Below are 72,089 nucleotides of genomic sequence, written 5' to 3'. Positions count from 1 at the left end.
AAAATTTCACTTTTTTTGCGAAAATATCCGCTAAATGAGGGAATAATATGTGTGATGTTACCCCAGGAGAGTTCCAAATGTGTGTGCTAGAATATATATCCCATGGGGGTAAAATTGAAAAAAGTTGAAAAAAATTTTTTTGGGACTTAGTCATTTTAGCGGATATTTTCACAAAAAAGTGAAATTTTCAAAAATTCTGAAAATTGGCTGAAAACGACTATATATCAAGAACTCATGGGGCAAATCGCTCTGGAACTGAAATCGGAACACTCACTGACATTTCCCCTCTCTGAAAGTCTGATAAACGCCGGAAAAATGACTAAGTCCAAAAAATTTTTTTTTTTAACTTTTTTCAATTTTAACCCCGTGGGATATATATTCTACCCACACACATTTGGAACTCTCCTGGGGTACCCTCACACATAATATTCCCTCATTTAGCAGATATTTTCACAAAAAAGTGAAATTTTCGAAAATTGGCTGAAAACGACTAAATATCAAGGACTCATCGGGCGAATCGCTCTGGAACTGAAATCGGAACGCTCAATGACATTTCCCCTCTCTGAAAGTCTGAAAACGCCGGAAAACTGACTAAGTCAAAAAAAAAAAATTTTTCAACTTTTTTCAATTTTACCCCCGTGGGATATATATTCTACCCACACACATTTGGAACTCTCCTTGGGTACCCTCACACATATTATTCCCAAATTTAGCGGCTATTTTCACAAAAAAGTGACATTTTCAAAAATTCAGAAAATTGGCTGAAAACAACTAAACATCAAGGACTCATTGGGCGAATCGCTCTGGAACTGAAATCGGAACACTCACTGACATTTCCCCTCTCTGAAAGTCTGATAATCTCCGGAAAAATGACTAATCCCAAAAAAAAATTTTTTTCAACTTTTTTCAATTTTACCCCGGTGGGATATATATTCTACCCACACACATTTGGAACTCTGCTGGGGTACCCTCACACATATTATTCCCTCATTTAGTGGATATTTTCACAAAAAAGTGAAATTTTCAAAAATTGGCTGAAAACGACTAAATATCAAGAACTCATGGGGCGAATCGCTCTGGAACTGAAATCGGAACACTCACTGACATTTCCCCTCTCTGAAAGTCTGATAGACGACGGAAAAATGACTAAGTCCAAAAAAAAATTATTTTCAACTTTTTTCAGTTTTACCCCCGTGGGATATATATTCTACCCACACACATGTGGAACTCTCCTGGGGTACCCTCACACACATTATTCCCTCATTTAGCGGATATTTTCACAAAAAAGTGAAATTTTCAAATATACAGAAAATTGGCTGGAATTGACTAAATATCAAGGACTCTTCGTGCGAATCGCTCTGGAAATGAAATTAGAACACTCACAGATAATTTCCCTCTCTGAAAGTCTGATAAAAGCCGGAAAAATGACGAAGTCCAAAAACATTTTTTTTTAAACTTTTTTCAATTTTACCCCCGTGGGATACATATTCTACCCGCACACATTTGGAACTCTCCTCTGGTACCATCACACCTATTATTCCCTCATTTAGCAGATATTTTCACAAAAAAGTGAAATTTTCAAAAATTCAGAAAATTGGCTGAAAACGACTAAATATCAAGGACTCATCAGGCTAATCGCTCTGGAACTGAAATCGTAACACTCACAGACATTTTCCCTCTCTGAAAGTCTGATAAACTCCGGAAAAATGACTAACTCCAAAAAAATTTTTTTAAACTTTTTTCAATTTTACCCCCGTGGGATATATATTCTACCCACACTCATTTGGAACTCTCCTGGGGTACCCTCACACATATTATTCCCTAATTTTGCAGATATTTTCACAAAAAAGTGAAATTTTCAAAAATTCAGAAAATTGGCGGAAAACGACTAAATATCAATGACATATTGTGCGAATCGCTCTAGAACTGAAATCGGAATGCTCACTGACATTTCCGCTCTCAGAAAGTCTGATAAACGCCGGAAAAATGACTAAGTCCAAAAAAAAAATTTTTTCAACTTTTTTCAATTTTATCCCCGTGGGATATATTTTCTACCCACACACATTTGGAACTCTCCTGGGGTACCCTCACACATATTATTCCCTCATTTAGCGGATATTTTCACAAAAAAGTGACATTTTCAAAAATTCAGAAAATTGGCTGAAAACGACTAAATATCAAGGACTCATTGGGCGAATCGCTCTCGTACTGAAATCGGAACGCTCACTGACATTTCCCCTCTCTGAAAGTCTGATAAACTCCGGAAAAATGACTAAGTCCAAAAAAAAAATTTTTAAAACTGTTTTCAATTTTACCCCCCCGGTATATATGTTCTACCCACACACATTTGGAACTCTCCTGGGGTACCATCACACATATTATTCCCTCATTTAGCAGATATTTTCACAAAAAAAGTGAAATTTTCAAAAATTCAGAAAATTGGCTGAAAACGACTAAATATCAAGGACACATTGTGCGAATCGCTCTGGAACTGAAATCGGAATGGTCACTGACAATTCACCTCTCTGAAAGTCTGATAAACGCCGGAAAAATGACTAAGTCCAAAAAAACTATTTTTTCAACTCTTTTCAATTTTACCCCCGTGGGATATATATTCTACCCACACACATTTGGAACTCTCCTGGGGTACAATCACAAATATTATTCCCTCATTTAGCAGATATTTTCACAAAAAAGTGAAATTTTCAAAAATTCAGAAAATTGGCTGAAAACGACTAAATATCAAGGACTCATCGGGCGAATCGTTCTGGAACTGAAATCGTAACACTCACAGACAATTTCCCTCTCTGAAAGTCTGATAAACGCCGGAAAAATGACTAAGTCCAATAAAAAAAAATTTCAGCTTTTTTCAATTTTACCCCCGTGGGATATATATTCTACCCACACACATTTGGAACTCTCCTGGGGTACCCTCACACATATTATTCCCTCATTTAGTGGACATTTTCACAAAAAAGTGAAATTTTCAAAAATTCAGAAAACTGGCTGAAAATGACCAAATAACAAGGACTCAACTGGCGAATCACTCTGGAACTGAAATCGGAACGCTCACTGACATTTCCCCTCTCTGAAAGTCTTTTAAACTCCTGAAAAATGACTAAGCCCAAAAAAAAATTTTTTTAAACTCTTTTCAATTTTACCCCGTGGGATATATATTCTACCCACACACATGTGGAACTCTCCTAGGGTACCCTCACACATATTATTCCCTCATTTAGCGGATATTTTCACAAAAAAAGTGACATTTTCAAAAATTCAGAAAATTGGCTGAAAACGACTAAATATCAAGGACTCATGGGGCGAATCGCTCTGGAGCTGAAATCGTAACAATCACTGACATTTTCCCTCTCTGAAAGTCTGATAAACGGCGCAAAAATGACTAAGTCCAAAAAAATTTTTTTTTAATTTTTTTTTCAATTTTACCCCGTGGGATATATATTCTACCCACACACATGTGGAACTCTCCTAGGGTACCCTCACACATATTATTCCCTCATTTAGCGGATATTTTCACAAAAAAAGTGAAATTTTCAAAAATTCAGAAAATTGGCTGAAAACGACTAAATATCAAGGTTACACTGTGCGAATCGTTCTGGAACTGAAATCGCAACACTCACTGACATTTCCCCTCTCTGAAAGTCTGATAAACGCCGGAAAAATGACTAAGTCCAAAAAAAAAAATTTTTCAGCTTTTTTCAATTCTACCCCCGTGGGATATATATTCTACCCACACACATTTGGAACTCTCCTGGGGTACCCTCACACATATTATTCCCTCATTTAGCGGATATTTTCACAAAAAAGTGACATTTTCAAAAATTCAGAAAATTGGCTGAAAACGACTAAATATCAAGGACTCATTGGGCGAATCGCTCTCGTACTGAAATCGGAACGCTCACTGACATTTCCCCTCTCTGAAAGTCTGATAAACTCCGGAAAAATGACTAAGTCCAAAAAAAAAATTTTTAAAACTGTTTTCAATTTTACCCCCCCGGTATATATGTTCTACCCACACACATTTGGAACTCTCCTGGGGTACCATCACACATATTATTCCCTCATTTAGCAGATATTTTCACAAAAAAAGTGAAATTTTCAAAAATTCAGAAAATTGGCTGAAAACGACTAAATATCAAGGACACATTGTGCGAATCGCTCTGGAACTGAAATCGGAATGGTCACTGACAATTCACCTCTCTGAAAGTCTGATAAACGCCGGAAAAATGACTAAGTCCAAAAAAACTATTTTTTCAACTCTTTTCAATTTTACCCCCGTGGGATATATATTCTACCCACACACATTTGGAACTCTCCTGGGGTACAATCACAAATATTATTCCCTCATTTAGCAGATATTTTCACAAAAAAGTGAAATTTTCAAAAATTCAGAAAATTGGCTGAAAACGACTAAATATCAAGGACTCATCGGGCGAATCGTTCTGGAACTGAAATCGTAACACTCACAGACAATTTCCCTCTCTGAAAGTCTGATAAACGCCGGAAAAATGACTAAGTCCAATAAAAAAAAATTTCAGCTTTTTTCAATTTTACCCCCGTGGGATATATATTCTACCCACACACATTTGGAACTCTCCTGGGGTACCCTCACACATATTATTCCCTCATTTAGTGGACATTTTCACAAAAAAGTGAAATTTTCAAAAATTCAGAAAACTGGCTGAAAATGACCAAATAACAAGGACTCAACTGGCGAATCACTCTGGAACTGAAATCGGAACGCTCACTGACATTTCCCCTCTCTGAAAGTCTTTTAAACTCCTGAAAAATGACTAAGCCCAAAAAAAAATTTTTTTAAACTCTTTTCAATTTTACCCCGTGGGATATATATTCTACCCACACACATGTGGAACTCTCCTAGGGTACCCTCACACATATTATTCCCTCATTTAGCGGATATTTTCACAAAAAAAGTGACATTTTCAAAAATTCAGAAAATTGGCTGAAAACGACTAAATATCAAGGACTCATGGGGCGAATCGCTCTGGAGCTGAAATCGTAACAATCACTGACATTTTCCCTCTCTGAAAGTCTGATAAACGGCGCAAAAATGACTAAGTCCAAAAAAATTTTTTTTTAATTTTTTTTTCAATTTTACCCCGTGGGATATATATTCTACCCACACACATGTGGAACTCTCCTAGGGTACCCTCACACATATTATTCCCTCATTTAGCGGATATTTTCACAAAAAAAGTGAAATTTTCAAAAATTCAGAAAATTGGCTGAAAACGACTAAATATCAAGATTACACTGTGCGAATCGTTCTGGAACTGAAATCGTAACACTCACTGACATTTCCCCTCTCTGAAAGTCTGATAAACGCCGGAAAAATGACTAAGTCCAAAAAAAAAAATTTTTCAGCTTTTTTCAATTCTACCCCCGTGGGATATATATTCTACCCACACACATTTGGAACTCTCCTGGGGTACCATCACACATATTATTCCCTCATTTTGCAGATATTTTCACAAAAAAGTGAAATTTTCTAAAAATTCAGAAAATTGGCTGAAAACGACTAAATATCAAGAGCTCATCAGGCGAATCACTTTGGAACTGAAATCGTAACACTCACTGACATTTTCCCTCTCTGAAAGTCTGATAAACGCTGGAAAAATGACGAAGTCCAAAAAAAAAATTAATAAATATCAAGGACTCATCGGTAGTGTTGAGCGATACTTTCCGATATCGGGAAATATCGGATCGGATTGGATCGGACCGATACCGAAAAAATATCGGATATCGCCGATTCCAATACCGGAAACCAATGCAAGTCAATGGGACAGAAATATCGGAATGAAAATAAACCCTTTCTTTCCTTGTAGGTTAATTCTACATGAAGGAAAGCAACTAAGAATAATGTAGAATGTATTGGGGGAGGTGGGGGAGACAATAAAGGCATAGAGGTTTAGCCCAATCAAATGGAATAGCAGGAATTAATATTTTTTTTAAGACGTTCTGAGTTACGGAAATATTGACTATGTTAAGTATTTTTATATTTTGTCAGATATTTATGTTTCACTACTTCCATGCTCTTCACCTTCTTTTTTACTTCTCCCACACTTTCTCCTTCATCATCCTCAGCATCTTTTTCATCCACTTCTTCACCTTCTTCATCTTCTTCTTCTTCACCTTCTTCGTATTACTCTTTTTTTTTCATTCTTCATATTCTACTTCTTCATCTTCTTCATATTCTTCTTCTTCATCATATTCTTATTTGTGACAGGCATTCCTGTAGTTGTTACCTATAAAAGGTTGGACATTACACCTTTCGTTCTGCCCGTCACAAAAGATTTACAACAGGATTTGTCCGCGTTCAGTTTGGCTTGCAGCAGCAGGTCTTTTCCAGGGGCACCACGAGGAGGAACGGACTCACCCCCATACACTGCTTAGTCATCTTCTGCTTATAATTTAGATATTATCTTTTGCTCTGATTTTTAGTCTTATGCTTAATGTTCTTCCACTTTTTGTTCTGCAGCTTCTTGTATTTCTGCTTCTTGGCTTTCTGTCTCTTGTTCATCTGTATCTTGGTGCTTGTCTTCTCTTCTTTGTCCTCTTGGTCAACTTCTTCAGGGTCATCGTCTTGGTCTTCTTCGGGGTGGTCTTCAGTGTCGTCGTCTTCGGGGGTCCTCGTCTTCGGGGTCCTCGTCTTCTTCGGGTTGGTCTTCTGGGTCCTCGTCTTCGGGGTCCTCGTCTTCTTCAGGGTGGTCTTCAGGGTCCTCGTCTTCTTCGGGGTGGTCTTCAGGGTCCTCGTCTTCTTCGGGGTGGTCTTCAGGGTCCTCGTCTTCAGGGTCATCGTCTTCGGGGTCCTCGTCTTCTTAGGATTGGTCTTCAGCGTCCTCGCCTTCAGGGTCCTCGTCAGGGAGATCCAGAGTGATTACCAAGAAACATTTCAAAAAGCTTGAACTTGGAAATGTAGCAGAAGGTACAAGAAAGCCGAGGAACTACTGAGGACCAGCTGACGGTACTGGAACCCGGATGGGTAGCAGAAGGTACAAGAGCCAATGGAACTGCCGAAGACCAGCTGACGGTACTGGAACTCGGTTACTAAGCAGGAGGTACCTGTGCCAGAAAGCACTACCAAGGACCAGCAGACGTTGGTGGAACTTGGATACCGAGAAGGAGGCACCTAATCCAAAGGCACTGCCGAGAACCAGCTGACGGTACTGGAACCCGGATGGGTAGCAGAAGGTACCCATGTAAAAAAAAGTTCAAGGCCGCGAGCCGGCCGCAGTTACCAAAACCCACAGTCCTACAGGGGGTGCTTGTCCTATTGGCACTATGGAACCAGCCTTCATTGCCAGATCCCGCAGCCCACATAGGAGTCACCTAAACTGCAGGCACCATAGAGTCGGCTAATCCAACCGCAACACGACAGGACAACGCATTGGAGGCAAAGTGACGTTGACACTACCCGGAAACAGCTGGCATGCTGGAACCAGGCTGGGCAGGAGGGAGTACCCGTGACAAAGACACTGCCAAGAACCAGCTGACGGTACTGGAACCCGGATGGGTAGTAGAAGGTACAAGAGCCAATGGAACTGCCGAAGACCAGCTGACGGTACTGGAACTCGGTTACTAAGCAGGAGGTACCTGTGCCAGAAAGCACTACCAAGGACCAGCAGACGTTGGTGGAACTTGGATACCGAGAAGGAGGCACCTAATCCAAAGGCACTGCCGAGAACCAGCTGACGGTACTGGAACCCGGATGGGTAGCAGAAGGTACCCATGTAAAAAAAAGTTCAAGGCCGCGAGCCGGCCGCAGTTACCAAAACCCACAGTCCTACAGGGGGTGCTTGTCCTATTGGCACTATGGAACCAGCCTTCATTGCCAGATCCCGCAGCCCACATAGGAGCCACCTAAACTGCAGGCACCATAGAGTCGGCTAACCCCACCGCAACACGACAGGACAACGCATTGGAAGCAAAGTGACGTTGACACTACCCGGAAACAGCTGGCGTGCTGGAACCAGGCTGGGCAGGAGGGAGTACACGTGACAAAGACACTGCCGAGAACCAGCTGACGGTACTGGAACCCGGATGGGTAGTAGAAGGTGCAAGAGCCAATGGAACTGCCGAAGACCAGCTGACGGTACTGGAACTCGGTTACTAAGCAGGAGGTACCTGTGCCAGAAAGCACTACCAAGAACCAGCAGACGTTGGTGGAACTTGGATACCGAGAAGGAGGCACCTAATCCAAAGGCACTGCCGAGAACCAGCTGACGGTACTGGAACCCGGATGGGTAGTAGAAGGTACAAGAGCAAATGGAACTACCGAGAACCAGCTGGCGGTGCTGGAACCCAGGGTAAATACTAAAAACAGAGTGGAGCCAGAGGTGTAATTGGAGCAAGTTTTAAATCAGTAGTACAGTGGATGTGGACAAAGCAGGAGAATTTGCCGGACACACAGCAGGGGAACAGCTGACGTTACTGAACCCCAATAACACTGGAGCAAGCGTTGACTGTGCAGACGGCACTTCTGAGCAGCAACTAGCGGTATTGGAGCCCAGGGTAAATACTAAAAACAGAGGAGCCTTAGGTGTATTTGGAGGAGGTTTTAAATCAGTAGTACAGTGGATGAGGACAAAGCAGGAGAAATTGCCGTCCGCACAGCAGGGGAACAGCTGACGTTACCGAACCCCAATAACACGGCAGCGAGTGTTGACTGTGCAGACAGCACTTCCGAGCGCCAACTGGCAGTGTTGGAGCTCAGGGATAATACTGAAAACAGAGGAGCCAGAGGTGTATTTGGAGGAGGTTTTAAATCAGTAGTACAGTGGATGTGGACAGAGCAGTAGAAATTGACGTCCGCACAGCAGGGGAACAGCTGACGTTACTGAACCCCAATAACACGGCAGCAAGTGTTGACTGTGCAGATGGCACTTCCGAGCGCCAACTGGCGGTGTTGGAGCTCAGGGATAATACTGAAAACAGAGGAGCCAGAGGTGTAATTGGAGCAACTTTAAAATCTGTAGTAGTGAGAATGTGGACAGAGCAGAAGAAATAGCCGTCCGCACAGCAGGGGAACAGCTGACGTTACTGAACCCCAATAACACGGCAGCAAGTGTTGACTGTGCAGACGGCACTTCCGAGCGCCAACTGGCGGTGTTGGAGCTCAGGGATAATACTGAAAACAGAGGAGCCAGAGGTGTATTTGGAGGAGTTTTTAAATCAGTAGTACAGTGGATGTGGACAGAGCAGGAGAAATTGCCGTCCGCACAGCAGGGGAACAGCTGACGTTACTGAACCCCAATAACATGGCAGCAAGTGTTGACTGTGCAGACGGCACTTCCAAGCGCCAACTGGCGGTGTTGGAGCTCAGGGATAATACTGAAAACAGAGGAGCCAGAGGTGTAATTGGAGCAACTTTAAAATCTGTAGTAGTGAGAATGTGGACAGAGCAGGAGAAATTGCCATCCTCACAGCAGGGGAACAGCTGACGCTACCGAACCCCAATAACATGGCAGCAAGTGTTGACTGTGCAGTCGGCACTTCCGAGCGCCAACTGGCGGTGTTGGAGCTCAGGGATATTACTGAAAACAGAGGAGCCAGAGGTGTATTTGGAGGAGGTTTTAAATCAGTAGTACAGTGGATGTGGACAGAGCAGGAGAAATTGCCGTCCGCACAGCAGGGGAACAGCTGACGTTACTGAACCCCAATAACACGGCAGCAAGTGTTGACTGTGCAGAATGCACTTTCGAGCGCCAACTGGCGGTGTTGGAGCTCAGGGATAATACTGAAAACAGAGGAGCCAGAGGTGTAATTGGAGCAACTTTAAAATCTGTAGTAGTGAGAATGTGGACAGAGCAGGAGAAATTGCCGTCGTACAGCCGGGGAACAGCTGACGTTACTGAACCCCAATGACACGGCAGCAAGTGTTGACTGTGCAGACGGCACTTCCGAGCACCAACTGGCGGTGTTGGAGCTCAGGGATTACAGTTCAGGTGGTAGAAACATGAACAGAACAGGAGACCTGGATACTGTTGCCAACCAATTATTTATTCTGGAAGAGGACTGGCAAATTCATGAGAGATCCAGGCCTTGTTCATTTTGAGAAAAGTAAGCCGGTCAACGTTATCGGAGGATAGTCGCATGCGACGGTCTGTTAGTACACCACCTGCGGCACTAAAGACGCGTTCCGATAATACACTAGCAGCAGGGCAAGCTAGCACCTCCAATGCATACTGACTAAGCTCTGGCCATGTATCCAGCTTACAGACCCAAAACTTGAAGGGAGAAGAGCTGTCTGGGAGTACACTAAGAGGGCAAGACATGTAGTCTGTCACCATCTGACGGAAACGTTGCCTCCTGCTGACTGGAGCCGTCTGTGATGGTGTAGACATTTGTGGTGGCGGGGACACAAAACTTTGCCACATTTCGGCCATACTGGTCTTGCCTTGTGCTGAGGCACTGCTTCTGCTCCCTCTTTGTGCAGTGCTTCCTCCACTGCCTCGACGCACTGAGCTGCTTTGTAAAGCACTAGCAGCACTGCTCTTGGTTGGAATGGAGAACATGATGGAATGCACCAGTGCATCTTGGTACTCCGGCATTTTACGCTCCCGGTTCAACGGTGTTATGAGGCTTTGTAAGTTGTCCCGGTAGCGAGGATCTAGGAGGGTGGACACCCAATAATCAGCCGTGTTGAGAATGTGGGCGATGCGGCGGTCGTTTCTCAGGCACTGCAGCATGAAATCAACCATGTGCTGCAGACTGCCAACTGGCAAAGAAACTTTGTCCCCTGCTTGAGGCGTGATCTCTGTCTGCTCTGCATCACCCCACCCTCGCTCTAGATACTGACTACTAGAGCATTGTGTACCTCCCTCCTCTGGACAGATGACTTCCTCATCCATTGACTCCTCCTCATCCTCCTCACAAAGTGTCCCCTGCCTAGGCCTTTGTGAGGAGCCACGTTGCGCAGACTGTAGAGAAGCAGATAGCATTTGTGACTCCTCATCCTCCACCTCTTCCAAAACCTCGTCCCTTAGTGCTTGCAGTGTTTTTTCAAGCAGGCAGTTAAGGGGGATAGTCATGCTGACTAGTGCATCATCTGCACTCGCCATCCGCGTGGATTAATCGAAGGCACAGAAAACGTGGCAAATGTCCTTCATAGAGGCCCACTCAGTGGTGGTGAAGTGTGAACGGCGCGCACTGCGACTTGTTTGCGCCTGCTGCAGCTGGTACTCCATTACTGCTGCCTGCTGCTCACACAACCTCTCCAACATATGTAACGTTGAATTCCACCTGGTGGGTAGGTCACATATGATGCGATGTTCCGGAAGACGTAATCGGCGCTGCAGAGCTTCAATGCGTGATCTTGCATTGCTGGAACGCCACAAGTGAGCGCACTCTATGCGGACCTTGTGAAGCAGTGCATCAAGATCCAGATAGTCCCTCAAAAAACTCTGCACGACCAAGTTGAGCACATGTGCCAGACATGGGATGTGAGTGAGGTTGCCTAGGCCCAGAGCTGCCACCAGATTTCAGCCATTGTCACACACTACCATGCCTGGCTGGAGATTCGCTGGCACAAACCACACGTCGCTCTGCTGCTTGATGGCATTCCATAGCTCCTGCGCTGTGTGGCTTCGATTCCCCAAAGAAATTAATTTTAATACGGCCTGTTGACGTTTGGCCATGGCTGTGCTCATATTGGTCACCATAACAGGTAACCGTTCACGGGTCGATGTGGAGGTAGACCGTGATGGCTCCGGCAGCGCTGATTCAGAGGAACTGGAGTATGAGGAGGAGTCAATGTGTACAGACTGGATTCCTGCAATCCTTGGAGTTGGCAGAACACGTACAGCGCCACACTCAAGATCTGTACCCGGCTCCACAACATTTACCCAATGGGCAGTGAGGGAAAGGTATCGTCCCTGTCCATGCTTACTGGTCCACGCATTGGTGGTCAGGTGGACCTTGCTACTGACGGCGTTTTGTAGCGCATGTTTAATTTTTCCCTCTACATGATGTTGCAGGGCAGGGACGGCTTGCCTGCTGAAATAAAAGCGGCTGGGCACGTTGTATTGTGGGACTGCCAATGCCATAAAGTTACGGAATGTGTCAGTCTCCACCAGCCTGAATGATAGCATTTCAGGGGCCAGCAGTTTAGCAATGCCAGCATTCAGAGCCTGTGCTCGGGTGTGGTTTGCCGAGTATGAGCGCCTTTTCTCCCATGCCTGTGCTAACGATGGCTGTAGACTGGCCTGGGAGTGTGAGGATGACTGGGAAAGTGGTGCTGTGGGTGGAATTACACTGTGTCTCTGTACAACAGTGCCAGAGATTCTTCCATGGCGATTCTGTGAGGAAGCCGAACCAGCTGTGTGTGAGCTGGAGGAAGAGGCTACAACACGAGCTGAAGAGGTGGTAGGTGGCGCTGTAGGTTGGCCTAGATCTTCAGTGTGTTTTTGTAACTCCACCACGTGCTTGGTCCGCACATGTTTCCACATATTTGTGGTATTGAGGTTGCTGACACTTTTCTCTCTTTTCACCTTCTGATTACACAGCTTGCATTTGACAAAGCAAATGTCATCTGCAACTGTGTCAAAAAAGGACCAGGCACTGCAAGTCTTGGGAGCGCCTGCTTTGGATTTTGGAAGAGCCATGCTCCTAATGGGTGCCGAAGTGGAGGCTACAGGCAACCAAGTCTGCCCCCTCCCTCTCCCTCCTTTTTAGGTTGTTCGGGGAATCTCTTCCTCAGAGCTGCTCCCACCACCTTCCTGTCCCTCACGCCATGATGGGTCAAGGACCTCATCATCTACACCACCCTCTTCAAACAACTGCTTCTCCTGGGTAGTCTCGACAGCACAGTACGCACCAGAAAGTAGCACCTGAGTCTCATCATCAGATGCGTACTGAGGTGTGCTGCTGACCATAGGCACTGGCTCACCCGCCTCTTCAGATTCAGAGAGACAAAACGGTTGCGCATCACTGCATACTACCTCTTCTTCAAATTCTCGAATTCTGCTTGGCTGGCCCCCTCTTTCCAAGCCAAGAGATTCAGAGAACAGAAGTAGAGATGGCTCCTGTCCAGGGCTCTCTGACTGCCTGGGCAATTTGGCAGGTGGTGAAGAGACAGATGGGTGCTCTTCAGTGCTCAGGACCTGAGAGGATCTGGAACTAATTGAAGTCGATGCGTTAGCTGCCATCCATCCGACAACGGCTTCAATTTGGTCCTCCCGCAGCAGTGGGGTACGGCTAGCTCCTACAAAGCTGCGCATAAAGGACTGTTCCCTGGTAAAACTGGGGGATGCTGAGTCACTGGTGCCCGCAGCAGGCACAGAATCCCTACGTCCTCTCCCTGCAGGCACAGAATCCTCACGTCCTCTCCCTGCAGAAACTCCATGCCCACGCCCACGCCCACATGCCTTACTCCCTGCCTTCTTCATCTTGGTAGACTGATAGAGATAGGCAGAAAAGTACTAAGGGCTTAGTGTGCTTATTCCTGAACAGCTGCTAACAGGTATAAGAAACACTAATTTTATAAAGTGTGGACTAGACTTTAATATGAGCTAATGTGGCCTACACAACTGTAAAGTGGAGTGTTTGGTGAACTTTATTTAGGTTTTTTTTATCACAAAAAGACACTGGATGTGCCTAAAGATGTGATAACGATAGTATCACAAACTTTTTGTAGCTATTACAATGTAGGAAGGTAACCTACAATGCAATAGATGAGGCAACAAAAAATAGGCTAATACTAATCTGGCTGGGGCTGCAGGGCCCAATGCTGCAGAAAGGCTCCTCTAACTACTCCTATATAGTGTGTTTGGAACCAATTTAGCTGAATACGGATGGAACCACCACACTAATAGGAGATATCAGGAAAAATTATGAATTGGCAAAAAAGGACAATGTATGAGGCAGTGACACACACTGAGTGCACTACAACCAGACGTGGTTGAAGCACACACTACAGGGTGAGCTGCACTCACACACCAGACCTTGCAGACAGCGGTGAACAGTACAGATGCAGAGCACTGTGCACTAGCGCTGCAAGACCAAAAAAATTTCTCTATCTACTCCTATATAGTGTGTTTGAAACCAATTTAGCTGAATACGGATGGAACCACCACACTAATAGGAGATATCAGGAAAAATTATGAATTGGCAAAAAAGGACAATGTATGAGGCAGTGACACACACTGAGTGCACTATAACCAGACGTGGCTGAAGCACACACTACAGGGTGAGCTGCACTCACAAACAGAGACCTTGCAGAAAGCGGTGAACAGCACAGAGAACTGTGCACTAGCACTGCAAGGCACAGCGATTTATAAAGTAGCTTGGGTAAAGCAGAATAGACCAAATAGGTAGCTAAAACTGTCCCTCAGAACAACAGCGTCCTATCCCTAACTGAATTCACAGCAGAGTGAGCTCAAAATGGCGGCGGCGGCTTTTATAGTGCATCATGACATCATTTCAGCAGCCAATCACAGCCATGCCATTAGTTAAGATGCCTACATGCCTAACAGGATGTGCCCACACTTCTTAGGATCCTCATTGGCTGAATAAAATGAAAATGGCTCATTGCATTATGGGAACTTCCGATTCCGGTATACGATATTGCAAGAGTATCGAAATTAAGTATCGGAATTCCGATACCGCGAATATCGGCCGATACCCAATATTTCAGTATCGGAATGCTCAACACTACTCATCGGGCGAATCGCTCTGGAACTGAAATCATAACATTCACTGACATTTTCCCTCTCTGAAAGTCTGAGAAGCGCCGGAAAAATGACTAAGTCCAAAAAAAAATTTTTTTAAGCTTTTTTCATTTTTACCCCCGTGGGATATACATTCTACCCACACACATGTGGAACTCTCCTAGGGTACCCTCACACATATTATTAACTCATTTAGCGGATATTTTCACAAAAAAGTGACATTTTCAAAAATTCAGAAAATTGTCTGAAAACGACTAAATATCAAGGACTCATGGGGCGAATCGCTCTGGAACTGAAATCGTAACAATCACTGACATTTTCCCTCTCTGAAAGTCTGATAAACGCAGGAAAAATGACTAAGTCCTAAAAAAAAAATTTTTTCAACTTTTTTCAATTTTACCCCCGTGGGATATATATTCTACCCACACACATTTGGAACTCTCCTGGGATACCATCACACATATTATTCCCTCATTTAGCAGATATTTGCTCAAAAAAGTGAAATTTTCAAAAATTCAGAAAATTGGCTGAAAACGACTAAATATGAAGGACATATTCTGCGAATCACTCTGGAACTGAAATCGGAATGCTCACTGACATTTCCGCTCTCTGAAAGTCTGATAAACGCCGGAAAAATGACTAAGTCCAAAAAAAAAATTTTTTCAACTTTTTGCAATTTTAACCCCATGGGATATATATTCTACCCACACACATTTGGAACTCTCCTGGGGTACCTTCACACATATTATTCCCTCATTTTGCAGATATTTTCACAAAGAAGTGAAATTTTCAAAAATTCAGAAAATTGACTGAAAACGACTAAATATCAAGGACTCATGGGGCGAATCGCTCTGGAACTGAAATCGTAACAATCACTGACATTTTCCCTCTCTGAAAGTCTGATAAACTCCTGAAAAATGACTAAGTCCAAAAAAATATTTTTTTAAACTTTTTTCAATTTTTCCCCCCGTGGATATATATTCTACCCACACACATTTGAAACTCTCCTGGGGTACCCGCACACATATTATTCCCTCATTTAGTGGATATTTTTACAAAAAAGTGAAATTTTCAAAAATTCAGAAAATTGTCTGAAAACGACTAAATATCAAGAACTTATTGGGCGAATCGCTCTGGTACTAAAATCGGAATGCTCACTGACATTTCCCCTCTCTGAAAGTCTGATAAACGCCGGAAAAATGACTAAGTCCAAAAAAAAATTTTTTTAAACTTTTTTCAATTTTACCCCCGTGGGATATATATTCTACCCACACACATGTGGAACTCTCCTAGGGTACCCTCACACATATTCTTCCCTCATTTAGCGGATATTTTCATAAAAAAGTGACATTTTCAAAAATTCTGAAAATTGGCTGAAAACGACTAAATATCAAGGACTCATCGGGCGAATCGCTCTGTAACTGAAATCGTAACAATCACTGACATTTTCCCTCTCTGAAAGTCTGATAAACTCCTGAAAAATGACTAAGTCCAAAAAAAAATAATTTTCAACTTTTTTCAATTTTACCCCCCCGGAATATATGTTCTACCCACACACATTTGGAACACTCCTGGGGTGCCATCACACATATTATTCCCTCATTTAGCAGATATTTTCCCAGAAAAGTGAAATTTTCTAAAATTCAGAAAATTGGCTGAAAACGACTAAATATCAAGGACTCATCGGGCGAATCACTCTGGAACTGAAATCGGAATGCTCACTGAAATTTCCCCTCTCTGAAAGTCTGATAAACTCCTGAAAAATGACAAAGTCCAAAAAAAAATTTTTTTAAGCTTTTTTCATTTTTACCCCCGTGGGATATATATTCTACCCACACACATGTGGAACTCTCATAGGGTACCCTCACACATATTATTAACTCATTTAGCGGATATTTTCACAAAAAAGTGACATTTTCAAAAATTCAGAAAATTGGCTGAAAACGTCTAAATATCAAGGACTTATTGGGCGAATCGCTCTGGTACTAAAATCGGAATGCTCACTGACATTTCCCCTCTCTGAAAGTCTGATAAATGCCGGAAAAATGACTAAGTCCAAAAAAAAATAATTTTCAACTTTTTTCAATTTTACCCCCCAGGGATATATGTTCTACCCGCACACATTTGGAACTCTCCTGGGGTGCCATCACACATATTATTCCCTCATTTAGCGGATATTTTCCCAGAAAAGTGAAATTTTCTAAAATTCTGAAAATTGGCTGAAAACGACTAAATATCAAGGACTCATGGGGCGATTCGCTCTGGAACTGAAATCGTAACAATCACTGACATTTTCCGTCTTTGAAAGTCTGATAAACGCCGGAAAAATGACTAAGTCCTAAAAAAAAAATTTTTCAACTTTTTTCAATTTTACCCCCGTGGGATATATATTCTACCCACACACATTTGGAACTCTCCTGGGATACCATCACACATATTATTCCCTCATTTAGCAGATATTTTCTCAAAAAAGTGAAATTTTCAAAAATTCAGAAAATTGGCTGAAAACGACTAAATATCAAGGACATATTCTGCGAATCACTCTGGAACTGAAATCGGAATGCTCTCTGACATTTCCGCTCTCTGAAAGTCTGATAAATGCCGGAAAAATGACTAAGTCCAAAAAAAAATTTTTTTAAACTTTTTGCAATTTTAACCCCATGGGATATATATTCTACCCACACACATTTGGAACTCTCCTGGGGTACCTTCACACATATTATTCCCTCATTTTGCAGATATTTTCACAAAGAAGTGAAATTTTCAAAAATTCTGAAAATTGGCTGAAAACGACTAAATATCAAGGACTCATTGGGCGAATCGCTCTGGTACTGAAATCGGAACGCTCACTGACATTTCCTCTCTCTGAAAGTCTGATAAACGCCGGAAAAATGACTAAGTCCAAAAAAAAATAATTTTCAACTTTTTTCAATTTTACCCCCCCGGGATATATGTTCTACCCACACACATTTGGAACTCTCCTGGGGTGCCATCACACATATTATTCCCTCATTTAGCGGATATTTTCCCAGAAAAGTGAAATTTTCTAAAATTCAGAAAATTCGCTGAAAACTACTAAATATCAAGGACTCATCGGGCGAATCACTCTGGAACTGAAATCGGAATGCTCACTGAAGTTTCCCCTCTCTGAAAGTATGATAAACTCCTGAAAAATGACTAAGTCCAAAAAAAATTTTTTTTAAACTTTTTTCATTTTTACCCCCGTGGGATATATATTCTACCCACACACATGTGAAACTCTCCTGGGGTACCCTCACACATATTATTCCCTCATTTAGTGGATATTTTTACAAAAAAGTGAAATTTTCAAAAATTCAGAAAATTGTCTGAAAACGACAAAATATCAAGGACTTATTGGGCGAATCGCTCTGGTACTAAAATCGGAATGCTCACTGACATTTCCCCTTTCTGAAAGTCTGATAAACGCCGGAAAAATGACTAAGTCCAAAAAAAAATTTTTTTAAGCTTTTTTCAATTTTCCCCCCGTGGGATATATATTCTACCCACACACATTTGGAACTCTCCTGGGGTACCATCACACATATTATTCCCTCATTTAGCAGATATTTTCACAAAAAAGTGAAATTTTCAAAAATTCAGAAAATTGGCTGAAAACGACTAAATACCAAGGACATATTGTGCCAATCGCTCTGGAACTGAAATCGGAATGCTCACTGACATTTCCGCTCTCTGAAAGTCTGATAAACGCCGGAAAAATGACTAAGTACAAAAAAAAAAAATTTTTCAACTTTTTTCAATTTTACCCCCATGGGATATATATTCTACCCACACACATGTGGAACTCTCCTAGGGTACCCTCACACATATTATTCCCTCATTTAGCGGATATTTTCACAAAAAAGTGACATTTTCAAAAATTCTGAAAATTGGCTGAAAACGACTAAATATCAAGGACCCATGGGGCGAATCGCTCTGGAACTGAAATCGTAACAATCACTGACATTTTCCCTCTCTGAAAGTCTGATAAACGCCGGAAAAATGACTAAGTCCAAAAAAAAATAATTTTCAACTTTTTTCAATTTTACCCCCCCGGGATATATGTTCTACCCACACACATTTGGAACTCTCCTGGGGTGCCATCACACATATTATTCCCTCATTTAGCTGATATTTTCCCAGAAAAGTGAAATTTTCTAAAATTCAGAAAATTGGCTGAAAACGACTAAATATCAAGGAAATATTGTGCGAATCGCTCTGGAACTGATATCGGAATGCTCACTGACATTTCCGCTCTCTGAAAGTCTGATAAACGCAGGAAAAATGACTAAGTACAAAAAAAAAAATTTTTTCAACTTTTTTCAATTTTACCCCCATGGGATATATATTCTACCCACACACATTTGGAACTCTCCTGGGGTACCCTCACACATATTATTCCCTCATTTTGCAGATAATTTCACAAAAAAGTGAAATTTTATAAAATTCAGAAACTTGGCTGAAAACGACTAAATATCAAGGACTCATCGGGCGAATCACTCTGGAACTGAAATCGGAACGCTCACTGACATTTCCCCTCTCTGAAAGTCTGATAAACAACTGAAAGATGACTAAGTCCTAAAAAAAAAATTTTTTCAACTTTATTCAATTTTACCCCCGTGGGATATATATTCTACCCACAAACATTTGGAACTCTCCTGGGGTACCATCACACATATTATTCCCTCATTTAGCAGATATTTTCACAAAAAAGTGAAATTTTCAAAAATTCAGAAAATTGGCTGAAAACGACTAAATATCAAGGACATATTGTGCGAATCGCTCTGGAACTGAAATCGGAATGCTCACTGACATTTCCGCTCTCTGAAAGTCTGATAAACGCCGGAAAAATGACTAAGTACATAAAAAGAATTTTTTTCAACTTTTTTCAATTTTACCCCCATGGGATATATATTCTACCCACACACATTTGGAACTCTCCTGGGGTACCATCACACATATTATTCCCTCATTTAGCGGATATTTTCACAAAAAAGTGACATTTTCAAAAATTCTGAAAATTGGCTGAAAACGACTAAATATCAAGGACTCATTGGGCGAATCACTCTGGAACTGAAATCGGAACACTAACTGACATTTCCCCTCTCTGAAAGTCTGATAAACTCCTGAAAAATGACTAAGTCCAAAAAAAAATTTTTTTAAACTTTTTTCAATTTTACCCCCGTGGGATATATATTCTACCCACACACATTTGGAACTCTCCTGGGGTGCCATCACACATATTATTCCCTCATTTAGTGGATATTTTTACAAAAAAGTGAAATTTTCAAAAATTCAGAAAATTGGCTGAAAACGACTAAATATCAAGGACATATTGTGCGAATCGCTCTGGAACTGAAATCGGAATGCTCACTGACATTTCCGCTCTCTGAAAGTCTGATAAACGCCGGAAAAATGACTAAGTATAAAAAAAAAAATTTTTTCAACATTTTTCAATTTTACCCCCATGGGATATATATTCTACCCACACACATTTGGAACTCTCCTGGGGTACCATCACACATATTATTCCCTCATTTAGCGGTTATTTTCACAAAAATGCGAAATTTTCAAAAATTCAGAAAATTGGCCGAAAAAGACTAAATAACAATGACTCATCGGGCGAATCGCTCTGGAACTGAAATCGTAACACTCACAGACAATTTCCCTCTCTGAAAGTCTGATAAACGCCGGAAAAATGACTAACTGCAAAAAAAATTTTTTTTCAATTTTTTTCAATTTTACCCCCGTGGGATAAATATTCTGCCCACACACATGTGGAACTCTCCTAGGGTACCCTCACACATATTATTCCCTCATTTAGCGGATATTTTCACAAAAAAGTGAAATTTTCTAAAATTCAGAAAATTGGCTGAAAACGACTAAATATCAAGGACTCATCGGGCGAATCGCTCTGGAACTGAAATCGTAACACTCACTGACATTTTCCCTCTCTGAAAGTCTGATAAACGGCGGAAAAATGACTAAGTCGAAGAAAAAATTTTTTTCAATTTTTTTTCAATTTTACCCCGTGGGATATATATTCTACCCACACACATTTGGAACTCTCCTGGGGTGCCACCACACATATTATTCCCTCATTTAGCGGTTATTTTCACAAAAAAGTGAAATTTTCAAAAATTCAGAAAATTGGCCGAAAAAGACTAAATATCAAGGACTCATCGGGCGAATCGCTCTGGAACTGAAATCGTAACACTCACAGACAATTTCCCTCTCTGAAAGTCTGATAAACGCCGGAAAAATGACTAAGTCCAAAAAAATTTTTTTTTCAATTTTTTTCAATTTTACCCCCGTGGGATAAATATTCTGCCCACACACATTTGGAACTCTCCTGGGGTGCCATCACACATATTATTCCCTCATTTAGCAGATATTTTCCCAAAAAGAGAAAATTTAAAAAATTCAGAAAATTGGCTGAAAACGACTAAATATCAAGGACACATAGTGCGAATCGCTCTGGAACTGAAATCGGAATGCTCATTAACATTTCCCCTCTCTGAAAGTCTGATAAACGCCGGAAAAATGACTAAGTCCAAAAAAAAATTTTTTTTAAACTTTTTTAAATTTTACCACTGTGGGATATATATTCTACCCACACACATGTGGAACTCTCCTAGGGTACCCTCACACATATTATTCCCTCATTTAGCAGATATTTTCACAAAAAAGTGAAATTTTCAAAAATTCAAAAAATTGGCTGAAAACGACTAAATATCAAGGACATATTGTGCAAATCGCTTTGGAACTGAAATCGGAATGCTCACTGACATTTCCGCTCTCTGAAAGTCTGATAAACACCGGAAAAATAACTAAGTCCAAAAAAAAAATATTTTCAACTTTTTTCAATTTTACCCCCCCAGAATATTTGTTCTACCCACACACATTTGGAACTCTCCTGGGGTGCCATCACACATATTATTCCCTCATTTAGCGGATATTTTCCCAAAAAAGTGAAATTTTCTAAAATTCAGAAAATTGGCTGAAAACGACTAAATATCAAGGACTCATGGGGCGAATCGCTCTGGAACTGAAATCGTAACAATCACTGACATTTTCCCTCTCTGAAAGTCTGATAAACGGCGGAAAAATGACTAAGTCTAAGAAAAAATTTTTTTCAATTTTTTTTCAATTTTACCCCGTGGGATATATATTCTACCCACACACATTTGGAACTCTCCTGGGGTGCCATCACACATATTATTCCCTCATTTAGCGGTTATTTTCACAAAAAAGTGAAATTTTCAAATATTCAGAAAATTGGCCGAAAAAGACTAAATATCAAGGACTCATCGGGCGAATCGCTATGGTACTGAAATCGGAACCCTCACTGACATTTCCCCTCTCTGAAAGTCTGATAAACGCCAGAAAAATGACTAAGTCTAAAAAAAAAATGTTTTCAACTTTTTTCAATTTTACCCCCGAGGGAAATATATTCTACCCACACACATTTGGAACTCTCCTGGGGTACCATCACACATATTATTCCCTCATTTTGCAGATATTTTCACAAAAAAGTGAAATTTTCAAAAATTCAGAAAATTGGCTGAAAACGACTAAATATCAAGGACTCATTGGGCGAATCGCTTTGGAACTGAAATCGGAATGCTCACTGACATTTCCGCTCTCTGAAAGTCTGATAAACGCCGGAAAAATGACTAAGTCCAAAAAAAAAAAATTTTCAACTTTTTTCAATTTTACCCCCCCGGGATATATGTTCTACCCACACACATTTGGAACTCTCCTGGGGTGCCATCACACATATTATTCCCTCATTTAGCGGATATTTTCACAAAAAAGTGAAATTTTCTAAAATTCAGAAAATTGGCTGAAAACGACTAAATATCAAGGACTCATCGGGCGAATCGGTCTGGAACTGAAATCGTAACACTCACTGACATTTTCCCTCTCTGAAAGTCTGATAAACGGCGGAAAAATGACTTAAGTCCAAGAAACATTTTTTTTCAATTTTTTTTCAATTTTACCCTCGTGGGATAAATATTCTACCCACACACATTTGGAACTCTCCTGGGGTACCATCACACATATTTTTCCCTCATTTAGCAGATATTTTCACAAAAAGTGAAAATTTAAAAAATTCAGAAAATTGGCTGAAAACGACAAAATATCAAGGACACATAGTGCAAATCGCTCTGGAACTGAAATCGGAATGCTCATTATCATTTCCCCTCTCTGAAAGTCTGATAAACGCCGGAAAAATGACTAAGTCCAAAAAAAAAATGTTTTCAACTTTTTTCAATTTTAACCCCGTGGGATATATATTCTACCCACACACATTTGGAACTCTCCTGGGGTACCCTCGCACATATTATTCCCTCATTTAGCGGATATTTTCACAAAAAAGTGAAATTTTCAAAAATTCAGAAAATTGGCTGAAAACTAGTGTTGAGCGAGCACTAAAATGTTCCGGTGCTCGAAGCTCGGGCCGAGCTCGCCGTGATACTCGAGTGCTCGACCCAAGCAACGAGCCCAATGTTAGTCTATGGGAGACTCGAGCATTTTTGTGGTGGCACCCCCATCAGTCTTTTAAAAGCCTAACAAGTGCCCAAAACGATAGTGACAGTGCTCAAATGACATGGGGACAGCATGGGGATCACCCCAGGAAGCATTTCTGTCCCCCAGGTCACTGCTGTCAACAACGTGGTCAGAGGTATTAAGCCACTTTTACAGGCTCACAATAAAACGAAAGTGAAAATTTTTTCCTGTGAAATATGTTAAGGAACATCCTTTCCAGGGAAAAGACTTGTGTATAAGTTAAAATAAATGACCAAAAACAAAAATTCTCCTCCACACCTTCGGCTATGTTCACAAGTAGCATTTTTTATGCGTTTTTGCACTTTTGTATTGCTTTCAACTATGACAAATGCATTCACCGGGAAATTTCATTTTAACATTTTACAACCTTATCTGGCCATGTGCTGTGTGACACATGCATAAAGTGCTGAAAAGACATGGGAACAGCATGGGGAAGACCCCTGGAAGCATCTCTGACTCCCAGGTCACTGTCTAAAAGTGTTCCCATCATAAGTGATCCTTGCCGCCTCAGAAGATGCAGACTTGCAACTATCCCCATGCAAGTTCTAGTACCAGGGCAGTGTTCAATTGTACCTCCCCCATTCCTTGCAATACAAGTGCAAGTATGCAGCCTGCCACCCACCCACCCCCAGGCTGCAATACCATACTGCTTGCTTGCTTGAACTTGAAATTGGGCCTTTTAGGCATGTGGAGGCGGAATCTGACCACCACGTCATGGCTGTGTTGGCGGCCTGGAATCCATACTCAGTCCCCAGCCGCCTGGCGGCCGGGTGTCCATACTCAGTCCCCAGCCGCTCCGCGGCCGAGTGTCCACACGGTCCCCAGCTGCCTGGGGGCAGTCAGGTGTCCATAAACGGTCCCCAGCCGCCCCCATTTCTCCTTGGAACATCCCCCCACACACTTTTCTTAGCCCGGCCTGCTTTAGGCAGCATTGGACGAGCCCACCAGAGAACCAGACTCCTCCGGTGGGCCCTGACTTCTCCATCGGTGGAGTTGAGAGTGCCAAGGGGAGGAGCATGATGATGATGACAGAAGTTAGCATCTGCTATGTTTTCTTTTAATGCAAGTGTAAGTGTGCAGCCTGCCACCCACCCACCCCCAGACTGCAATTCATACTGCTAGCTTGCACTTGAAATGGGGCCTTTTAGTTTAGAGGAGGCCGAAGCTGGCCACTACCTCATGGCTGCTTCGGCAGCGAGGTATCCATACTCAGTCCCCAGCCGTCCCTATTTGTCCTGGTGTGCCTTATACATAAGATTAAGCACAAATACCAAAAAATTACCTGTGTCCTCCCCAGTGCATTTAGTGGGAAGGAGAGCCTATTCCGCTGTAGTGTGTGCATGCCAAACCCCGGTTCATGGTACATGCGAAGATGCCTCCCACCTTGCACCTGTCATTGCACACTTGCAACTATCCCCATTCAAGTCCTTGTCCCAGGGCAGTGTTCAATTGTACCTCTCCCATTCCTTGCAATGCAAGTGCAAGTATGCAGCCTGCCACCCACCCACCCCCAGGCTGCAATACCATACTGCTTGCTTGCTTGCACTTTAAATTGGGCCTTTTAGGCATGTGGAGGCGGAATCTGGCCACCACGCCATGGCTGTGTCGGCGGCCTGGTATCCATACTCAGTCCCCAGCCACCTGGTGGCCGGGTGTCCCCGCTTGCTCCCCAGCCTCCAGGGGGTGGCCGGGTGTCCATACTCGGTCCTCAGCCACCCCTATTTGTACCGGTAACCTTTCCCACACTTTTCTTAGCCTGGCCTGCTTTAGGGCAGCATTGGCTGAGCCCACCGGACTATCAGACTCCTCCGGTGGGCCCTGGCTTCTCCATCAGGGGAGTTGAGAGTGCCAAGGTGAGGAGCATGATGAGGATGATAGAAGTTAGCATCTGCTTTGTTTTGTTGTAATGCAAGCGCATGTATGTAGTAGCGGCTAGGCCTGAGGAGGTCAGCGTTTTGGCGCATATCCTACCTCCTCCAAGGATTGCTGGATGTTTTCCTGCTACTATCCAAGTTCTATGACTCCCGTTAAACAAAGCTTCAGGTGATAAATGATGGATGAGGTAGTGGCAAAGGAGAAAGAGCAGGAGGAACAGGGACCATTCACATCAATATCAGGCCAGTCAACCAGATATGTCTTGTAGGATATGTTTCTGTAACAAAAGGAGTGGTTCGGCTACACAGTTATAGGGCATACAGTGAGTGCAATGCCTACCAAAAATTTCGAGGCACTCCAATGCCCCTTGGAAATGACATGGAGGTCAGAGGGCGTTAACTAAACCTTTTTTTCCATTTATCGCAACTGGGTCTCCTGTGCACTGTTGGCCTAAGCAGTGAATGGAATGCTTTCCAAAATATATGAGGTACTGCAATGCCCCTTACAAGAGCCATGTGTGGCACCCCAGGGGTCTGGTCACCACAGTAATAGAGATTACGTCGGAGAGCAAGTGGGAGGTTTCCTGGTCAGGATCCCTTAAACATGCAACATCCTCCTGCCCCAGTCCTGGGAGGGGAGAATTCTGCCCTTATAAACTGGATCTGGGGTGGGGTTGAGTGAGTCAGAGAACAGAGAACAGTCAGAGTCAGAGTGAGAGCAAAGGAAAGTAACAGCAAGGAGCTCTGTAGGAGCTAGAAGCTAAAGACGAGGGGCTCGCCCTGGCAGAAGTCAATAGGAACCGGACACAGGAGTCTGAAGCTGTGAGGACTTATATATCCAGCAGCAGAAACCAGCCGGCAGGGGATTTCAGGTCCTCTTGCCATAGAAGCCCGGAGGATCAGTCACAAGCAAGGGACCAGCACCGCCGTCGTGGAGCGGAGGCTAACAGAAGGCTGTTAGAACCTTGCTGTTAGGTTTTTTTTCCTTTGCTGGTCTCATGACCTTGTTGGCCTATTTAATCCTGCTCCGCCCTTCTGGCTTTGCTGGACTTCATTGTATATCTACTTTCTAGCTAGCCTGTGCTCTGTATCTTACTCTGTTAGTTTGCTTGGTCTACGGACCTCTATGTTCTATCTATTTTGTTTGTTCGTCTGTCTGCTACTATTTCTGTTAGGAGGTGTCCCATATTCCTCCCAGTCCTTAGTACTTGTAGGGATTCCCTCCCCACATCTATAGGTCTCCGTACAGACTAGATTAGGACTTTAGCAGGTCTGATCGCAGGATCAGGTTCCCTGTTACATCGTATGGATTCAGCTGAGTCCTATAGTAGGGACAGATCTCCTCTCTTTCCTTAGCTTTGGTAGCAGAACATAACAGTAAGTCCAGCCTGCAAATTCTCTAAGGAAAGATTTTTCTGTTCCATCATGGTGTCGGTTCAGGATTTGGCTAAACACCTGCAGGGACTCTCTCTGGAAGTGGCCGAGCTCCGTCAGCACGTGAGTAACTGTCCTGGAGCATATTTCTTGGAGCCTAAGGTATGTTTGCGGGATTTATTTTTTGGTGAACATCGAGAATTTTTTTCATTTAAAAATGCTTGCTTATTGTATTTTCGTTTGAGACCCAAGTCCTCTGGGGATGAATCCCAGCGCGTAGGGTTCATAATGTCACTTTTGCGCAAAGAGCCTCAGGAGTGGGCCTTTTCTTTGCAACCTAGTGATACATGCTTCAGATCAGTGGATAGTTTTTTTTCTGCTTTAGGACTATTATATGATGATCCTGACCGTGTGGCATCAGCTGAGACTGAGTTGAGACGTTTAAAACAAGGATCAGGTAATGTGGAAAAATATTGTACTCATTTCCGTCGTTGGTCCACTCAAACAGGGTGGAACGATTCTGCTCTGAAAAGTCTATTTCTTGCTGGGCTCAGTGAAAGGGTTAAAGACCTGCTAATTGCTTATCCTACACCTGAAGATTTGCAACAGGCTATGCAATTAGCTATACGGGTGGATAGAAGACTGCGTGCATGGGTTAATGAGAGCAAATCCTCTGCTATGTCAGTTTCTGGTTATGATAATGTGTGTACTAACAGTGGTGAACCGATGGAGATTGGATCGGTGGCACCTCGCTCTCAAGAAAAAGACCGTCGTTTTTCGGAAGGCTTGTGTTTCTATTGCGGAAAATCTGGTCATTTGATTAAAGGCTGTGAGCTTCGTATGAAGAAAGAAAAAAAAATGGTCAGTCATGCCCGTATTGCCTGTTTAAATTCCAAGGGTATATTTTTAGCTGCTTCCACGATTGCTCAGGAAAAATTAATGGAATTTCGGGTGTTTGTTGATTGCGGGTCTACACTGAATGTGATTGATGGGGGATTCGTGGAAAAACTCAATTTAAAACCTGAACCTTTATCATCCCCCATTGCTGTGGTTTCTGTGGATGGCTCCCCTTTGAAGAATATTACTCTCAAGGTCAGTGAATTTCCTCTCACTATTAATGGTGTTCACCATGAGAAATTGGATTTGGTAGTGTTGAATAACTTGCCTTCTCCAGTAATATTGGGTTTGCCCTGGTTAAAATTTCACAATCCTGTACTGGATTGGTCTACCAGTGAAATTAAATCCTGGAGCCATAAATGTTATGACAAGTGTTGTAACGGGCGTATTGCAGCTTTGGATAGGGGAGAATTGCCTGTTCCTATTCAGGATTTTTGGAGAGTTTTTTCTGAGAAGGAATCGCAGGTTTTGCCTCCCCATAGAGACTATGATTGCTCTATTGAATTTGTCCCTGGAGCGACTCTTCCTAAAAGTCGTTTATTTAACCTTACTATTCCTGAGAGGAAGGCTTTGGAGGAATACATACAGACAAGTTTGGCCGCCGGTCACATTAGGCCCTCTAAGTCTCCTGTGGCGGTTGGATTTTTTTTTGTTAAAAAGAAGGACGGTGGTTTACGTCCTTGTCTGGATTTTCGTGAGATTAACAAAATTACTGTACGCAATCCTTACCCACTGCCATTGATTCCTGATCTGTTTAACCAGTTAATGGGGGCCAAGTGGTTCTCTAAAATTGACCTTAAGGGGGCATACAATCTGTTGCGCATGAAGGAGGGTGACGAATGGAAGACTGCTTTTAACACTCCTGTGGGTCATTTTGAGAATCTGGTGATGCCTTTTGGTCTTACCAATGCTCCTGCATTTTTTCAGAATCTTATTAATGACATCCTTGGGCCTTTGATCGGCAAAAATGTGGTTGTGTATTTGGATGACATTTTGATTTATTCGCCGGATCTGGAGTCTCATTGGCGGAGCGTACGTGAGGTATTACAGTTATTAATGGACAATTCGCTTTTTGCTAAGCTGGAGAAATGTGAATTCGCTGTACAGAGAATTAGTTTTTTGGGTTACATTATCTCCAGCGAAGGTTTTGAGATGGATCCGGTTAAAGTTCAAGCTATACAGGAATGGCCTAGGCCTATTGGTTTGAAATCGATACAGAGGTTTTTAGGTTTCGCCAATTATTACAGAAAATTCATAAAAAATTTTTCTAGTATTGTCAAACCTCTGACCGATCTCACCAGGAAAGGTGCTGATGCGGTTCAGTGGTCTTCTGAGGCCATTGAAGCTTTTGTGTATCTCAAGGAGAGGTTCACCTCTGCTCCCATCCTTATGCAGCCTGATGTGACTAAGCCGTTTTTGGTTGAGGTTGATGCTTCCTCTGTGGGGGTTGGAGCAGTATTGTCTCAGGATAACGGGGATGGATTACATCCCTGTGCCTTTTTTTCAAAAAAATTTTCGGAGACTGAATTGAATTACGATATTGGTAATCAGGAATTATTGGCTATTAAACTCGCATTTGAACACTGGCGCCACTTCTTGGAAGGTGCGGAATTTCCCGTTCAGGTTCTTACGGATCATAAAAATCTGATATATCTTGATGCTGCCAAGCGCGTGAATGCCCGTCAGGCTAGGTGGGCACTGTTTTTCTCGCGGTTTAATTTCTCCGTTACTTACATCCCTGGTACTAAGAATGTTAAGGCGGATGCCTTGTCTCGCAGTTTTTCTCCCATAGTCGGTGCTGAGAAAGAGGAAAACATTTTACAAGAAGGTGTTGTGATAGCTGCTTTAGACTCCGTTTTGGAAGATGAGATTCTTAAAGCTCAGGAGAATGCCCCATCTAACACTCCTCATGGGAGGTTGTTTGTGCCTGGGACCTTTAGGAGAGATTTGTTTGTTGAGTGTCACGAATCTCAGTTGGCAGGTCATCCCGGAATCTCTGAGACCAAGAGACTGGTGGGTCGCAGTTTTTGGTGGCCTGGATGGCAGAAGGAAGTCATTAAGTGGGTGCGCCAATGTACTATATGTGCTAGATCTAAGTCCTCACATACTCCTGCTGCGGGGTTGCTTTGTCCTTTGGAGGTCCCCAGTGCTCCTTGGACACATTTGGCTATGGACTTTATAACTGACCTTCCCCCCTCTGAGGGTTTTACTGTAATCTGGGTGGTCGTGGACCGTTTTAGCAAGATGTGTCACTTGGTTCACTTCGTCAAACTGCCCTGCGCTAAAACTCTCGCTAAGGCCTTTGTCAAGGAAATTGTCAGACTTCATGGCGTTCCTACTGACATTGTTTCTGATAGGGGTCCTCAGTTCGTGGCTCGTTTTTGGCGTGCCTTTTGTGACAGGTTGGGAATTCATTTGTCGTTTTCGTCCGGATATCATCCTGAATCTAATGGCCAGACAGAAAGGAAAAACCAGGATGTTGAGCAGTTCTTGCGTTGTTTTGTGGCAGACAATCAAGAGGGGTGGTCTGAGTTTCTGTCACTTGCCGAATTTGCTCTGAACAATCATACATCTTCTTCTGCTGGTTGTTCGCCTTTTTTTTGTTGTCTCTGGGGTCTGTAGTCTCCATGGTGGTGACCAGGTCCCGAGGCTCAGGCTGGTCAAACCAGTGGCAATCTTTCTTAGGTTTTGAGGTTAATTGCGCCACCCGTGGATTGCGCCAATCCACCCGTGGATTGCGGTCAGGGAGTACCACCGCTGCGAGGCAGACCGCTGAGGCTGGTGTTGTGTGCGCAGCATAAAATGGGATAACTCCCCTCGGGAGGAGTATAGCCTCAGGGCAGTGAGTGTGGATGATGGGGTTGATGGTGCACGAGCGCAGCAGGAATGACTCAGAGTCTTTGCAGTGCAGTTCAGGGTCTTTACTGATGATTATAAGGTAGACCCTACCGGGAGTACTGGCTAGCATAAGAGGCCTGGTCAGTCTGTGAGCAAGCAGGAGTTCCCCTGGCCAGGTGGAGTTGTAGGCCTTCCCGTCTATCTGCACTCTTCCTTGCTACCTTGCTGTAAGCGGGTAGAAGTAGCCCACGTCCCTGAGTGTACCGTGTAGTGCTCACCCGTATGGCTGGTGACTTGGGGCCTTTGTTATGTTCTGCTACCAAAGCTAAGGAAAGAGAGGAGATCTGTCCCTACTATAGGACTCAGCTGAATCCCTACGATGTAACAGGGAACCTGATCCTGCGATCAGACCTGCTAAAGTCCTAATCTAGTCTGTACGGAGACCTATAGATGTGGGGAAGGAATCCCTACAAGTACTAAGGACTGGGAGGAATATGGGACACCTCCTAACAGAAATAGTAGCAGACAAACGAACAAACAAAATATAAAGAACATAGAGGTCCGTAGACCAAGCAAACTAACAGAGTAAGATACAGAGCACAGGCTAGCTAGAAAGTAGATATACAATGAAGTCCAGCAAAGCCAGAAGGGCGGAGCAGGATTAAATAGGCCAACAAGGTCATGTGACCAGCAAAGGAAAAAAAAACTAAGAGCAAGGTTCTAACAGTACCCCCCCTTCTAAGAGGATCCTCCGGATCCCCTAGGACCAGGCTTATCAGGAAATCTCCTGTGAAACGCTCTGATAAGTCTGGACGCGGAAACATCATCCGACCTCACCCAAGAGTTATCCTCGGGTCCGAAACCTTTCCAGGCCACAAGATACTGCAAACTACCTCTATACCGTCTAGAGTTAAGGATGCGAGAAATTTCATATTCCCCGTCCTCCACCACCGGAGGAACAGAGGCAGAGGCGTCACAATCCGATACAACAGCTTTTTTCAACAGAGAGACATGAAATACCGGATTAATTCTCCAAGAGGTAGGAACCTCCAACCTAACAGCAGATTGGTTGACAACCTGAAGCACCTTAAAGGGCCCTACAAACTTGGGACCCAATTTCTTTGAAGGAATCCTCAACCGCAGATTCCTAGAGGACAACCAAACCATGTCACCAACAGCGAACAAAACCTCCTGTCGTTTCCTATCAAAGTAGTCTTTAGATTTTCTGTTGGCCTCCTGAAGATTACCACGCACATCCGTCCAAACTCTCTCCAAATCACCGGAAAAATTCTCCTCCTCAGGCATGGCAGATCCCAACTTGGAGAACGACCCAAACGACGGATGTCTCCCAGAACAACAAAAAAAAGGCGAACAACCAGTAGAAGAAGATGTATGATTGTTCAGAGCAAATTCAGCAAGTGGCAGAAACTCAGACCACCCCTCTTGATTGTCTGCCACAAAACAACGCAAGAACTGCTCAACATCCTGGTTTTTCCTTTCTGTCTGGCCATTAGAGTCAGGATAATATCCGGACGAGAACGACAAATGAACTCCCAACCTGTCACAAAAGGCACGCCAAAAACGAGCCACGAACTGAGGTCCCCTATCAGAAACAATGTCAGTAGGGACGCCATGAAGTCTGACAATTTCCTTGACAAAGGCCTTAGCGAGAGTTTTAGCGCAGGGCAGTTTGACGAAAGGAACCAAGTGACACATCTTGCTAAAACGGTCCACGACCACCCAGATGACAGTAAAACCCTCAGAGGGGGGAAGGTCAGTTATAAAGTCCATAGCCAAATGTGTCCAAAGAGCACTGGGAACCTCCAAAGGACAAAACAACCCCGCAGCAGGAGTATGTGAGGACTTAGATCTAGCACATATAGTACATTGACGCACCCACTTAATGACTTCCTTCTGCCATCCAGGCCACCAAAAACTGCGACCCACCAGTCTCTTGGTCTCAGAGATTCCGGGATGACCTGCCAACCGAGATTCGTGACACTCAACAAACAAATCTCTCCTAAAAGTCCCAGGCACAAACAACCTCCCATGAGGAGTGTTAGAAGGGGCATTCTCCTGTGCTTTAAGAATCTCATTTTCCAAAACGGAGTCCAAAGGAGCTATCACAACACCTTCTTGTAAAATGTTCTCCTCTTTCTCAGCACCGACAATGGGAGAAAAACTGCGAGACAAGGCATCCGCCTTAACATTCTTAGTACCAGGGATGTAAGTAACGGAGAAATTAAACCGCGAGAAAAACAGTGCCCACCTGGCCTGACGGGCATTCAGGCGCTTGGCAGCATCAAGATATATCAGATTTTTATGATCCGTAAGAACCTGAATGGGAAATTCCGCACCTTCCAAGAAGTGGTGCCAGTGTTCAAATGCGAGTTTAATAGCCAATAATTCCCGATTACCAATATCGTAATTCAGTTCAGTCTCCAAAAATTTTTTTGAAAAAAAGCACAGGGATGTAATCCATCCCCGTTATCCTGAGACAATACTGCGCCAACCCCCACAGAGGAAGCATCAACCTCAACCAAAAACGGCTTAGTCACATCAGGCTGCATAAGGATGGGAGCAGAGGTGAACCTCTCCTTGAGATACACAAAAGCTTCAATGGCCTCAGAAGACCACTGAACCGCATCAGCACCTTTCCTGGTGAGATCGGTAAGAGGTTTGACAATACTAGAAAATTTTTTTATGAATTTTCTGTAGTAATTGGCGAAACCCAAAAACCTCTGTATCGATTTCAAACCAATAGGCCTAGGCCATTCCTGCACAGCCTGAACCTTAACCGGGTCCATCTCAAAACCTTTGCTGGAGATAATGTAGCCCAAAAAACTAATTCTCTGTACAGCGAACTCACATTTCTCCAGCTTAGCAAAAAGCGAATTGTCCATTAATAACTGTAATACCTCACGCACGCTCCGCCAATGAGACTCCAGATCCAGCGAATAAATCAAAATGTCATCCAAATACACAACCACATTTTTGCCGATCAAAGGTCTAAGGATGTCATTAATCAGATTCTGAAAAAATGCAGGAGCATTAGTAAGACCAAAAGGCATAACCAGATTCTCAAAATGACCCACAGGAGTGTTAAAAGCAGTCTTCCATTCGTCACCCTCCTTCATGCGCAACAGATTGTATGCCCCCTTAAGGTCAATTTTAGAGAACCACTTGGCCCCCATTAACTGGTTAAACAGATCAGGAATCAATGGCAGTGGGTAAGGATTGCGTACAGTAATTTTGTTAAACTCACGAAAATCCAGACAAGGACGTAAACCGCCGTCCTTTTTTTTTACAAAAAAAAATCCAACCGCCACAGGAGACTTAGAGGGCCTAATGTGACCGGCGGCCAAACTTGTCTGTATGTATTCCTCCAAAGCCTTCCTCTCAGGAATAGTAAGGTTAAATAAACGACTTTTAGGAAGAGTCGCTCCAGGGACAAATTCAATAGAACAATCATAGTCTCTATGGGGAGGCAAAACCTGCGATTCCTTCTCAGAAAAAACTCTCCAAAAATCCTGAATAGGAACAGGCAATTCTCCCCTATCCAAAGCTGCAATACGCCCGTTACAACACTTGTCATAACATTTATGGCTCCAGGATTTAATTTCACTAGTAGACCAATCCAGTACAGGATTGTGAAATTTTAACCAGGGCAATCCCAATATTACTGGAGAAGGCAAGTTATTCAACACTACCAAATCCAATTTCTCATGGTGAACACCATTAATAGTGAGAGGAAATTCACAGACCTTGAGAGTAATATTCTTCAAAGGGGAACCATCCACAGAAACCACAGCAATGGGGGATGATAAAGGTTCGGGTTTTAAATTGAGTCTTTCCAAGAATCCCCCATCAATTACATTCAGAGTAGACCCACAATCCACAAAAACCCGAAATTCCATTAATTTTTCCTGAGCAATCGTGGAAGCAGCTAAAAATACACCCTTGGAATTTAAACAGGCAATACGGGCATGACTGACCATTTTTTTTTCTTTCTTCATACGAAGCTCACAGTCTTTAATTAAATGACCAGATTTTCCGCAATAGAAACACAAGCCTTCAGAAAATCGACGGTCTTTTTCTTGAGAGCGAGGTGCCATCACTCCAATCTCCATCGATTCACCACTGTTAGTACACACATTCTCATAACCAGAAACTGACATAGCAGAGGATTTGCTCTCATTAACCCTTGCACGCAGTCTCCTATCCACCCGTATAGCTAATTGCATAGCCTGTTGCAAATCTTCAGGTGTAGGATAAGCAATTAGCAGGTCTTTAACCCTTTCATTGAGCCCAGCAAGAAATAGACTTTTCAGAGCAGAATCGTTCCACCCTGTTTGAGTAGACTAACGACGGAAAAGAGTACAATATTTTTCCACATTACCTGATCCCTGTTTCAAACGTCTCAACTCAGTCTCAGCTGATGCGACAGAGTCAGGATCATCATATAATAGTCCCAAAGCAGAAAAAAAACTATCCACTGATCTGAAGCATGTATCACTAAATTGCAAAGAAAAAGCCCACTCCTGAGGCTCTTTGCGCAAAAGTGACATTATGAACCCTATGCGCTGGGATTCATCCCCAGAGGACTTGGGTCTCAAACGAAAATACAATAAGCAAGCATTTTTAAATGAAAAAAATTCTCGGTGTTCACCAAAAAATAAATCCGGCAAACATACATTAGGCTCCAAGAAATGTGCTCCAGGACAGCTACTCACGTGCTGACGGAGCTCGGCCACTTCCAGAGAGAGTCCCTGCAGGCGATGAGCCAAATCGTGAACCGACACCATGATGGAACAGAAAAATCTTTCCTTAGAGAATTTGCAGGCTGGACTTACTGTTATGTTCTGCTACCAAAGCTAAGGAAAGAGAGGAGATCTGTCCCTACGATAGAACTCAGCTGAATCCCTACGATGTAACAGGGGACCTGATCCTGCGATCAGACCTGCTAAAGTCCTAAGCTAGTCTGTACGGAGACCTATAGATGTGGGGAAGGAATCCCTACAAGTACTAAGGACTGGGAGGAATATGGGACACCTCCTAACAGAAATAGTAGCAGACAAACGAACAAACAAAATATAAAGAACATAGAGGTCCGTAGACCAAGCGAACTAACAGAGTTAGATACAGAGCACAGGCTAGCTAGAAAGTAGAAATACAATGAAGTCCAGCAAAGCCAGAAGGGCGGAGCAGGATTAAATAGGCCAACAAGGTCATGTGACCAGCAAAGAAAAAAAAAACTAAGAGCAAGGTTCTAACAGGGAGGATGTGTTCCGTCCCAAGGTCCGACTGGGTCCCGGCTTCCACTATGTTTACCCAGTGTGCCGTCAGAGAGATGTACCGTCCCTGGCCACAAGCACTTGTCCACGTGTCCGTTGTCAGGTGGACTCTCCCATTAACTGCGTTGTTGAGGGCACGGCAGATGCTTTGGGACACGTGCTTGTGTAGTGCGGGGATGGCACACCGGGCAAAATAGTGTCGGCTGGGGACCGAGTACCGAGGGACGGCCACCGCCATAAGATTGCGAAAGGATTCCGTGTCCACCAGCCTAAAAGGCAGCATTTCCAATCCAAGGAGTCGTGAAATGTGCGAATTTAGGACTGTGGCCTGTGGGGCGTTAGCTGCGAATTTCCGCTTTCGTTCAAAGGTCTGGGATATGGACAATTGAACGCCGCGGTGGGACGTGGACGTTGATGCTGTTTCTTGAGAAACTGCCATAACAAGTGAAGACTGAGAGGAGGGGGCATCTTTACATGCAGTATGGACAGGGGATTGCCTTGCACACACAACAGGGGGTTCTATTGCACACACAACAGTGGAAGAAGCAGTGGTGACACCCGCTGACACTGGTCGTGGACCCTGGATTTCGCCCCACAAAGTCGGGTGCTTTGCTGCCATGTGCCTGATCATGCTGGTGGTGGTCAGGCTGGTAGTTTTGTCAACCCTGCTGATGCTGGCATGGCAGGTGGAACATATGGCCTTTTTGGGGTTATCAGCAGAGTCTTTAAAAAAATTCCAGACTCTGGAAGACCTACCGCTTGTACTGGCAACGTCCCTCGTGTTGGTGTTACGGGGAACGGTTGCCTGCCTTCTGTCTGCGGCCACCACACTGCTTCTTCCTGCCTGTTGGGGTACTCTGCCTCCCTCCCCCTGTGTGCTGCTCGCCTCACTCTGCATGTCCTCCTTCCACGTTGGGTCAGTTACTAGATCATCCACCACCTCCTCCTCTTGCACTTGCGCACCACGATCCTCCTCCTCACTTCCTGGCAATTGTGTCTCGTCATCGTCCACCTCTTGTGACAGATTGCCAACGTCAACTTCCTGTGGCCGTGGCTGTTCAAATATTTGGGCATCGCAACATGGGATCTCTTCTTCCACCCCTTCAAGCGTATCTGGCGAGGGGCCCAAATATGGAAATGGACCAGTGAACAGCTCTTCAGAGTGTCCAAGTGTGGGATCACTTCCTGTCTGACGACACTCGGCATGGTCGGAGGAAGGAGCATCAGGGTGAGGAGGAGTATGCGGTCGAGACTCACGGCTACTAAGAGTTGACCGTGTGGAAGACAGACCGGAGGTGGTGGTGCCCAGGTAACTGGAAGTATTGTCTGCTATCCAATTAATAACCTGTTCACACTGATCAGTTCTCAATACTGGTGTTGTTCTGTGCTTCCCTAGTAATTCGGTCAAGAAGTGGGAGCGAGAAGATGTGGCTGTTGGTTGTGGCACATTTTCACCTTGGCCACGGCCCCGTCCTCTGCATGAACCATCACCAGAGCGTCCACTTCCACATCCCTTGCCACGCACCTTGCCCATTGTAAATGAAGTAAAATAGCTTACACTTGCACTATCAATGGAAAAAGGGTAATAAAAAGTAGATTAGAACCGTGGAAGAGGAAAACCACAGTTATTGTTTACTGGGGTATACCACACTTTTTTAAATAGAGATATTTGCGGCTGAACAGAGAGCGACACACTCAAACTGCTTTTTTTTTAGATACCAAAGGCCCAAAAGTGGATAATACAGAGGTTTGTACCGTGGAACTGCGAAACCACACTTGTATTTCTCGGGCCTACACCAGAATATTTTCAACAGATATATTTGTGTCTGAAAAATCAGGGAGACACTATTATTATTTTTATACAGCAAAAAATGCCAAAAACAGGATAATAGAGATGTTTTACCGTGGAACATCAAAACCACAGTAATAATTTCCTGGTGTATACCAGGCTTTTTAAAATATATATATATTTGCGGCTGAACAGTGAGCGACACACTCAAACTGTTTTTTTAGATACAAATGGCCCAAAAGTGGATAATGCAGAGGTTTGTACTGTGGAACTGCAAAAACACACTTGTATTTCTCGGGCCTACACCAGACTATTTTCAACAGATATATTTGTGTCTGAAAAATCAGGGAGACACTATTTTTTTTCTTTTTTTACAGCGAAAAATGCAAAAAGCAGGATAATAGAGATTTTTTACCGTGGAACAGCAAAAGCACACTTCTGTCTCTCTGGCCTACACCAGACTATTTTCAACAGATATATTTGTGTCTGAAAAATCAGGGAGACACTATTATTATTTTTATACAGCAAAAAAATGCCAAAAACAGGATAATAGAGATGTTTTACCGTGGAACATCAAAACCACAGTAATAATTTCCTGGTGTATACCAGGCTTTTTAAAATATATATATATTTGCGGCTGAACAGTGAGCGACACACTCAAACTGTTTTTTTTAGATACAAATGGCCCAAAAGTGGATAATACAGAGGTTTGTACCGTGGAACTGAAAAACCACACTTGTATTTCTCGGGCCTACACCAGACTATTTTCAACAGATATATTTGTGTCTGAAAAATCAGGGAGACACTATTTTTTTTTTTTTACAGCAAAAAATGCAAAAAGCAGGATAATAGAGATTTTTGTACCGTGGAACAGCAAAAGCACACTTCTGTCTCTCTGGCCTACACCAGACTATTTTCAACAGATATATTTGTGTCTGAAAAATGAGGGAGACACTTAGAATTTTTATACAGAAAAAATGCCCAAAACAGGATAATAGAGATGTTTTACCGTGGAACATCAAAACCACTGTAATAATTTACTGGTGTATACCAGGCTTTTTAAAATATATATATATTTGCGGCTGAACAGTGAGCGACACACTCAAACTGTTTTTTTTAGATACAAATGGCCCATAGAACTGCAAAACCACACTTCTATTTCTCTGGCCTACACCAGACTATTTTCAACAGATATATTTGTGTCTGAAAAATCAGAGGCACACTTTTTTTTGGGGGGGGCACCAAAAGGTTAATAAGATGGGTATTTGTACATTGTGAAGTAGGAAAAAAAAAGAGGATTTAGATAAAAAAAAGGATTTTTCCTGGCCCCCGGGACCTGGAGCTAAGTCCAGCAATTTCAGCAACAGGAGAAGCACACAGTACTGTAATGCAGCGTTTGCTGGTATAACCACTGCGTCTCCTATACAGCCTGCCTGCCTGCCTGATATACCTGGGATGGATATTTGTCCTGAGAAGGACTGTTTGTTTGATCTGGCAGCCTTTACAGACCCTATACTAACTATTTTGCAGGATATATCTCTCCCTAAATCAGCAGCGCTGTCCCTACACTGTCTGATCCGGAGCGACTGTGTCCAAGATGGCGGCGCCCGGTTTTAAATACTCGAGGTGACGCTGTGCGGCGAGCCTGTAATGCCCACAAACAACATGGCTGCGGCATTACAGTGACTGGCTGACAATCCCTGCATGTTCATTGGCTCTGTAAAGAGCGCCAAACATGCAGGGCGGAGACCCAAGCTCCCGCCCGAGTAACCCGGAAATGCTCGGTGCTCGCCGAACATCCCGAGTAGAGTGATGCTCGGGCGAGTACCGAGCAGTGTCGAGCATGTTCGCTCAACACTACTGAAAATTACTAAATATCAAGGACTCATCGGGCGAATCGCTCTGGAACTGAAATCATAACACTCACTGACATTTCCCCACTGTGAAAGTCTGCTAAACGCTTGAAAAATGACTAAGTCCAAAAAAAATTTTTTTTCAACTTTTTTAAATTTTACCCCCGTGGGATATATATTCTACCCACACACATTTGGAACTCTCCTGGGGTACCCTCACACATATTATTCCCTCATTTAGTGGATATTTTCCCAAAAAAGTGAAATTTTCAAAAATTCAGAAAATTGGCTGAAAATGACTAAATATCAAGGACTCATCGGGCGAATCGCTCTGGAACTGAAATTGTAACACTCACTGACATTTTCCCTCTCTGAAAGTCTGATAAACGCCGGAAAAATGACTAAGTCCAAAAAAAAATATTTTAAAACTTTTTTCAATTCTACCACCGTGGGATATATATTCTACCCACACACATTTGGAACTCTCCTGGGGTACCCTCACACATATTATTCCCTCATTTAGCGGATATTTTTACAAAAAAGTGAAATTTTCAAAAATTCAGAAAATTGGCTGAAAACGACTAAATTTCAAGAACTCATCGGGCGAGTCGCTCTGGAACTGAAATCGGAACACTCACTGACATTTTCCCTCTCTGAAAGTCTGATAAACGCCGGAAAAATGACTAAGTCCAAAAAAAAAAATTTTTTAAACTTTTTTCAATTTTACCCCCGTGGGATATTTATTCTACCCACACACATTTGGAACTCTCCTGGGGTACCCTCACACATATTATTCCCTCATTTAGCGGATATTTTCACAAAAAAGTGAAATTTTCAAAAATTCAGAAAATTGGCTGAAAATGACTAAATATCAAGTACTCATCGGGCGAATCGCTCTGGAACTGAAATCGGAATGCTCACTGACATTTCCCCTCTCTGAAAGTCTGATAAACTCCGGAAAAATGACTAAGTCCAAAGAAAAATTTTTTTAAACTTTTTTCAATTTTACCCCCTTGGGATATATATTCTACCCACACACATTTGGAACTCTCCTGGGGTACCCTCACACATATTATTCCCTCATTTAGCGGATATTTTAACAAAAAAGTGAAATTGTCAAAAATTCTGAAAATTGGCTGAAAATGACTAAATATCAAGAACTCATCGGGCGAATCGATTTGGAACTGAAATCGGGATGCTCACTGACATTTCCCCGCTGTGAAAGTCTGCTAAACGCTTGAAAAATGACTAAGTCCAAAAAAATTTTTTTTAAAACTTTTTTCAATTTTACCCACATGGGATATATATTCTACCCACACACATTTGGAACTCTCCTGGGGTACCCTCACACATATTATTCCCTCATTTAGCGGATATTTTCACAAAAAAGTGAAATTTTCAAAAATTCAGAAAATTGGCTGAAAATGACAAAATATCAAGAACTCATCGGACGAATCGATTTGGAACTGAAATCGGAACGCTCACTGACATTTCCCCGCTCTGAAAGTCTGCTAAATGCCTGAAAAATGACTAAGTCCAAAAAAAATTTTTTTTCAACTTTTTTAAATTTTACCCCCGTGGGATATATATTCTACCCACACACATTTGGAACTCTCCTGGGGTACCCTCACACATATTATTCCCTCATTTAGCGGATATTTTTACAAAAAAGTGAAATTTTCAAAAATTCTGAAAATTGGCTGAAAACGACTAAATTTCAAGAACTCATCGGGCGAGTCACTCTGGAACTGAAATCGGAACACTCACTGACATTTTCCCTCTCTGAAAGTCTGATAAACGCTGGAAAAATGACTAAGTCCCAAAAAAAAATTTTTTTCAACTTTTTTCAATTTTACCCCCTTGGGATATATATTCTACCCACACACATTTGGAAATCTCCTGGGGTACCCTCACACATATTATTCCCTCATTTAGCGGATATTTTCACAAAAAAGTGAAATTTTCAAAAATTCAGAAAATTTGCTGAAAACGACTAAATATCAAGGACTCTTCGGATGAATCGCTTTGGAACTGAAATCGGAATGCTCACTGACATTTCCCCTCTCTGAAAGTCTGATAAACGCCGGAAAAATGACTAAGCCCCAAAAAATTTTTTTTAAAACTTTTTTCAATTTTACCCCCGTGGGATATATATTCTACCCACACACATTTGGAACTCTCCTGGGGTACCCACACACATATTATTCCCTCATTTAGCGGATATTTTCACAAAAAAGTGAAATTTTCAAAAATTCAGAAAATGTTTTTTCAACTTTTTTCAGTTTTACCCCCGTGGGATATATATTCTACTCACACACATTTGGAACTCTCCTGGGGTACCCTTACACATATTATTCCCTCATTTAGTGGATATTTTTACAAAAAAGTGAAATTTTCAAAAATTCAGAAAATTGGCTGAAAACTACTAAATGTCAAGAACGCATCGGGCGAATCGCTCTGGAACTGAAATCGGAACGCTCACTGACATTTTCACTCTCTGAAAGTCTGATAAACGCCGGAAAAATGACTAAGTCCAACAAAAAAATTATTTATAACTTTTTTCAATTTTACCCCGTGGGATATATATTCTACGCACACACATTTGGAACTCTTCTGGGGTACCCTCACACATATTATTCCCTCATTTAGTGGATATTTTCACAAAAAAGTGAAATTTTCAAAAATTTAGAAAATGTTTTTTAAACTTTTTCAGTTTTACCCCCGTGGGATATATATTCTACCCACACACATTTGGAACTCTCCTGGGGTACCATCACACATATTATTCCCTCATTTAGCGGATATTTTCACAAAAAAGTGAAATGTTCAAAAATTCAGAAAATTGGCTGAAAACGACTAAATATCAAGATGTCATCGGGCGAATCGCTCTGGAACTGAAATCGGAGCACTCACTGACATTTTCCCTCTCTGAAAGTCTGAGAAACGCCGGAAAAATGACTAAGTCCAAAGAAAAGTTTTTTAAACTTTTTTCAATTTTACCCCCTTGGGATATATATTCTACCCACACACATTTGGAACTCTCCTGGGGTACCCTCACACATATTATTCCCTCATTTAGCGGATATTTTTACAAAAAAGTGAAATTTTCAAAAATTCAGAAAATTGGCTGAAAACGACTAAATTTCAAGAACTCATCGGGCGAGTCGCTCTGGAACTGAAATCGGAACACTCACTGACATTTTCCCTCTCTGAAAGTCTGATAAACGCCGGAAAAATGACTAAGTCCAAAAAAAAAAATTTTTTAAACTTTTTTCAATTTTACCCCCGTGGGATATTTATTCTACCCACACACATTTGGAACTCTCCTGGGGTACCCTCACACATATTATTCCCTCATTTAGCGGATATTTTCACAAAAAAGTGAAATTTTCAAAAATTCAGAAAATTGGCTGAAAATGACTAAATATCAAGTACTCATCGGGCGAATCGCTCTGGAACTGAAATCGGAATGCTCACTGACATTTCCCCTCTCTGAAAGTCTGATAAACTCCGGAAAAATGACTAAGTCCAAAGAAAAATTTTTTTAAACTTTTTTCAATTTTACCCCCTTGGGATATATATTCTACCCACACACATTTGGAACTCTCCTGGGGTACCCTCACACATATTATTCCCTCATTTAGCGGATATTTTAACAAAAAAGTGAAATTTTCAAAAATTCTGAAAATTGGCTGAAAATGACTAAATATCAAGAACTCATCGGGCGAATCGATTTGGAACTGAAATCGGGATGCTCACTGACATTTCCCCGCTGTGAAAGTCTGCTAAACGCTTGAAAAATGACTAAGTCCAAAAAAATTTTTTTTAAAACTTTTTTCAATTTTACCCACATGGGATATATATTCTACCCACACACATTTGGAACTCTCCTGGGGTACCCTCACACATATTATTCCCTCATTTAGCGGATATTTTCACAAAAAAGTGAAATTTTCAAAAATTCAGAAAATTGGCTGAAAATGACAAAATATCAAGAACTCATCGGACGAATCGATTTGGAACTGAAATCGGAACGCTCACTGACATTTCCCCGCTCTGAAAGTCTGCTAAATGCCTGAAAAATGACTAAGTCCAAAAAAAATTTTTTTTCAACTTTTTTAAATTTTAAACCCGTGGGATATATATTCTACCCACACACATTTGGAACTCTCCTGGGGTACCCTCACACATATTATTCCCTCATTTAGCGGATATTTTTACAAAAAAGTGAAATTTTCAAAAATTCTGAAAATTGGCTGAAAACGACTAAATTTCAAGAACTCATCGGGCGAGTCACTCTGGAACTGAAATCGGAACACTCACTGACATTTTCCCTCTCTGAAAGTCTGATAAACGCTGGAAAAATGACTAAGTCCCAAAAAAAAATTTTTTTCAACTTTTTTCAATTTTACCCCCTTGGGATATATATTCTACCCACACACATTTGGAAATCTCCTGTGGTACCCTCACACATATTATTCCCTCATTTAGCGGATATTTTCACAAAAAAGTGAAATTTTCAAAAATTCAGAAAATTTGCTGAAAACGACTAAATATCAAGGACTCTTCGGATGAATCGCTTTGGAACTGAAATCGGAATGCTCACTGACATTTCCCCTCTCTGAAAGTCTGATAAACGCCGGAAAAATGACTAAGCCCCAAAAAATTTTTTTTAAAACTTTTTTCAATTTTACCCCCGTGGGATATATATTCTACGCACACACATTTGGAACTCTTCTGGGGTACCCTCACACATATTATTCCCTCATTTAGTGGATATTTTCACAAAAAAGTGAAATTTTCCAAAATTTAGAAAATGTTTTTTAAACTTTTTCAGTTTTACCCCCGTGGGATATATATTCTACCCACACACATTTGGAACTCTCCTGGGGTACCATCACACATATTATTCCCTCATTTAGCGGATATTTTCACAAAAAAGTGAAATGTTCAAAAATTCAGAAAATTGGCTGAAAACGACTAAATATCAAGATGTCATCGGGCGAATCGCTCTGGAACTGAAATCAGAGCACTCACTGACATTTTCCCTCTCTGAAAGTCTGAGAAACGCCGGAAAAATGACTAAGTCCAAAGAAAAGTTTTTTAAACTTTTTTCAATTTTACCCCCTTGGGATATATATTCTACCCACACACATATGGAACTCTCCTGGGGTACCCTCACACATATTGTTCCCTCATTTAGCGGATATTTTCACAAAAAAGTGAAATTTTCAAAAATTCAGAAAATTTGCTGAAAACGACTAAATATCAAGGACTCTTCGGATGAATCGCTTTGGAACTGAAATCGGAATGCTCACTGACATTTCCCCTCTCTGAAAGTCTGATAAACGCCGGAAAATTGACTAAGCCCCAAAAAAATTTTTTTAAAACTTTTTTCAATTTTACCCCCGTGGGATATATATTCTACCCACACACATTTGGAACTCTCCTGGGGTACCCACACACATATTATTCCCTCATTTAGCGGATATTTTCACAAAAAAGTGAAATTTTCAAAAATTCAGAAAATGTTTTTTCAACTTTTTTCAGTTTTACCCCCGTGGGATATATATTCTACTCAAACACATTTGGAACTCTCCTGGGGTACCCTTACACATATTATTCCCTCATTTAGTGGATATTTTTACAAAAAAGTGAAATTTTCAAAAATTCAGAAAATTGGCTGAAAACTACTAAATGTCAAGAACTCATCGGGCGAATCGCTCTGGAACTGAAATCGGAACGCTCACTGACATTTTCACTCTCTGAAAGTCTGATAAACGCCGGAAAAATGACTAAGTCCAACAAAAAAATTATTTATAACTTTTTTCAATTTTACCCCCGTGGGATATATATTCTACGCACACACATTTGGAACTCTCCTGGGGTACCCTCACACATATTATTCCCTCATTTAGTGGATATTTTCACAAAAAAGTGAAATTTTCAAAAATTTAGAAAATGTTTTTTAAACTTTTTCAGTTTTACCCCCGTGGGATATATATTCTACCCACACACATTTGGAACTCTCCTGGGGTACCATCACACATATTATTTCCTCATTTAGCGGATATTTTCACAAAAAAGTGAAATGTTCAAAAATTCAGAAAATTGGCTGAAAACGACTAAATATCAAGATGTCATCGGGCGAATCGCTCTGGAACTGAAATCGGAGCACTCACTGACATTTTCCCTCTCTGAAAGTCTGAGAAACGCCGGAAAAATGACTAAGTCCAAAGAAAAGTTTTTTAAACTTTTTTCAATTTTACCCCCTTGGGATATATATTCTACCCACACACATTTGGAACTCTCCTGGGGTACCCTCACACATATTATTCCCTCATTTAGCGGATATTTTTACAAAAAAGTGAAATTTTCAAAAATTCAGAAAATTGGCTGAAAACGACTAAATTTCAAGAACTCATCGGGCGAGTCGCTCTGGAACTGAAATCGGAACACTCACTGACATTTTCCCTCTCTGAAAGTCTGATAAACGCCGGAAAAATGACTAAGTCCAAAAAAAAAAATTTTTTAAACTTTTTTCAATTTTACCCCCGTGGGATATTTATTCTACCCACACACTTTTGGAACTCTCCTGGGGTACCCTCACACATATTATTCCCTCATTTAGCGGATATTTTAACAAAAAAGTGAAATTTTCAAAAATTCTGAAAATTGGCTGAAAATGACTAAATATCAAGAACTCATCGGGCGAATCGCTCTGGAACTGAAATCGGAATGCTCACTGACATTTCCCCTCTCTGAAAGTCTGATAAACTCCGGAAAAATGACTAAGTCCAAAGAAAAATTTTTTTAAACTTTTTTCAATTTTACCCCCTTGGGATATATATTCTACCCACACACATTTGGAACTCTCCTGGGGTACCCTCACACATATTATTCCCTCATTTAGCGGATATTTTAACAAAAAAGTGAAATTTTCAAAAATTCTGAAAATTGGCTGAAAATGACTAAATATCAAGAACTCATCGGGCGAATCGATTTGGAACTGAAATCGGGATGCTCACTGACATTTCCCCGCTGTGAAAGTCTGCTAAACGCTTGAAAAATGACTAAGTCCAAAAAAATTTTTTTTAAAACTTTTTTCAATTTTACCCACATGGGATATATATTCTACCCACACACATTTGGAACTCTCCTGGGGTACCCTCACACATATTATTCCCTCATTTAGCGGATATTTTCACAAAAAAGTGAAATTTTCAAAAATTCAGAAAATTGGCTGAAAATGACAAAATATCAAGAACTCATCGGACGAATCGATTTGGAACTGAAATCGGAACGCTCACTGACATTTCCCCGCTCTGAAAGTCTGCTAAATGCCTGAAAAATGACTAAGTCCAAAAAAAATTTTTTTTCAACTTTTTTAAATTTTACCCCCGTGGGATATATATTCTACCCACACACATTTGGAACTCTCCTGGGGTCCCCTCACACATATTATTCCCTCATTTAGCGGATATTTTTACAAAAAAGTGAAATTTTCAAAAATTCTGAAAATTGGCTGAAAACGACTAAATTTCAAGAACTCATCGGGCGAGTCACTCTGGAACTGAAATCGGAACACTCACTGACATTTTCCCTCTCTGAAAGTCTGATAAACGCTGAAAAAATGACTAAGTCCCAAAAAAAAATTTTTTTCAACTTTTTTCAATTTTTCCCCCTTGGGATATATATTCTACCCACACACATTTGGAACTCTCCTGGGGTACCCACACACATATTATTCCCTCATTTAGCGGATATTTTCACAAAAAAGTGAAATTTTCAAAAATTCAGAAAATGTTTTTTCAACTTTTTTCAGTTTTACCCCCGTGGGATATATATTCTACTCACACACATTTGGAACTCTCCTGGGGTACCCTTACACATATTATTCCCTCATTTAGTGGATATTTTTACAAAAAAGTGAAATTTTCAAAAATTCAGAAAATTGGCTGAAAACTACTAAATGTCAAGAACGCATCGGGCGAATCGCTCTGGAACTGAAATCGGAACGCTCACTGACATTTTCACTCTCTGAAAGTCTGATAAACGCCGGAAAAATGACTAAGTCCAACAAAAAAATTATTTATAACTTTTTTCAATTTTACCCCGTGGGATATATATTCTACGCACACACATTTGGAACTCTTCTGGGGTACCCTCACACATATTATTCCCTCATTTAGTGGATATTTTCACAAAAAAGTGAAATTTTCAAAAATTTAGAAAATGTTTTTTAAACTTTTTCAGTTTTACCCCCGTGGGATATATATTCTACCCACACACATTTGGAACTCTCCTGGGGTACCATCACACATATTATTCCCTCATTTAGCGGATATTTTCACAAAAAAGTGAAATGTTCAAAAATTCAGAAAATTGGCTGAAAACGACTAAATATCAAGATGTCATCGGGCGAATCGCTCTGGAACTGAAATCGGAGCACTCACTGACATTTTCCCTCTCTGAAAGTCTGAGAAACGCCGGAAAAATGACTAAGTCCAAAGAAAAGTTTTTTAAACTTTTTTCAATTTTACCCCCTTGGGATATATATTCTACCCACACACATTTGGAACTCTCCTGGGGTACCCTCACACATATTATTCCCTCATTTAGCGGATATTTTTACAAAAAAGTGAAATTTTCAAAAATTCAGAAAATTGGCTGAAAACGACTAAATTTCAAGAACTCATCGGGCGAGTCGCTCTGGAACTGAAATCGGAACACTCACTGACATTTTCCCTCTCTGAAAGTCTGATAAACGCCGGAAAAATGACTAAGTCCAAAAAAAAAAATTTTTTAAACTTTTTTCAATTTTACCCCCGTGGGATATTTATTCTACCCACACACATTTGGAACTCTCCTGGGGTACCCTCACACATATTATTCCCTCATTTAGCGGATATTTTCACAAAAAAGTGAAATTTTCAAAAATTCAGAAAATTGGCTGAAAATGACTAAATATCAAGTACTCATCGGGCGAATCGCTCTGGAACTGAAATCGGAATGCTCACTGACATTTCCCCTCTCTGAAAGTCTGATAAACTCCGGAAAAATGACTAAGTCCAAAGAAAAATTTTTTTAAACTTTTTTCAATTTTACCCCCTTGGGATATATATTCTACCCACACACATTTGGAACTCTCCTGGGGTACCCTCACACATATTATTCCCTCATTTAGCGGATATTTTAACAAAAAAGTGAAATTTTCAAAAATTCTGAAAATTGGCTGAAAATGACTAAATATCAAGAACTCATCGGGCGAATCGATTTGGAACTGAAATCGGGATGCTCACTGACATTTCCCCGCTGTGAAAGTCTGCTAAACGCTTGAAAAATGACTAAGTCCAAAAAAATTTTTTTTAAAACTTTTTTCAATTTTACCCACATGGGATATATATTCTACCCACACACATTTGGAACTCTCCTGGGGTACCCTCACACATATTATTCCCTCATTTAGCGGATATTTTCACAAAAAAGTGAAATTTTCAAAAATTCAGAAAATTGGCTGAAAATGACAAAATATCAAGAACTCATCGGACGAATCGATTTGGAACTGAAATCGGAACGCTCACTGACATTTCCCCGCTCTGAAAGTCTGCTAAATGCCTGAAAAATGACTAAGTCCAAAAAAAATTTTTTTTCAACTTTTTTAAATTTTAAACCCGTGGGATATATATTCTACCCACACACATTTGGAACTCTCCTGGGGTACCCTCACACATATTATTCCCTCATTTAGCGGATATTTTTACAAAAAAGTGAAATTTTCAAAAATTCTGAAAATTGGCTGAAAACGACTAAATTTCAAGAACTCATCGGGCGAGTCACTCTGGAACTGAAATCGGAACACTCACTGACATTTTCCCTCTCTGAAAGTCTGATAAACGCTGGAAAAATGACTAAGTCCCAAAAAAAAATTTTTTTCAACTTTTTTCAATTTTACCCCCTTGGGATATATATTCTACCCACACACATTTGGAAATCTCCTGTGGTACCCTCACACATATTATTCCCTCATTTAGCGGATATTTTCACAAAAAAGTGAAATTTTCAAAAATTCAGAAAATTTGCTGAAAACGACTAAATATCAAGGACTCTTCGGATGAATCGCTTTGGAACTGAAATCGGAATGCTCACTGACATTTCCCCTCTCTGAAAGTCTGATAAACGCCGGAAAAATGACTAAGCCCCAAAAAATTTTTTTTAAAACTTTTTTCAATTTTACCCCCGTGGGATATATATTCTACGCACACACATTTGGAACTCTTCTGGGGTACCCTCACACATATTATTCCCTCATTTAGTGGATATTTTCACAAAAAAGTGAAATTTTCCAAAATTTAGAAAATGTTTTTTAAACTTTTTCAGTTTTACCCCCGTGGGATATATATTCTACCCACACACATTTGGAACTCTCCTGGGGTACCATCACACATATTATTCCCTCATTTAGCGGATATTTTCACAAAAAAGTGAAATGTTCAAAAATTCAGAAAATTGGCTGAAAACGACTAAATATCAAGATGTCATCGGGCGAATCGCTCTGGAACTGAAATCAGAGCACTCACTGACATTTTCCCTCTCTGAAAGTCTGAGAAACGCCGGAAAAATGACTAAGTCCAAAGAAAAGTTTTTTAAACTTTTTTCAATTTTACCCCCTTGGGATATATATTCTACCCACACACATATGGAACTCTCCTGGGGTACCCTCACACATATTGTTCCCTCATTTAGCGGATATTTTCACAAAAAAGTGAAATTTTCAAAAATTCAGAAAATTTGCTGAAAACGACTAAATATCAAGGACTCTTCGGATGAATCGCTTTGGAACTGAAATCGGAATGCTCACTGACATTTCCCCTCTCTGAAAGTCTGATAAACGCCGGAAAAATGACTAAGCCCCAAAAAAATTTTTTTAAAACTTTTTTCAATTTTACCCCCGTGGGATATATATTCTACCCACACACATTTGGAACTCTCCTGGGGTACCCACACACATATTATTCCCTCATTTAGCGGATATTTTCACAAAAAAGTGAAATTTTCAAAAATTCAGAAAATGTTTTTTCAACTTTTTTCAGTTTTACCCCCGTGGGATATATATTCTACTCAAACACATTTGGAACTCTCCTGGGGTACCCTTACACATATTATTCCCTCATTTAGTGGATATTTTTACAAAAAAGTGAAATTTTCAAAAATTCAGAAAATTGGCTGAAAACTACTAAATGTCAAGAACTCATCGGGCGAATCGCTCTGGAACTGAAATCGGAACGCTCACTGACATTTTCACTCTCTGAAAGTCTGATAAACGCCGGAAAAATGACTAAGTCCAACAAAAAAATTATTTATAACTTTTTTCAATTTTACCCCCGTGGGATATATATTCTACGCACACACATTTGGAACTCTCCTGGGGTACCCTCACACATATTATTCCCTCATTTAGTGGATATTTTCACAAAAAAGTGAAATTTTCAAAAATTTAGAAAATGTTTTTTAAACTTTTTCAGTTTTACCCCCGTGGGATATATATTCTACCCACACACATTTGGAACTCTCCTGGGGTACCATCACACATATTATTTCCTCATTTAGCGGATATTTTCACAAAAAAGTGAAATGTTCAAAAATTCAGAAAATTGGCTGAAAACGACTAAATATCAAGATGTCATCGGGCGAATCGCTCTGGAACTGAAATCGGAGCACTCACTGACATTTTCCCTCTCTGAAAGTCTGAGAAACGCCGGAAAAATGACTAAGTCCAAAGAAAAGTTTTTTAAACTTTTTTCAATTTTACCCCCTTGGGATATATATTCTACCCACACACATTTGGAACTCTCCTGGGGTACCCTCACACATATTATTCCCTCATTTAGCGGATATTTTTACAAAAAAGTGAAATTTTCAAAAATTCAGAAAATTGGCTGAAAACGACTAAATTTCAAGAACTCATCGGGCGAGTCGCTCTGGAACTGAAATCGGAACACTCACTGACATTTTCCCTCTCTGAAAGTCTGATAAACGCCGGAAAAATGACTAAGTCCAAAAAAAAAAATTTTTTAAACTTTTTTCAATTTTACCCCCGTGGGATATTTATTCTACCCACACACTTTTGGAACTCTCCTGGGGTACCCTCACACATATTATTCCCTCATTTAGCGGATATTTTAACAAAAAAGTGAAATTTTCAAAAATTCTGAAAATTGGCTGAAAATGACTAAATATCAAGAACTCATCGGGCGAATCGCTCTGGAACTGAAATCGGAATGCTCACTGACATTTCCCCTCTCTGAAAGTCTGATAAACTCCGGAAAAATGACTAAGTCCAAAGAAAAATTTTTTTAAACTTTTTTCAATTTTACCCCCTTGGGATATATATTCTACCCACACACATTTGGAACTCTCCTGGGGTACCCTCACACATATTATTCCCTCATTTAGCGGATATTTTAACAAAAAAGTGAAATTTTCAAAAATTCTGAAAATTGGCTGAAAATGACTAAATATCAAGAACTCATCGGGCGAATCGATTTGGAACTGAAATCGGGATGCTCACTGACATTTCCCCGCTGTGAAAGTCTGCTAAACGCTTGAAAAATGACTAAGTCCAAAAAAATTTTTTTTAAAACTTTTTTCAATTTTACCCACATGGGATATATATTCTACCCACACACATTTGGAACTCTCCTGGGGTACCCTCACACATATTATTCCCTCATTTAGCGGATATTTTCACAAAAAAGTGAAATTTTCAAAAATTCAGAAAATTGGCTGAAAATGACAAAATATCAAGAACTCATCGGACGAATCGATTTGGAACTGAAATCGGAACGCTCACTGACATTTCCCCGCTCTGAAAGTCTGCTAAATGCCTGAAAAATGACTAAGTCCAAAAAAAATTTTTTTTCAACTTTTTTAAATTTTACCCCCGTGGGATATATATTCTACCCACACACATTTGGAACTCTCCTGGGGTCCCCTCACACATATTATTCCCTCATTTAGCGGATATTTTTACAAAAAAGTGAAATTTTCAAAAATTCTGAAAATTGGCTGAAAACGACTAAATTTCAAGAACTCATCGGGCGAGTCACTCTGGAACTGAAATCGGAACACTCACTGACATTTTCCCTCTCTGAAAGTCTGATAAACGCTGAAAAAATGACTAAGTCCCAAAAAAAAATTTTTTTCAACTTTTTTCAATTTTTCCCCCTTGGGATATATATTCTACCCACACACATTTGGAAATCTCCTGTGGTACCCTCACACATATTATTCCCTCATTTAGCGGATATTTTCACAAAAAAGTGAAATTTTCAAAAATTCAGAAAATTTGCTGAAAACGACTAAATATCAAGGACTCTTCGGATGAATCGCTTTGGAACTGAAATCGGAATGCTCACTGACATTTCCCCTCTCTGAAAGTCTGATAAACGCCGGAAAAATGACTAAGCCCCAAAAAATTTTTTTTAAAACTTTTTTCAATTTTACCCCCGTGGGATATATATTCTACGCACACACATTTGGAACTCTTCTGGGGTACCCTCACACATATTATTCCCTCATTTAGTGGATATTTTCACAAAAAAGTGAAATTTTCCAAAATTTAGAAAATGTTTTTTAAACTTTTTCAGTTTTACCCCCGTGGGATATATATTCTACCCACACACATTTGGAACTCTCCTGGGGTACCATCACACATATTATTCCCTCATTTAGCGGATATTTTCACAAAAAAGTGAAATGTTCAAAAATTCAGAAAATTGGCTGAAAACGACTAAATATCAAGATGTCATCGGGCGAATCGCTCTGGAACTGAAATCAGAGCACTCACTGACATTTTCCCTCTCTGAAAGTCTGAGAAACGCCGGAAAAATGACTAAGTCCAAAGAAAAGTTTTTTAAACTTTTTTCAATTTTACCCCCTTGGGATATATATTCTACCCACACACATATGGAACTCTCCTGGGGTACCCTCACACATATTGTTCCCTCATTTAGCGGATATTTTCACAAAAAAGTGAAATTTTCAAAAATTCAGAAAATTTGCTGAAAACGACTAAATATCAAGGACTCTTCGGATGAATCGCTTTGGAACTGAAATCGGAATGCTCACTGACATTTCCCCTCTCTGAAAGTCTGATAAACGCCGGAAAAATGACTAAGCCCCAAAAAAATTTTTTTAAAACTTTTTTCAATTTTACCCCCGTGGGATATATATTCTACCCACACACATTTGGAACTCTCCTGGGGTACCCACACACATATTATTCCCTCATTTAGCGGATATTTTCACAAAAAAGTGAAATTTTCAAAAATTCAGAAAATGTTTTTTCAACTTTTTTCAGTTTTACCCCCGTGGGATATATATTCTACTCAAACACATTTGGAACTCTCCTGGGGTACCCTTACACATATTATTCCCTCATTTAGTGGATATTTTTACAAAAAAGTGAAATTTTCAAAAATTCAGAAAATTGGCTGAAAACTACTAAATGTCAAGAACTCATCGGGCGAATCGCTCTGGAACTGAAATCGGAACGCTCACTGACATTTTCACTCTCTGAAAGTCTGATAAACGCCGGAAAAATGACTAAGTCCAACAAAAAAATTATTTATAACTTTTTTCAATTTTACCCCCGTGGGATAAATATTCTACGCACACACATTTGGAACTCTCCTGGGGTACCCTCACACATATTATTCCCTCATTTAGTGGATATTTTCACAAAAAAGTGAAATTTTCAAAAATTTAGAAAATGTTTTTTAAACTTTTTCAGTTTTACCCCCGTGGGATATATATTCTACCCACACACATTTGGAACTCTCCTGGGGTACCATCACACATATTATTTCCTCATTTAGCGGATATTTTCACAAAAAAGTGAAATGTTCAAAAATTCAGAAAATTGGCTGAAAACGACTAAATATCAAGATGTCATCGGGCGAATCGCTCTGGAACTGAAATCGGAGCACTCACTGACATTTTCCCTCTCTGAAAGTCTGAGAAACGCTGGAAAAATGACTAAGTCCAAAGAAAAGTTTTTTAAACTTTTTTCAATTTTACCCCCTTGGGATATATATTCTACCCACACACATATGGAACTCTCCTGGGGTACCCTCACACATATTATTCCCTCATTTAGCGGATATTTTCACAAAAAAGTGAAATTTTCAAAAATTCAGAAAATTGGCTGAAAATGACTAAATATCAAGAACTCATCGGACGAATCGATTTGGAACTGAAATCGGAATGCTCACTGACATTTCCCCGCTCTGAAAGTCTGATAAACTCCGGAAAAATGACTAAGTCCAAAGAAAAATTTTTTTAAACTTTTTTCAATTTTACCCCCTTGGGATATATATTCTACCCACACACATTTGGAACTCTCCTGGGGTACCCTCACACATATTATTCCCTCATTTAGCGGATATTTTCACAAAAAAGTGAAATTTTCAAAAATTCAGAAAATTGGCTGAAAATGACAAAATATCAAGAACTCATCGGACGAATCGATTTGGAACTGAAATCGGAACGCTCACTGACATTTCCCCGCTCTGAAAGTCTGCTAAATGCCTGAAAAATGACTAAGTCCAAAAAAAATTTTTTTTCAACTTTTTTAAATTTTACCCCCGTGGGATATATATTCTACCCACACACATTTGGAACTCTCCTGGGGTACCCTCACACATATTATTCCCTCGTTTAGCGGATATTTTTACAAAAAAGTGAAATTTTCAAAAATTCTGAAAATTGGCTGAAAACGACTAAATTTCAAGAACTCATCGGGCGAGTCACTCTGGAACTGAAATCGGAACACTCACTGACATTTTCCCTCTCTGAAAGTCTGATAAACGCCGGAAAAATGACTAAGTCCAAAAAAAAAAATTTTTTAAACTTTTTTAAATTTTACCCCCGTGGGATATTTATTCTACCCACACACATTTGGAACTCTCCTGGGGTACCCTCACACATATTATTCCCTCATTTAGCGGATATTTTCACAAAAAAGAGAAATTTTCGGAAATTCAGAAAATTGGCTGAAAATGACTAAATATCAAGTACTCATCGGGCGAATCGCTCTGGAACTGAAATCAGAATGCTCACTGACATTTCCCCTCTCTGAAAGTCTGATAAACTCCGGAAAAATGACTAAGTCCAAAGAAAAATTTTTTTCAACTTTTTTAAATTTTACCCCCGTGGGATATATATTCTACCCACACACATTTGGAACTCTCCTGGGGTACCCTCACACATATTATTCCCTCATTTAGCGGATATTTTAACAAAAAAGTGAAATTTTCAAAAATTCTGAAAATTGGCTGAAAATGACTAAATATCAAGAACTCATCGGGCGAATCGATTTGGAACTGAAATCGGGATGCTCACTGACATTTCCCCGCTGTGAAAGTCTGCTAAACGCTTGAAAAATGACTAAGTCCAAAAAAATTTTTTTTAAAACTTTTTTCAATTTTACCCACATGGGATATATATTCTACCCACACACATTTGGAACTCTCCTGGGGTACCCTCACACATATTATTCCCTCATTTAGCGGATATTTTCATAAAAAAGTGAAATTTTCAAAAATTCAGAAAATTGGCTGAAAATGACAAAATATCAAGAACTCATCGGACGAATCGATTTGGAACTGAAATCGGAACGCTCACTGACATTTCCCCGCTCTGAAAGTCTGCTAAATGCCTGAAAAATGACTAAGTCCAAAAAAAATTTTTTTTCAACTTTTTTAAATTTTACCCCCGTGGGATATATATTCTACCCACACACATTTGGAACTCTCCTGGGGTACCCTCACACATATTATTCCCTCATTTAGCGGATATTTTTACAAAAAAGTGAAATTTTCAAAAATTCTGAAAATTGGCTGAAAACGACTAAATTTCAAGAACTCATCGGGCGAGTCACTCTGGAACTGAAATCGGAACACTCACTGACATTTTCCCTCTCTGAAAGTCTGATAAACGCTGGAAAAATGACTAAGTCCCAAAAAAAAATTTTTTTCAACTTTTTTCAATTTTACCCCCTTGGGATATATATTCTACCCACACACATTTGGAAATCTCCTGGGGTACCCTCACACATATTATTCCCTCAATTAGCGGATATTTTCACAAAAAAGTGAAATTTTCAAAAATTCAGAAAATTTGCTGAAAACGACTAAATATCAAGGACTCTTCAGATGAATCGCTTTGGAACTGAAATCGGAATGCTCACTGACATTTCCCCTCTCTGAAAGTCTGATAAACGCCGGAAAAATGACTAAGCCCCAAAAAATTTTTTTTAAAACTTTTTTCAATTTTACCCCCGTGGGATATATATTCTACGCACACACATTTGGAACTCTTCTGGGGTACCCTCACACATATTATTCCCTCATTTAGTGGATATTTTCACAAAAAAGTGAAATTTTCAAAAATTTAGAAAATGTTTTTTAAACTTTTTCAGTTTTACCCCCGTGGGATATATATTCTACCCACACACATTTGGAACTCTCCTGGGGTACCATCACACATATTATTCCCTCATTTAGCGGATATTTTCACAAAAAAGTGAAATGTTCAAAAATTCAGAAAATTGGCTGAAAACGACTAAATATCAAGATGTCATCGGGCGAATCGCTCTGGAACTGAAATCAGAGCACTCACTGACATTTTCCCTCTCTGAAAGTCTGAGAAACGCCGGAAAAATGACTAAGTCCAAAGAAAAGTTTTTTAAACTTTTTTCAATTTTACCCCCTTGGGATATATATTCTACCCACACACATATGGAACTCTCCTGGGGTACCCTCACACATATTGTTCCCTCATTTAGCGGATATTTTCACAAAAAAGTGAAATTTTCGAAAATTTGCTGAAAACGACTAAATATCAAGGACTCTTCGGATGAATCGCTTTGGAACTGAAATCGGAATGCTCACTGACATTTCCCCTCTCTGAAAGTCTGATAAACGCCGGAAAAATGACTAAGCCCCAAAAAAATTTTTTTAAAACTTTTTTCAATTTTACCCCCGTGGGATATATATTCTACCCACACACATTTGGAACTCTCCTGGGGTACCCACACACATATTATTCCCTCATTTAGCGGATATTTTCACAAAAAAGTGAAATTTTCAAAAATTCAGAAAATGTTTTTTCAACTTTTTTCAGTTTTACCCCCGTGGGATATATATTCTACTCAAACACATTTGGAACTCTCCTGGGGTACCCTTACACATATTATTCCCTCATTTAGTGGATATTTTTACAAAAAAGTGAAATTTTCAAAAATTCAGAAAATTGGCTGAAAACTACTAAATGTCAAGAACTCATCGGGCGAATCGCTCTGGAACTGAAATCGGAACGCTCACTGACATTTTCACTCTCTGAAAGTCTGATAAACGCCGGAAAAATGACTAAGTCCAACAAAAAAATTATTTATAACTTTTTTCAATTTTACCCCCGTGGGATATATATTCTACGCACACACATTTGGAACTCTCCTGGGGTACCCTCACACATATTATTCCCTCATTTAGTGGATATTTTCACAAAAAAGTGAAATTTTCAAAAATTTAGAAAATGTTTTTTAAACTTTTTCAGTTTTACCCCCGTGGGATATATATTCTACCCACACACATTTGGAACTCTCCTGGGGTACCATCACACATATTATTTCCTCATTTAGCGGATATTTTCACAAAAAAGTGAAATGTTCAAAAATTCAGAAAATTGGCTGAAAACGACTAAATATCAAGATGTCATCGGGCGAATCGCTCTGGAACTGAAATCGGAGCACTCACTGACATTTTCCCTCTCTGAAAGTCTGAGAAACGCCGGAAAAATGACTAAGTCCAAAGAAAAGTTTTTTAAACTTTTTTCAATTTTACCCCCTTGGGATATATATTCTACCCACACACATATGGAACTCTCCTGGGGTACCCTCACACATATTATTCCCTCATTTAGCGGATATTTTCACAAAAAAGTGAAATTTTCAAAAATTCAGAAAATTGGCTGAAAATGACTAAATATCAAGAACTCATCGGACGAATCGATTTGGAACTGAAATCGGAATGCTCACTGACATTTCCCCGCTCTGAAAGTCTGATAAACTCCGGAAAAATGACTAAGTCCAAAGAAAAATTTTTTTAAACTTTTTTCAATTTTACCCCCTTGGGATATATATTCTACCCACACACATTTGGAACTCTCCTGGGGTACCCTCACACATATTATTCCCTCATTTAGCGGATATTTTCACAAAAAAGTGAAATTTTCAAAAATTCAGAAAATTGGCTGAAAATGACAAAATATCAAGAACTCATCGGACGAATCGATTTGGAACTGAAATCGGAACGCTCACTGACATTTCCCCGCTCTGAAAGTCTGCTAAATGCCTGAAAAATGACTAAGTCCAAAAAAAATTTTTTTTCAACTTTTTTAAATTTTACCCCCGTGGGATATATATTCTACCCACACACATTTGGAACTCTCCTGGGGTACCCTCACACATATTATTCCCTCATTTAGCGGATATTTTTACAAAAAAGTGAAATTTTCAAAAATTCTGAAAATTGGCTGAAAACGACTAAATTTCAAGAACTCATCGGGCGAGTCACTCTGGAACTGAAATCGGAACACTCACTGACATTTTCCCTCTCTGAAAGTCTGATAAACGCTGGAAAAATGACTAAGTCCCAAAAAAAATTTTTTTCAACTTTTTTCAATTTTAAACCCTTGGGATATATATTCTACCCACACACATTTGGAAATCTCCTGGGGTACCCTCACACATATTATTCCCTCATTTAGCGGATATTTTCACAAAAAAGTGAAATTTTCAAAAATTCAGAAAATTTGCTGAAAACGACTAAATATCAAGGACTCTTCGGATGAATCGCTTTGGAACTGAAATCGGAATGCTCACTGACATTTCCCCTCTCTGAAAGTCTGATAAACGCCGGAAAAATGACTAAGCCCCAAAAAATTTTTTTTAAAACTTTTTTCAATTTTACCCCCGTGGGATATATATTCTACGCACACACATTTGGAACTCTTCTGGGGTACCCTCACACATATTATTCCGTCATTTAGTGGATATTTTCACAAAAAAGTGAAATTTTCAAAAATTTAGAAAATGTTTTTTAAACTTTTTCAGTTTTACCCCCGTGGGATATATATTCTACCCACACACATTTGGAACTCTCCTGGGGTACCATCACACATATTATTCCCTCATTTAGCGGATATTTTCACAAAAAAGTGAAATGTTCAAAAATTCAGAAAATTGGCTGAAAACGACTAAATATCAAGATGTCATCGGGCGAATCGCTCTGGAACTGAAATCAGAGCACTCACTGACATTTTCCCTCTCTGAAAGTCTGAGAAACGCCGGAAAAATGACTAAGTCCAAAGAAAAGTTTTTTAAACTTTTTTCAATTTTACCCCCTTGGGATATATATTCTACCCACACACATATGGAACTCTCCTGGGGTACCCTCACACATATTGTTCCCTCATTTAGCGGATATTTTCACAAAAAAGTGAAATTTTCAAAAATTCAGAAAATTTGCTGAAAACGACTAAATATCAAGGACTCTTCGGATGAATCGCTTTGGAACTGAAATCGGAATGCTCACTGACATTTCCCCTCTCTGAAAGTCTGATAAACGCCGGAAAAATGACTAAGCCCCAAAAAAATTTTTTTAAAACTTTTTTCAATTTTACCCCCATGGGATATATATTCTACCCACACACATTTGGAACTCTCCTGGGGTACCCACACACATATTATTCCCTCATTTAGCGGATATTTTCACAAAAAAGTGAAATTTTCAAAAATTCAGAAAATGTTTTTTCAACTTTTTTCAGTTTTACCCCCGTGGGATATATATTCTACTCAAACACATTTGGAACTCTCCTGGGGTACCCTTACACATATTATTCCCTCATTTAGTGGATATTTTTACAAAAAAGTGAAATTTTCAAAAATTCAGAAAATTGGCTGAAAACTACTAAATGTCAAGAACTCATCGGGCGAATCGCTCTGGAACTGAAATCGGAACGCTCACTGACATTTTCACTCTCTGAAAGTCTGATAAACGCCGGAAAAATGACTAAGTCCAACAAAAAAATTATTTATAACTTTTTTCAATTTTACCCCCGTGGGATATATATTCTACGCACACACATTTGGAACTCTCCTGGGGTACCCTCACACATATTATTCCCTCATTTAGTGGATATTTTCACAAAAAAGTGAAATTTTCAAAAATTTAGAAAATGTTTTTTAAACTTTTTCAGTTTTACCCCCGTGGGATATATATTCTACCCACACACATTTGGAACTCTCCTGGGGTACCATCACACATATTATTTCCTCATTTAGCGGATATTTTCACAAAAAAGTGAAATGTTCAAAAATTCAGAAAATTGGCTGAAAACGACTAAATATCAAGATGTCATCGGGCGAATCGCTCTGGAACTGAAATCGGAGCACTCACTGACATTTTCCCTCTCTGAAAGTCTGAGAAACGCCGGAAAAATGACTAAGTCCAAAGAAAAGTTTTTTAAACTTTTTTCAATTTTACCCCCTTGGGATATATATTCTACCCACACACATATGGAACTCTCCTGGGGTACCCTCACACATATTATTCCCTCATTTAGCGGATATTTTCACAAAAAAGTGAAATTTTCAAAAATTCAGAAAATTGGCTGAAAATGACTAAATATCAAGAACTCATCGGACGAATCGATTTAGAACTGAAATCGGAACGCTCACTGACATTTCCCCGCTCTGAAAGTCTGCTAAATGCCTGAAAAATGACTAAGTCCAAAAAAAATTTTTTTTCAACTTTTTTAAATTTTACCCCCGTGGGATATATATTCTACCCACACACATTTGGAACTCTCCTGGGGTACCCTCACACATATTATTCCCTCATTTAGCGGATATTTTTACAAAAAAGTGAAATTTTCAAAAATTCTGAAAATTGGCTGAAAACGACTAAATTTCAAGAACTCATCGGGCGAGTCACTCTGGAACTGAAATCGGAACACTCACTGACATTTTCCCTCTCTGAAAGTCTGATAAACGCTGGAAAAATGACTAAGTCCCAAAAAAAATTTTTTTTCAACTTTTTTCAATTTTACCCCCTTGGGATATATATTCTACCCACACACATTTGGAAATCTCCTGGGGTACCCTCACACATATTATTCCCTCATTTAGCGGATATTTTCACAAAAAAGTGAAATTTTCAAAAATTCAGAAAATTTGCTGAAAACGACTAAATATCAAGGACTCTTCGGATGAATCGCTTTGGAACTGAAATCGGAATGCTCACTGACATTTCCCCTCTCTGAAAGTCTGATAAACGCCGGAAAAATGACTAAGCCCCAAAAAATTTTTTTTAAAACTTTTTTCAATTTTACCCCCGTGGGATATATATTCTACGCACACACATTTGGAACTCTTCTGGGGTACCCTCACACATATTATTCCCTCATTTAGTGGATATTTTCACAAAAAAGTGAAATTTTCAAAAATTCAGAAATTGGCTGAAAATGACTAAATATCAAGGACTCATCAGGCGAATCGCTCTGGAACTGAAATCGGAACACTCACTGACATTTTCCCTCTCTGAAAGTCTGATAAATGCCGGAAAAATGACTAAGTCCAAAAAAAAAATTTTTTCAACTTTTTTCAATTATACTCCCGTGGGATATATATTCTACCCACACACATTTGGAAATCTCCTGGGGTACCCTCACACATATTATTCCCTCATTTAGCGGATATTTTCACAAAAAAGTGAAATTTTAAAAAATTCTGAAAATTGGCTGAAAACCACTAAATTTCAAGAACTCATCGGGTGTCACGGTTGTGTTGCCACGAAGATCGTCACGAGTACACAGCCTGACTTCTCGCAGCTGACTTGTTGGTGCTTTGTGTTTTCTCGGCAGTGTAGGAGTTAATTCTCTCTCTCTCTGGGCTAGCTGAGGTCCAGCCTCGCCCAGCTGCAATCAATGCTTCTTTAGTGAGACTCCTTTATATTCCTGCAGGTCTGTTTGGGAGGTGTCGGTGAAAGCTTTTTCATTCAGACTTACAGAGCGGATCGTGGTGTTTGGAGTTGCTGAGATAAGTGTATTTGGAAGTGTTTTTTCCCTTTCCTCGCTTTATCATTTATCTCCTTTCCCGTTGGTGTTCCCTCTGTTGTAGTTGTGTAGAAGTTGTATGCAAGGTGGTTTTGGTTTTTCCCTTGTACTGTCTCGTTCGTCTAAATACTGTGTGTGGGCATATTATTTCTGGTTCCCAATTGTTGTGATCGGGGTCCTTCTCAGGACTAGATTACTTAGGTGCAGGGATCCTCAGGAGGTAGGGGTTACGCTGGCGGCCTGGACCTCTGTACCTTTAACAGTACCTCCAGGTTAGGGATTAGTCAGGGCCCCAGCTTAGGGTCAGCTTAGGCCCCCTACCTCCAGTATTCTGTGACAGTGTGACATTTTCACCGACCAACTTAGTTTTTCTCCAGCTACCATGGATCCAGTAGCCGGTCTAGCTCGGCAGTTGCAGAGTTTGTCCATGGGGCTGGCGGACGTTAGGTCCAAGGTTTTGCATCCTCTGGAGCAAGCCGGACCAGAACCTAAAGTAGCTCTCCCTGACAGGTTCACTGGGGGGCGGGACAAGTTTTTTGTTTTCCGGGAGGCATGCAAATTGTACTTTCGGCTGCGGCCTCGGTCATCGGGCAGTGAAGAACAAAGGGTGGGAATTGTCATCTCGCTCCTACAAGGGGACCCACAATCTTGGGCGTTCTCTCTTCCCCCAAGCTCCCCGGTTCTCCAGTCAGTGGATAGGTTTTTCGCTGCTCTGGGACTCGTATATGATGACCCAGATCGGATCTCCCTTGCTGAGTCTAAGTTACGTAGGATTCAGCAGGGAGATCGTCCGGCGGAGGAATTCTGTTCGGAGTTCCGTAGGTGGGACACGGACACCCAGTGGAATGACCCGGCTCTTAGGAGCCAGTTTTGTCATGGTTTATCCGACAAATTACAGGATGTGTTGGCACAGTATGACTCTCCCGCGTCACTGGAAGCCGCTATGGCCCTTGCTATTCGCGTTGACAGACGGCTTCGGGAGAGGTGCGGGATAACTCTACCCCCTGTAATGTCTCCACCTCCTACAAGGTCCCCTCATATGGTGGTTCCCCTGGTCAGTCCGGAGGAGCCTATGCAATTAGGAGGGACATCATTTCGGGGAAGGGGACCGGTGGTGCGCCATAAGACAGGAAGGTGTTTCCTCTGCGGGAGAAAGAGACATTTTATTGGGGGGTGTCCATCCCGTCCCTTGCAGAGTAAAGAGTCGTCGAAAAAACTGTTGATCCCAGGTTGTGTGGTGGACGGCAATCTGGGAGTAGGTATTTCGTCCCTAGGTTCGTCTCAGTTTCTCGTACCGGCGGAGGTGGTGGTGGGTACGAGAACTGAGAGGATATCTGTTCTTCTGGATAGTGGGGCCGGGGCTAATCTGGTTGATGCTCGGTTTGCCCGGGTTCAAGGTATGCGATTGAGTGAGTTGGCTAAACCCATCCCCATATTCTCGATCGATGCCAGGCCTCTCGGTCAGGGAAGTTTTTTGCAAGCTGTGCATGGCGTAAAACTTCAAGTAGGGGCAATACATAAAGAACTGTTGTCTTGCTACGTGTTGGAGGGTCTTCCCACTCCTATAGTGTTGGGCGTTCCTTGGTTAGCTAAGCATAACCCGGTTATTAATTGGCAAACCAGAGAGATAAGCCAATGGAGTAAATTCTGTAATAAAAACTGCATGAACACGGTCATCGGTGCGGTTACTCCTTGGGTCTTACCTCCATTTCTGGCGGACTTTGAGGATGTATTCTCGGAGAATGGGTGTCAGGAACTACCTCCTCATCGCGAGTATGACTGTTCTGTAAAACTGCTCCCTGAGGCCAAGTTACCTAAAGCTAGGTTGTATAACCTTTCTGGTCCTGAGAGGCAGGCCATGAAGGATTATATTTCTGAAAGTCTGGCTAAGGGGCATATTAGACCTTCATCTTCACCGGTGGCCGCGGGGTTCTTCTTTGTTAAGAAGAAAGATGGAGGCCTACGCCCTTGCCTGGATTTCCGTGAACTTAATCGGATTACGGTCCGAGATCCGTATCCGCTCCCACTTATTCCCGATCTCTTTAATCAGATCGTGGGCGCCAAATGGTTCTCTAAGTTGGATCTCAGGGGGGCGTACAATCTGATTAGGATGAAGGAGGGGGATGAGTGGAAGACGGCTTTTAACACTCCGGAGGGGCATTATGAGAACCTTGTCATGCCATTCGGTCTGACTAATGCCCCGGCGGTGTTTCAACACTTTGTTAATGATATTTTTCGCCACCTGGTGGGACAGTTTGTTGTCATATATCTGGATGATATCTTAATTTACTCGCCGGATCTGGTGTCTCATCAGGAGCACGTTAGACAGGTGTTACAGATCTTGCGGGATAATAAACTGTATGCCAAGTGGGAAAAGTGTGTGTTCGCCGTACAGGAACTCCAGTTTTTAGGCTTCCTGGTTTCAGCGTCCGGTTTTCGTATGGACCCTGGGAAAGTGCGGGCAGTTCTTGAGTGGGATCGGCCAGAGAATCTTAAGGCACTACAACGTTTCCTGGGGTTTGCTAACTATTACCGGAAGTTCATTCGTAATTTCTCGTCCATGGTTAAGCCTCTCACAGACATGACTAAAAAGGGGACGGATTTTTCTTGGTGGTCTGACAAGGCTTGTCAAGCATTCTCCTCCTTGAAAAAATGTTTTGCCTCGGCACCCATACTCATTCAACCTGATGCGTCTCAGCCATTGTTTGTAGAGGTAGACGCTTCCGAGGTAGGGGTGGGAGCAGTATTGTCACAGGGTTCGTCCCCTGGTAAGTGGCATCCGTGCGCCTTTTTCTCTAAAAAATTGTCGTCCGCTGAGAGGAATTACGATGTCGGCAATAGGGAACTCTTGGCCATTAAGTTAGCTTTTGAGGAGTGGCGCCATTTTTTGGAGGGGGCAGTTCATCCGGTCACCGTCATCACCGATCACAAGAACCTGCTATATCTGGAGTCCGCTAAACGTCTGAATCCCAGACAAGCTAGGTGGTCATTGTTTTTTACCAGGTTTAATTTCGTCGTTACATATCGTCCTGGGTCTAAAAATGTAAAGGCGGATGCCTTATCTCGTAGTTTCCCTGGGGCCGGGAATACGGACGACCCGATTCCTATTCTTCAGGAGGGGGTGGTGGTTTCGGCAGTATGCTCTGAGCTGGAGGAGGAGATATTGGAGGCTCAGGGGGACGCCCCTGTTGGACCTCCGGGGAGACTGTTCGTTCCAGATCAGTTGCGACAAAAGGTGATCGAGGCACACCATAACTCAGTTTTTGCAGGACACCCGGGGAGTAAAGCAACTGTGGATCTCCTCTCGCGTCGGTTTTGGTGGCCTAACTTACATAAAGAGGTGGTAACTTTTGTCACGTCCTGTGGGGTTTGTGCGCGCTCTAAGACCTCACATACCCGTCCGTCTGGGGCCCTCTTACCTTTGAAGATCCCGGAGCGTCCTTGGACTCATCTGTCTATGGACTTTATTACGGACCTCCCTCCGTCTTCGGGTAAAACGGTCATACTCGTTGTAGTGGACAGGTTCAGCAAGATGGCACATTTTATCGCTCTTCCGGCTCTCCCTAATGCTAAAACTCTTGCGCAGGTGTTCATTGGGGAGATTGTGAGGCTTCACGGGGTACCCTCCGAGGTGGTGTCTGATCGGGGGTCTCAGTTTGTGTCCAAGTTCTGGAAGGCGTTTTGTGCACGGCGGGGGATGCATTTGTCATTCTCGTCGGCTTTTCATCCTCAGACCAATGGTCAGACGGAACGTATGAACCAGAGCTTGGAGACATATCTTCGGTGTTTTGTGTCAGAGAACCAGGAGGACTGGGCTTCTTTCCTACCTCTGGCAGAGTTTGCTCTCAATAATAGGCGGAGCGAGTCCACTGGTAAGTCCCCGTTTTTTGGGGCATATGGTTTTCACCCCCAGTTTTGTACTTTCAGTAGGGGGGGCTCTTCGGGGGTTCCGGAGGAGGAACGATTTTCCTCATCTCTCGCTTCAGTATGGAGAGGGGTGCTGAAGAATCTGAATACTATGGGGAACCGATACAAACGTATGGCTGATAGGAGGAGAGTGTCTGGTCCGGACCTAAGTGTGAACGATCAGGTATGGTTGTCTACCAGGAATATTAAACTTAAGGTTCCCTCCTGGAAACTGGGCCCCAGGTTCATCGGGCCGTACAGAATCAGTTCTGTTATTAATCCGGTGGCATTCCGTCTTGACCTCCCCCCTACGTTTAAAATTCACAACGTGTTTCACAGATCATTGCTTAAGAGGTATGTGGCGCCGGTGGTACCGTCACCTTTACCTCCCCCTCCTGTGGTTGTCAATGGTAACTTGGAGTTCCAGGTATCGAGGGTCATTGATTCACGCTTTAATCGCCGGTCCCTTCAGTACTTGGTTCATTGGAAGGGGTATGGTCCTGAGGAGAGGATGTGGGTTCCTGCATCGGATATTAACGCAGACCGATTAGTTCGGGCCTTCCACACGACTCACCCGGATAAACCTGGCCCTGAGGGTCCGGAGGCCCCTCGTAGAAGGGGGGGTACTGTCACGGTTGTGTTGCCACGAAGATCGTCACGAGTACACAGCCTGACTTCTCGCAGCTGACTTGTTGGTGCTTTGTGTTTTCTCGGCAGTGTAGGAGTTAATTCTCTCTCTCTCTGGGCTAGCTGAGGTCCAGCCTCGCCCAGCTGCAATCAATGCTTCTTTAGTGAGACTCCTTTATATTCCTGCAGGTCTGTTTGGGAGGTGTCGGTGAAAGCTTTTTCATTCAGACTTACAGAGCGGATCGTGGTGTTTGGAGTTGCTGAGATAAGTGTATTTGGAAGTGTTTTTTCCCTTTCCTCGCTTTATCATTTATCTCCTTTCCCGTTGGTGTTCCCTCTGTTGTAGTTGTGTAGAAGTTGTATGCAAGGTGGTTTTGGTTTTTCCCTTGTACTGTCTCGTTCGTCTAAATACTGTGTGTGGGCATATTATTTCTGGTTCCCAATTGTTGTGATCGGGGTCCTTCTCAGGACTAGATTACTTAGGTGCAGGGATCCTCAGGAGGTAGGGGTTACGCTGGCGGCCTGGACCTCTGTACCTTTAACAGTACCTCCAGGTTAGGGATTAGTCAGGGCCCCAGCTTAGGGTCAGCTTAGGCCCCCTACCTCCAGTATTCTGTGACAGTGTGACATCGGGTGAGTCGCTCTGGAACTGAAATCGGAACACTCACTGACATTTTCCCTCTCTGAAAGTCTGATAAACGCTGGAAAAATGACTAAGAACTAAAAAAATTTTATTAAAACTTTTTTCAATTTTACCCCCGTGGGATATATATTCTACCCACACACATTTGGAACTCTCCTGGGGTACCCTCACACATATTATTCCCTCATTTAGCGGATATTTTCTCAAAAAAGTGAAATTTTCAAAAATTCAGAAAATGATTTTTCAACTTTTTTCAGTTTTACCCCCGTGGGATATATATTCTACTCACACACATTTGGAACTCTCCTGGGGTACCCTTACACATATTATTCCCTCATTTAGTGGATATTTTTACAAAAAAGTGAAATTTTCAAAAATTCAGAAAATTGGTTGAAAACGACTAAATGTCAAGAACTCATCGGGCGAATCACTCTGGAACTGAAATCGGAACGCTCACTGACATTTTCACTCTCTGAAAGTCTGATAAACACCGGAAAAATGACTAAGTCCAACAAAAAAATTATTTCTAACTTTTTTCAATTTTACCCCCGTGGGATATATATTCTACGCACACACATTTGGAACTCTCCTGGGGTACCCTCACACATATTATTCCCTCATTTAGTGGATATTTTCACAAAAAAATGAAATTTTCAGAAATTGGCTGAAAATGACTAAATATCAAGGACTCATCAGGCGAATCGCTCTGGAACTGAAATCGGAACACTCACTGACATTTCCCCTCTCTGAAAGTCTGATAAACGCCGGAAAAATGACTAAGCCCAAAAAAAATGTTTTTTCAACTTTTTTCAGTTTTACCCCCGTGGGATATATATTCTACTCACACACATTTGGAACTCTCCTGGGGTACCCTTACACATATTATTCCCTCATTTAGTGGATATTTTTACAAAAAAGTGAAATTTTCAAAAATTCTGAAAATTGGCTGAAAACGACTAAATATCAAGGACTCATTGGGCGAATTGCTCTGGAACTGAAATCGGAATGCTCACTGACACTTCCCCTCTCTGAAAGTCTGATAAACGCCGGAAAAATGGCTAAGTCCAAAAATATTTTTTTTTAAACTTTTTTCAATTTTACCCCCGTGGGATATATATTCTACCCACACACATTTGGAACTCTCCTGGGGTACCCTCACACATATTATTCCCTCATAAAGCGGATATTTTCACAAAAAAGTGAAATTTTCAAAAATTCAGAAAATTGGCTGAAAACGACTAAATATCAAAAACTCATCCGGTGAATCGCTCTGGAACTGAAATCGGACCACTCACTGACATTTTCCCTCTCTGAAAGTCTGATAAATGCCGGAAAAATGACTAAGTCCAAAAAAAAATTATTTACAACTTTTTTCAATTTCACCCCCGTGGGATATATATTCTACCCACACACATTTGGAACTCCCCTGGGGTACCCTCAAACATATTATTCCCTCATTTAGCGGATATTTTCACAAAAAAGAGAAATTTTCAAAAATTCTGAAAATTGGCTGAAAACTACTAAATATCAAGGACTCATCGGGCGAATCGCTCTGGAACTGAAATTGAAATGCTCACTTACAGTTCCCCTCTCTGAAAGTCTGATAAATGCCGGAAAAATGACTTAGTCCAAAAAAAATAATTTTGAACTTTTTTCAATTTTACCACGTGGGATATGTATTCTACCCACACACATTTGGAACTCTCCTGGGGTACCCTCACACATATTATTCCCTCATTTAGCGGCTATTTTCTCAAAAAAGAGAAATTTTCAAAAATTCAGAAAATTGGCTGAAAACGACTAAATATCCCGGACTCATCGGGCGAATCGCTCTGGAACTGAAATCGGAAAGCTCACTGATATTTCCCCTCTCTGAAAGTCAGATAAACGCCAGAGAAATGACTAAGTCCCAAAAAAAATATTTTTCAACAATTTCAATTTTACCCCCGTGGGATATATATTCTACCCACACACATTTGGAACTCTCCTGGGGTACCCTCACACATATTATTCCCTAATTTAGCGGCTATTTTCACAAAAAAGTGAAATTTTCAAAAATTCTGAAAATTGGCTGAAAACGACTAAATATCCCGGACTCATCGGGCGAATCGCTCTGGAACTGAAATCGGAACGCTCACTGACATTTCCCCTCTCTGAAAGTCTGATAAACTCCGGAAAAATGACTTAGTCCAAAAAAAAAAATTTTCAACTTTTTTCAATTTTATCCCCGTGGGATATATATTCTACCCACACACATTTGGAACTCTCCTGGGGTACCCTCACACATATTATTCCCTCATTTAGCGGCTATTTTCTCAAAAAAGTGAAATTTTCAAAAATTCAGAAAATTGGCTGAAAACGACTAAATATCAAGGACTCATCGGGCGAATCGCTCTGGAACTGAAATTGGAAAGCTCACTGACATTTCCCCTCTCTGAAAGTCAGATAAACGCCGGAGAAATGACTAAGTCCCAAAAAAAATATTTTTCAACAATTTCAATTTTACCCCCGTGGGATATATATTCTACCCACACACATTTGGAACTCTCCTGGGGTACCCTCACACATATTATTCCCTCATTTAGCCGATATTTTCACAAAAAAGTGAAATTTTCAAAAATACAGAAAATTGGCTGAAAACGACTAAATATCAAGGACTCATTGGGCGAATCGCTCTGGAACTGAAATCGGAAAGCTCACTGACATTTCCCCTCTCTGAAAGTCAGATAAACGCCGGAAAAATGACTAAGTCCAAAAAAAAATATTTTTCAACAATTTCAATTTTACCCCCGTGGGATATATATTCTACCCAAACACATTTGGAACTCTCCTGGGGTACCATCACACAGATTATTACCTCATTTAGCGGATATTTTCACAAAAAAGTGAAATTTTCAAAAATTCAGGAAATTGTCTGAAAATGACTAAATTTCAAGTACCCATTGGGCGCATTGCTCTGGAACTGAAATCGGAATGCTCACTGACATTTCCCCTCTCTGAAAGTGTGATAAACGCCGTAAAAATGACTAAATTCAAAAAAGAATTTTTTAAAATTTTTTTCAATTTTACCCCCGTGGGATATATATTCTACCCACACACATTTGGAACTCTCCTGGGGTACCCTCACACATATTATTCCCTCATTTAGCGGCTATTTTCTCAAAAAAGTGAAATTTTCAAAAATTCAGAAAATTGGCTGAAAACGACTAAATATCAAGGACTCATCGGGCGAATCGCTCTGGAACTGAAATCGGAAAGCTCACTGACATTTCCCCTCTCTGAAAGTCAGATAAACGCCGGAGAAATGACTAAGTCCCAAAAAAAATATTTTTCAACAATTTCAATTTTACCCCCGTGGGATATATATTCTACCCACACACATTTGGAACTCTCCTGGGGTACCCTCACACATATTATTCCCTCATTTAGCCGATATTTTCACAAAAAAGTGAAATTTTCAAAAATACAGAAAATTGGCTGAAAACGACTAAATATCAAGGACTCATCGGGCGAATCGCTCTGGAACTGAAAACGGAAAGCTCACTGACATCTCCCCTCTCTGAAAGTCAGATAAACGCCGGAAAAATGACTAAGTCCAAAAAAAAATATTTTCCAACAATTTCAATTTTACCCCCGTGGGATATATATTCTACCCACACACATTTGGAACTCTCCTGGGGTACCCTCACACATATTATTCCCTCATTTAGCGGATATTTTCACAAAAAAGTGAAATTTTCAAAAAATCAGGAAATTGTCTGAAAACGACTAAATTTCAAGTACCCATTGGGCGAATTGCTCTGGAACTGAAATCGGAATGCTCACTGACATTTCCCCTCTCTGAAAGTGTGATAAACGCCGGAAAAATGACTAAATCCAAAAAAGAATTTTTTAAATTTTTTTTCAATTTTACCCCCGTGGGATATATATTCTACCCACACACATTTGGAACTCTCCTGGGGTACCCTCACACATATTATTCCCTCATTTAGCGGCTATTTTCACAAAAAAGTGAAATTTTCAAAAAGTCAGAAAATTGGCTGAATAAAACTAAATATCCAGGACTCATCGGGCGAATCGCTCTGGAACTGAAATCGGAACGCTCACTGACATTTCCCCTCTCTGAAAGTCTGATAAACTCCGGAAAAATGACTTAGTCCAAAAAAAAAAATTTTCAACTTTTTTCAATTTTATCCCCGTGGGATATATATTCTACCCACACACATTTGGAACTCTCCTGGGGTACCCTCACACATATTATTCCCTCATTTAGCGGATATTTTCACAAAAAAGTGAAATTTTCAAAAAATCAGGAAATTGTCTGAAAACGACTAAATTTCAAGTACCCATTGGGCGAATTGCTCTGGAACTGAAATCGGAATGCTCACTGACATTTCCCCTCTCTGAAAGTGTGATAAACGCCGGAAAAATGATTAAATCCAAAAAAGAATTTTTTAAAATTTTTTTCAATTTTACCCCCGTGGGATATATATTCTACCCACACACATTTGGAACTCTC

This window comes from Phyllobates terribilis, unplaced genomic scaffold (genome assembly GCF_046119375.1).
Source record: "Phyllobates terribilis strain yellow unplaced genomic scaffold, ASM4611937v1 Scaffold_3__8_contigs__length_932513732, whole genome shotgun sequence".
Classification (NCBI taxonomy): Eukaryota; Metazoa; Chordata; class Amphibia; order Anura; family Dendrobatidae; genus Phyllobates; species Phyllobates terribilis.
This window is presented reverse-complemented; position numbering follows the sequence as displayed.